Genomic DNA, 63,872 nt, shown 5'->3' with positions numbered 1-63,872 from the left:
CACATCTTTGAGAGTAATATGAGTGTTTGTAAGTCCTCCCATCATATGTGAGTGATTAGTAGATACTGGGATGGATTCTCCAGTCCACACACCTGGGTGTACTAGAGGTGGATCTGGAAAATATGTACAATAAGTTTCTCTCTGATTCCCTTTTACTCAACAGCTAAATAGAGGTGTTACTGCAGCAAGCATCACCATTGGAGTTTTAGTTTTCCCTTGCTGTCAAATCATTCCTGTAGCCCATATTGTCAATTTCTTCAGGTCCTTCCATGAAATTAGCTTCCTTGTTCGGTTTCTCAGGGTCCCTATTCTCTTCTTTTGAGTTTTTAAAAAATTGTTTTTAGTTGTACAGGGACAAAATATGATATTTTCTAACTTTTGAGTGAAGGCTTCTCTGGGTCGATCTTCAGTCATTTGAATCTAGGTTCAAAGTCCTCCATGCCTGATGGTGTGTTCAGCTATCCAAAAGGACAAAAAGCACCTTCTGGAAAAATACAAGCATGACCTCTGCCCCACATAATCACTGTGTCTTGTCCTTTACATTGATCAGTCTGTAAGTCCTAAAGGGCCTGTTGCTATGGAAGACATGTGTCACTCAGTGCAGTGTGACCTTCTGAGTCATAATTTAGAAAATTTAAAACAAATAGAGCATTATTGAGGTTATGTTGGGGAGTCATAGTCCTATATCCCCCTTTCAGTTTTTGTAATTGTGTTTTAATAGATAAATGAGCTCATTCTACAATGGATGGACCTTGAGGGAATATGGAATATTCCTTATGGAATAACTGCTTTATGATCAATCCAAAACTCTTGGCAAAATTGTTGAAAAGAAGAGCTTACATAAGCCAGTGGATTATCAGTTTTAATCTGTATCATAGTGCAGTCCTAAGCAACTTAGCAAAACTCTCTTTCAAAATAAAAAATAAAAAGGACTCGGTAACAAAATCAGTAAGAAATGTTAAAAGATCCATTTTACAGGTATCTGCATGGTAGTGAGCAGGTCATTCCCTGGATAAGGCCAGCCTGCAGTCCCACCAGGCAAGTTAGAAGGTCACTGGCCCACATAGAGGGGACAGTGTGCAGGCTTTTCAGGCTTTTTCAACATAACCCCATGATGCACATTTTTGTCCTCACTGATTAATTCTCTCAGTTCTCTTTGATTTATTGGTTTTGACCTCTTTTCCTTCTTGTTTTCCTGACTATTGGAATGATTCTGATGGCAAAATGGCTAAACTCCTTTTACCTCTGACTGTCTGCTGACTCATAGAATTCAGTGAATTCACATTTAGTAATAAGTAAACAAAAGGTCGTCTGTGGATTTGTGTTTACAAGCAGTTCTGCAGCATTTTGTAACCGTGTTGGGAGTGTTCTGGGGGATGTGGAAACAAATATGTTACCTATGTGAGGTTGAAACATCAACCAGGGTTTCTAGAACGTCTCTTGAACTTTCAACGGAAAATGGAATCACAAGATTTTGCTCCAGAGCCCTACTTTTTGATGATAGCAATTAGCTATGTAACTGTATATAGTGAGTAAAAATTTCTGGGGCTAAGTTGCTCTTTCATAAAATGATAATTATAGCCATACATAACTCATAGAATTGTTGGATGGGTTGTGCCAGTTAAAGAAGGAAAAGTCCTTACAACAACAACAACAACAACAATAAAAACAACAACAACAAAATATTAGAATAGAAAGTAGAAAAATTGGACGTCACTTTCCTATGCTCATATATGAATACATGACCAGTAAAATTCCACATCATGTAAACCACAAAAATGGTATTCTAATTTGAATAAGATATATTTCACAAATGTATAATGTCAAAATACAATCTTCTGTCATATATATCGAAAAAATCCCAAAGAAAACTTTAAAGAGTAAAAAAATAAACACTAGCTAGTTTTTTTTGAGGTAAGGGGTGTGTAGGGGTGTGGTGTACCTCTCTCTCTGCACTCCCAGTTGAGAAACCTCTCTGGACTTTAGAGCTCAGACCTTCCATGGCAGGTGTATCTTCTTTGAGATCCTGCCTATTCCACCTTTGTGAATCATGATCATAGGATCTCTTGGTTCCTGACTGGACTGCAGGAACTTGTGGACTTTAATATACAAAATAAGTAGAATAATGAGGAAGTGGTGTGTTTTATATAAATCCTGAAAGAGGCAGGCAGTCCTGAGCAAGTCCTGTGATTCAGATAACAAGACCCACGGAAATCTTAAGTCAATTCTAGGCAATATCCATCACCTACATGAGGAAAGAAGTCTAGGCACACCCAACGTCTCACACTTCCCTTCTCTTTAGTTCCTTTGATTCTGTTGTTTTTATATTTATTTGAAAAAGGAGTGAGTTTAAAAAGGAAAGAATGAGTGAGTTAAATCCTGCTACAAGTTTCAGTAAAGTATTCTTTTACTTCACAGAACTCATTCAAATTTATAATTCAAAATCTGAATTTGTGGGGTTTTTTTTTTGTTCTTTGTTGTTTAGTGTTTCATTCCACCAACAACGGTTAAAATTCATGAAAGCCAAGTTTCTGGATAGTTCATGTGTAATGCTTGACACAGGTCCTGAACATAGAGTGGGCATACATCTCATTCAACCTGCAGTGACTATGGGGTGAAGAACATTCCTCTTTCAGTCCAAGAGGATGTGTTCCTGAACCTGATAGTCTTCACACCACTCCAAACACAAAGCCCAAAATACTTGGCCATTCCCTCTCTGTGCCACAAAGCTTAGATACTGTCGGCCTTCCAAAGTTGGCAAGATGAAAATAGTCGTCACTTAAAAGAAAGAGCATTTGAGAGCTGAGTTTAAAAAATCATATTTCTTTTTTTTCTTTCATCCTATTCTTTATTTTTTCTTTTTGCATACTTAAGATTATGACCTGTGAATTTTGAATGTAAAACAAAAGCCAAAACCATGTGCAATTTATTTGCCAGTGAAAGTAATAACAGGCTTATCAAAAGAGATATTATGTGGGCTGACGATGCACAAGAGAATGGACTGTTCCATCCCAAGAAAGAAGCTCCACCTTTAAAATTGATAAGAATGTTTTTTCTCATACCTCTATGATTATTATTTGGCATCCTACAATTGCCTGTTCATGTGTACCCTACTCAAGTCAGCATGGTATCTGGGGCTGAGTCTCTATAACCAAATACGTGAGCAGATCTTTATACTTAACCTATAAAACAAATGTAGGTGTCCTTCAAAAGATGAATATATAAAGAAAATGTGATATGTATATATGTATATATATATATATATATATACACACACACACACACACACACACACACACACACACAATGAAACATGACTCAGCCTTAAAGAAGAATAAAATGGCATTTACTGGTAAATGGATGGAGCTGGAGAATATTATGTTAAGCAAAATAAGACAATCCCCCCAAACCAAATTTCAAATGTTTTCTCTGATATCTTGATGCTAATTCACAATAAAGTGGAGTGTAGACAAGATTAAGTAGAAGTATGTGAAGGGAATGAAGGGGGTTTATGAGTAGGAAGTATAGTAGAATGAATCTCTTGGTTTTACATGATGTAGATTTACTTGGATTGTGTAATCATATATGCACATAAAGTAATACTGTCTGATTCATTCTATTATCCTTCCCTTTTTATATTTTATTTTGAGAGAGAATCTATCTAAGTGTCATAGGGCCTCAATCAATTTATGAGACTGGTTTTAAACTTGCAATCCTCCTTCGTCAGCTTCCAGAGTCGTGGAGATCACAGCAAGGAATAAGTTGTCCTACTGCTCAAGATAAATTAGGAAAGACTATACCAAAATAGGTGCTGTGGGAGCTGGTTTTTGAAGGATAAGTTGAAGTCTTTTGTGAGGCACAAAAACATTCTAGGTGCAGTAACCTGTATAGCCAAAGATTTATGGATGTAGCTTGTTTTGATGAAGGTCTCGTGTATTCTCATGTCAGCAGCTATGGTGCCATGAACAATTAAGAAAATTAAATGCTAATGGCTTTGCTTGAGTTCAAATATCAAATATTACATAACATTGACATTATTGATTACACAGTGATATATTAATTTTTCCACCAAAAATGAACTAAGCATATGACAGAAGTCCCAGGCCAGATACAAAATCTAGGTCTGGCCACTCACCCCCAAAATCAAACACAAAGGGTAATTGTAAAAAGCAAGTAAAGAACTTTAATCTGTGTATCCACCCCAGGAAGATATAATTTTAGGCATGTCTTCAAGGTGTGGACTTGACCTGAAGGCTTTGATACAAGAATTAGAGCAGTGGGGAAGAAGTATGCATTGTTAAGCAATCCTGCCCAAACTTTAGTCTCATGGATCACTATCTCAGTTCTAGCACTGTGAGGTAGCTCCTGAGAAGTCCTAATCACTTGAAAGGGGTAAATTTTTACTTACTGCTCAGGATGTTCATCTACCAGACCTTGGATACTAGAAAGGAAATGTAGATGTCATGATATGATTTCTTTTGTTCAGGGAACACTCTCCTCATAGTGATTTGTCTACAAGGCTCTGCCATTTCTGGAAGGAATTGAAAAATGAATGAGAAATTCTAGGCACCACTCTGGGGCTCTGAAGAAAAGCTACTGTAAAAGTTGAGGATCAGGACTGGGGCTAAAGCTCAGTTGGTAGAGTGCTTGTCTTGCATGTACAAGGCCCTGGGTTGCATCCTCAGCACCAAATATACAAATGACACAAAACAAAACCCCCAAAGCTGACAATAAAATGTTCCTTCAATCTTGCCTCAATCTCCAAGGTGGTATCAGATTAGGTATATTTGGGACTAAACATTCTTATTTTGCTAATTTTTAGATAAACACTCCTTAAATGATTAACATGTTTTGTGCAAAGCTGTGTAGTCACAAATATTAGGTTAGTAAAGGATACCTAATGAAGGCAGAATACCAAGATTTATTCTTCTTTTAGTTACCCATTGGACAGGTGCTGGCCTCAAAGTTAATGAAATTACCAAAGGAAGTTGGTTTAAGTCAGTTGTTTAAAAGATCAAAGAAGGAGAGTGCATGATTCTTTGCCAACTGCAAAGAGGACACCTGACCCCTCTAATTCCAGAAGATGCATAGGTGGCCTTTCTACTGGCTGCATGACTGGCCCCACCTCCTTTCCTAGCACATAAATTGGCCTCACTGAATTACAGCTTGACACATTTTGGCAAAAAAAGCCCACATAGCAGAAAAAAACAATTCAGAAGACAGAACTACTGAATAAAAGTAGTGATGGACCTAATTCCCAATTCTTCCATAGAGACCTGGGTCCTCCTGGCTATCTGTCTGGTGCTCCTATATCTGTAAGTAGCTGTCCAGCCTCCCCTCCTCTGTAACCCTGGAGGTGGGGACCTAATCATGTTCCTCTTTGTCTATTTGAAAAAATCATAAGAGATGATGGAATTGAAATTTCTATAAATCCTTAAAAAGTTCCTATTGAGCATGCCTGGCCCCATCTCCTTTCCTAGCACATAAATTGGCCTCACTGAATTACAACTTGACACATTTTGGCAAAGAAAGCCCACATAGTAGAAAAAAAATTCAGAAGACAGAACTGCTGAAGAAAAATGGTGAGTTTCTTTGGATAGAGCAATTGGTGTTGAGATTTGTTTTGGGGGGTTATCTAATTGGCTCTGTGTTTGCACCTAGAGGAATAAACCAGAATTCAGCATATACAGATAATTAATAACTATTATCACATGCAGTGGGAACCTCAGTCCCTTTGAAGCTTAGGGAATTCTGGGGACACCCAGTTTACTTGGATTTGGTCTCTTTATCTTCTTGGATTTCTGCCTATTGCAGAAGACATGCAAGAGGACTATCCCCTGTGCATGTGGTGACTCCTGCCCCCTCTTGCCCCCAGCACCATCTATACAACACACCAATTTCCCCACAGACTCCCTGGAAGGTTGACTGCACAATTCCCTCTTTTTCTCCTGACACTTCCTTCCATTGTAAAACTCAATTATTTCACCCTGAAATTCACAGAACTGTTTCCTTCTAAATGATAAGTGTCTAGAGCAGAGAATACCTGACAGAAATTTTAAGAAGTTTTATTCTTTCCTTTTGTATTATTTTTCCTCTCTTTGAGATATTAGCCTCATAAAGAGACTTATTTCCCCTCAATATGAAATCTTCTAGCAGCCTGAACAACATCAAAAAGCCAATTTGGCTTTACTTTTTTCCTTTACACTCCAACATAAACGCATGAATGAATATCATTTAGTAGGGAAATTGCTTTTACTAATGGGATCCTGACATCATGAAACAGAGGGAAAGAGGTTATTTTGATTGTAGGTAGGAGAGACTCCACACAGGTCACATCTGACATTTGTCTCAATTTCACTCTTAAAAATAAGGAATCAAAAATAGCATGAAAAATAAAAATATAGACCTGGCTTTTATTCTCTGAAAGAAAAGGTACTAAGTCAGGGGTATTGTGGCAACATAATCCTCTCTCTGTAGAACTTTTCTAGTGAATCAATGTAGTTTAATTTTACTGTATGTAATGACAGGATTTGTACAGAGTATGTGAAAACTATACTGTCTTAAACATTCTCCTACAAAGAAGAAGCAAGTTCTTATTTAACTGTCTGGAACACATTATGGGTTCTTATTTTATATTGCATATTGTCTTCTCTGTCACCATGACTGTAACTGAAATTTGGAAGGTCACCTTCCATGTAGCTAAAAGGAATTGCTGGGCATGTTGAGCTATTTAAACATGCCAGACTTTTCTCTTCTGTGCTACTACGGGACAATCTTTGCAAAACTGGTTGTTTCATGATTGAAGTAGCTGCCAGGAATCTCTCGTTCACCATTTTTCCTTTCATCTATTATCAATTCTGATGGGGTGAAGATTTTAGGATCCAGAACCCTCAGGCACAGGGCTGTGAACATGACACATCTGTGTTGCAGGTTGGCCAGCCCAAGGAAGCACCAGCCTTTGTGGGTTTTAATACAAGGAGAGTTGATGCATAGAGGCAATAAACAAAACTATTTTGTGATTGATTGCCTTGGTAACATGAAAACATGCCTGCCTCTGTGCTGCCATCTGAGCATCAGCAGTTGGAAGATCGCACTCAATGAGAGGAGGAATGGCCTAAAGATGATTCCTCAGTCATTTATTTCTCACAGAACCATAAGAGTATAAGGGAACTCAGCCTTCCTTCTTGCTCAAGTCACTTAGATTGTCTGAAAATGGACTTGGGTGACACTCAACATGGCTCACATTGGTATGACACAAATGGAAGTCCCAGTTTTCTTAATGTCACATTTGTCATTCAACAGAAATAAGAATACTATGACTGCTTCCAAATATCCATGTGAAGTCAAATTTAAAGAAGGGCTGAATGCTGAACCAGAGACATGGCATAGAAAGAAGGAAAAGTATGAAAGGTTTATTTCCAAATTGCAAGAAACAATGTTACCATAGGTTCTCAATGGACACTCTGTGCTTGAATGGATTTGGTTACCCAAAATCTCATAATGAAAGTCATGTCAAAGCATTGGCCCTTTTTTTGCTAGGAATCTCTACATTAAGGAAAAGTTACCATACCAAATACACATAGCAACTGCGATGCCCTTGCAGAATGCCAGCCTGAACTTCTCAGGCACATTCAAGCCTGGGAATGTTTATTAAGAACAAACCCAATTATTGGGGCCATGAAGACTCAAGTTCTTTTACCTAATCATTGTGTCTCTTGTGGCAGGAAGTTATCTCTAAGTGGTGTTGGAAAACAGAATGTGTCAGTTGGAGTTTTTGTTGTTATGTATCACCTACATGTTACCTATCTCACTGCCTGGTCCAGTTTCTGAGTCAGAGACTGGTCAGGCCCTTATCTATAGAATGACAATGAGGATGACCTGGCTTTCTATTTCACTTTATAGATATGGAACCTATTCTCATGGGCTATTTAGGAAGCTGGGAATACCTGGGCCAACACCTCTGCCTTTATTTGGAACTCTTCTGTACTACCGCAAGGTGAGTGTGCTTGAGCTCCCTCTATTTTTTCACCTGAGTACAAATGCCAGTTTAGTGTCATCAGTAAAAATGTCCATCTTCAGGAGAAATTTAGTAGTTTTTATCCTTTGAGAAACCATGTTCAGGTTCTTCCTGGAGCATGGCCAGGTTTTCCCTGGAGCTCTGATGTCAACTCTTCAAGAGCCTCAGTGGAACAGCTCGGATCTCTGGTACATCTGCATTTGATCTTCATGATGTTGTTCAGACTTTGAATTCGTCATAAAAAAGATGTTTAACTTGCTGGGTGCACATTTCCAGGACGATTATATTGTGCTTAGTATTTGAGCAAAAAGTCTGTGAAAGCGAGCATGGTAAACACCTTCAAACACTCCTATTCTTCGCAAGATCTCATGAGTCCCTTTGTAAATAAAAAATCGTCATGAGTGTCTTTGAAACTACAGTTTCTGAAGTACCCCAAGCATTCATAAGTCAATAATTTGCACATACTTAATTTTTGAATGTGCAAATACCCTGTGGTTATTTCCATGGCTTCACCCAAGTTTTACTTCCTGTGACATATTTGGAGGATTTACCAGATGAAACAACAGCATTCTGCATTTCTTCTTATCATTCAAAGATAGCACCCTAGCAGTGAGTCTTAGCAACGAATAAGTATGAATGGGATAAGGTAGCCCTTGTCTATGGATTTCACATAATTAAACACAAGATGTGTATTGGTTTTTAACAAAGGCAGTATCACATATAAAATGAGCAGTAATCACATGATTTAAAAAAATTAAAATTTAAGTTAACTGAATGGAATGTAACATGTTTCACAAGAAATGTGAATTTTCATCAAGCCTTTGTCATTAACCCATTTAGATATCTGACTCAGGGCCTGACTACTGACAGAAGTTCATGAGGTCAAAACCAGAGGCCAGAAAAAATAGGCTACACTCTGCTCAGATTATCTCTTCCTGACACTGAGGCTTATTTATCATACTCTAATTCTATAATTCTGAGCAGAATTATAGATCCCCCTGAGAATTATAGACCCCCTGACCCCCTGAGAATTCCATTCTGCTATTCCTGCTGAAAAGGCATTATTTCCTATTCATGCTTTCCAGATCAACAGTATACTAGACAGGCTGTAAGATCCACATAATTGGGGGTCTCCCTGTGCATCATAAAAACATCATCCCTGAAACATAGCAATAGGAAGATTTCTTTTTAAGTGTTAGAAGAAAAAACTTAGAGCAAGTACTGTTACCGCTGTTGACCGGTGACGAGTCCTTGCTTCCCCAATGTTGAAGAATAACACCAAAGAAGCACACCGAGGCAAGGTCAGAGTAGAAATTAGAAGTTTATTAAAGGACAGCAGAAAAGACTTCTCTCGGAGGAAGAAGGGAACCCAAGAGGTGGAATCTGTGGAAGTGTGGTTGTTTCCCCTTTTTATAGTTTTGCTGATGGAATGTAGGTTGGAAGGCCCGAGGGATGGGACACAGGTAAGCCTAATTATCACCTTTTGGGATGGGATTATAACTTCTAAGGGATGGGCTATTTCTAAATCTGTTGGGGGCTATTCATTAATACTTCTTCCAGGTGGACTTCGGCCTAGGGCCTTTTTGGGGACTTCATTAACATTCCATGAGTTGTCCTTGTTTTTCCCTGAGTAATTCCCAGCATGGCCTCCATCTTAGATTTCACTGGATATTAGAGCCAATTTACCTAACTACACTAACTACCTAACTTTAAATCTTGCTTCAGTACTTAATTTGTTGACTCCCATGGGTAGGAGTGGAATCTCTCCATCTTTTCCACTTTGAGCTGGAAAAGTGGAAGGTGACTCCATTTTGACAATCCTTACTTATTCTTTCTCACTCCACAACATGCATGAGAATCACTGTTATGATTGTGGTATCCCTCAGAAGCTCCTGTGTGAGGCAATGTAAGAAAGTTCAAAAATAAAGTGATTAAATTTTGAAAGCCTTAATCTACTCTGCACTATTTCCTCAGAAAGAATTAACTGGGAGCAACTATAAGCAGGTAGTGGGTTGCTGGAAGAGGTGGGTAACTGGGGGCCTGGCTTCAGGGCATACATTTTGTCCCTGGTTAGTAGAGTTTCTGTCTGCTTCCTGATGCCAGCCACGTCCTGAGCTGCTTTATTCCTTCACACTCTTCTGCCATGTTATCCTGCCTCATCACAGACCACAGCAACAGAGGAAGTGATGTATGAACTGATACCTCTGAAAATGTGAGCCCAGTAAATCTTAGTTTTCCACATAATTCTTGTCAGGGTCACAGTAGTGAAATAGCCAGCTAAACTACTCACATCAACATGGTCAACTGAGAGGTGACTGATGCTTGAACTTCCTCATTTCCCCAGTATTCTAGGGAGATTCATGAGAGAAATGAAAAAAGATCTGAGGAAAAATGAGTGAAGTGGCCTTGAGAATGTCCCTGGGAAACTCACTCACTTTCTCTCAGCTTTGATTTTTTCACATCCAGGTGGAGGGAATGATTCAAAGTTGGCAGGATTTCAAAACAGTCCATGCACATGAGAAAATAATACAGAAAACTAGACTTGCTTCATATTCATACTCAAGGACAACTAGTGAAACTGTGGCACACACCTGTAGTCCCAACCACTCTGGAGGCTGAGGCAGGAAAATCACAAATTCAAGGTCATTATAGAAAACATGGCAATACCTTGTCTAAAAAAAAAAAAAGAGAGAATAATTTATTCAATATGTAAAATACTTCAAGAAAATTCAAGATGGACTCTAAATTCCCTTTTCTAATATGCTGCAGTCTGGCTGGGCACAAATTAACCAAGCTTCCACAAAGCCTTGTAGGTTCAAACAGCAACTCTTTATTCCCGAACTCTCACCGGCACTCTACACACACTTCCCAGGAACACACTCCCTCCACAGGGCTCCACGCAGCCAACTCTCTCTGAACCCCAAGAGAACTCAACGGGAACTCCAAAGTAGCGAGTGCCAGAGGCAGCGGGATCCACCCTAATTCCAGAGCCACCCTAATCACAGAGCAGGGTCATCTTTTAACCATTCCCTCTAGCAAAATGCCAGGCATCATTCCTACTAAACTGTGGCTCTCAACACTAATATCCCATTTATTTTTTCTTCTTTGCCAGTGATGGACCATATTCCAGTCTGATTTCAAGGGATTCTAATTATTGGTTCCTGAATTAGAAGCAGGGTTCAATATTTTCAAAATAACAATATAAATTCTCTTGTTTCTCCACCCAGGGTTTTTGGCAGTATGATGTCCAATGTCATGAAAAGTATGGGAAAATGTGGGGGTGAGTATTTTGGAAACTTCTTTTGGGTAGACTTGTTGGATGAGGCACTCCAGGGCAAGAGAACAATGCCAGCCCAGAGCTATTACTGGGAACTAATTACATAAAGCTTTTAGAGGCTCCTCCTCCTGCCAAGAGTCCCATATTTCACCAGATGTCAAGGTTCATGGCCAAGAATGTCATATTTTTGACTTTTCTCAGTCTCTGATGACCCAAAAATTCTTGGCCTCACCTTCTCTCCAGTGCCCAGCCTCTACCCTCTTTTCCAATTTTTCATTAGAAGCCCTTAATACCACATAGGAGGCATTAAGTCAGACCTTCCTAAAATGTTCATCATGCATGGCTTAATCTCCTTTCAAGATTGCTACATTGAACAAAAGTGACCTTTATATAAATTTTGGGGTTATTATGTACTTTTCAAAAAAAGGCTGAGAGAGAGGTTAACAGATTGGAAAATGATTTGACCTCTGCTTTCTTTTATTTTAACTTTCTCTGCAAGTGTGAAGTCTTGGGGATTTCATTTGTTTTTCCCTGACAATTAGGAGTTTTCACTAGAAGTATACACAGGGATTTCTCTGCCTACCTCATTCTACTGACTTTGAAGAATGGATGGCCAGTACATTTTAAACCATTGTGTTTCCATGGGCTTATGTACTTCATAATCTGCTAGGGTGAAATCAGCTAATTTCAGTAGCCATTTTCTTAATAATGCTTGATGAAAGCAGCTCCAGAGGTATTATTGTACTTCTTGTGTTCTATAAGCAAGTGGAAGAAGGCTTTGCCTCTTCCTCCCTCTTTATCTTCTCTCATCAAGTCCTCAAAACAGCAGAGCTGGCCACATCATCCTACCTAACTGGCATGGCTCATAAAGGCCATGTTGTTGATTGGAAAGAGCACACAGAACTGAGTCCCCACTGATACAACTCCAGCCATCTCTTGTATCTTAAGCACTTGTAAGAACTTAATAATTTACTTGTCTATTTTTCTCTAATTTAATATACTTTCAAATCAGAAGAAACAATTAAAGCATAAAAAGAGAACCTTCAGAAGTGGATAAAATCTTTGCCTCATGCATTTCATTTATGGTGTTAATATTCACACTATACAAACAACCCAATAAGCTAAACACCAAAAAATCAAATAACCCAATCAATAAATGGGCAAAATAACTGAGCAGACCCTTCTCAAAAGAATAAATACAAGTGATTAATGAATATATGAAAAACGTTTCACATATCTAGCAATTAGAGAAGTGCTGAATAAAACTGCACTGATTGTGAAATATTTTTAAATACAAAAATTATTGGAGAATGAGGTAGAAAATATGTACACACCATTTAGACATCTCCAACCAGGCTCTTCTTATAAAGAATTTTTTTCATCTTTAAATATCTCTTCCCTGCTTCATTTTATATGGTCAGAATCTTGTTGTGTGTCATCACCTAACTTGAACTTGTATCTAGTGTCACTGTGCATTCTACAGTCAGGCATATGGATTATGGAATATCAGTTTGGATTCCTGGGTGTTACTCTAACTGAAGAATATGGCTTAGTAGGTTTAATGAGCTCTTCTTTCCCAACACAGATTGTATGATGGTCAACAGCCTGTGTTGGTTATTACGGATCCAGAGATGATCAAAACAGTGCTGGTGAAAGAATGTTATTCTGTTTTTACAAATCGGCCGGTAAGTATTCATTTTTTTAAATTTCTTTTTTCTTTTTTTAATTGATTTTTTAAAAATAAATGACAGCAGAATGCATTACAATTCTTATCACACATATATAACACAATTTTTCATATCTATGGTTGTATATAAAGTATGTTGACACCAATTCATGTCTTCACACATGTACTTTGGATAATGATGTGTATCATACTCCATCATTTTTGCTAACCCCCGCCCCTTCCCTTTCCCTCCAACCCCTCTCATCTATCTAGAGTTCATCCATTCCTTGCATTCAACCCCTCCCTAACCCACTATGAATCAGCTTTCTTATATCAGAGAAAACATTCGGCATTTGTTTTTTCTGGGATTGGCTAACTTCACTTAGTATTATCTTCTCCAATGCCCTCGATTTACCTACAAACGGCATGATTGCATTCTATTTTAATGTGGAGTAAAATTTCATTGGGTATATATTCCCCCCTCCCTTTTTATCCATTCATCCACTGAAGAGCATCTAGATTGGTTCCATAGTTTTGCTATTGTGAGTTGTGCTGCTATAAAACACTGATGTGGCTGTGTCCCTGTAGTATGCTGATTTTAAGTCCTTTGGCTATAGACCAAGGGGAGGGATAGATGGGTCAAATAATGGTTCCATTTCAAGATTTCCAAGGAATCTCAATATTGGCTGCATCAATTTGCAATCCCACCAACAATGTATGAGTATGCCGTATTCTCCCCATGCTCACCAAAATTTATTGTTGTTTATTTTCATAATAATTGCCATTCTGACTGGAGTGACATGATAGTGGTTTTTATTTGCATTTCTATGATTGCTAGAGCTGATGAATAGTTTTTCATATACTTGTTCATTGAGTGTATATTATTTTCTGTGAAGTGTATGTTTAGGTCATTTTAAAAAATACAAATATTTATTGATTAAATTTGTGTCTTGGAGTAATCACACCTTCACAGAAATTAGCTCCAAAACTGTTCAGGGAAGTTTCATATAACTTTTCTTATGTTTTTCCCAATTGAAATGCTTTGAATAGCATATTACTTATCTCTGAATGTAGTCTATTCCTCTTACTAGAGTAACCAGAAATTGACACTGATACAATCCACAGAACTTATTTAGATTTTACCAGTTTTATGTGCCCGTGTACATGTGTGCCTATGTACATTTGGGCAAAATTGCTGCTGTGGATAAATCCATATAATCATCAGCTTTCTTGGGATATAGTGATCCCCAAGGCTCCCTCTTGCTAGTCTTTTCAAGTCCTGATGGGTCACTTGTCTTTTCCTCTTAACAGGGTCTCCATAAGAGCAAGTATTGTCTTTTATGGGGGACGCTAATACATGAAAAGCTTTGCCTCTAACTTCTGTGTTGTTCTTGTTTCTCTCCTAAAAGTTATAGACTTTACAATTTACATAAAAACCTATGATCTATGTCATGCTCATGGTAAAACACGGTGAGGGTTCATTTGTTGTTGTTGTCTTGTTGTTGGCCTGTGGCTTTCCAGTTGTTTCAGTACCATCTTTAGAAAGACTGTCCTCCCTCTGATCATTCTGTTTTCACCATTGTCAAGCATCCATTTGAGCTGAGAGGGTATGTCTATTTCTCACTCTGTTTTATTTTAGTTGTGCCTGTGTTCTTCTCTCCATTGTGTTTTTTCTTGCAATGAGTCTCATTACCATTTTAAGTACCTACCTTGGGGGATGGTGACTATGTTAATAAAGCAAAGGAAAAAATATATTATCATTTTGGGGCCAGGGTTGTGTGGCTCAGTGGTAGAGTGCTTGCCTAACAAGAGTAAAGTGCTGGGTTCAGTCCCCTCCACCAAATAAAAATAAATAAATAAATAAAATAAAGATATTGTGTTCATCTACAAATATATACATATATAAACCAAAAAGTTACCATCTTAACTTTTCTATGCATGCATTTGCCCCTTAGTTCAAAAACATGTGACACCTCATCTGGGGGAGTCCCTAGTATTATTATCAGAACAGGGCAGACTAGTGGCCTCTCTCAGTGGGTTTTATTGTAATTAAATGGTCTTTGCCTCTGGCTTATTTGTTTTTCTGATGACTTCATAACCTCAGAATGCTGAGCTGACTTCTAAAACTCCTGTCTCCTGGTTTGTTAAGTTAGCATTAGAGACTATCATACTGTTTAACTCCTAATTTTCTTTTATGTTTGTTAACCTGCTAAGACTGACTCAGTTTGTCTATTTCACTCCCACTTTATTTATTTATTTATTTAGTTAGTTAGTTAGTTATTCTTTGAGAGAGAGAAATTGAGATTTTTTAAATATTTATTTTTTTTAGTTTTCGGCAGACACAACATCTTTGTTTGTATGTGGTGCTGAGGATTGAACCTTGGCCGCAGGCATTCCAGGCGAGTGCGCTACCGCTTGAGCCACATCTCCAGCTCTCCCACTTTATTTATGTTGGTCCTTTAATTTTTCATAAAAATTCAGAATAAGCTTGTCTGCAAAAACCCACTTGGTGAGATTTTGATAAGAATTCAATCAAATCTATTGATTGATTTGGATAAAATCTGTATCTTTTCTGGGTTGAATCTTTTAATTCATGTTATGCTTCTCCATTTCTTGAGATTTTCTTTAATATCTTTGATCAACATTTTTTAGTTTCCAGCATAGCATTCCTGTACTTGCATTTATTTCTGTTCCTAATGTGTTTCATTTTCTTTGGAGTGACAGTGAATAGTATTGTGTTTTTAATGTTTCTTTTTCACATTTCCCTTGTTTTTATATAGAAATGTAACTTGTTTTTGCATGTTAATACTGTATCTTACAACCTTGGTGAACCTATTTATTAGTTCTAGAAGTTTTAAAATATTCTTTGAGATTTTCCACATTGATAATTTTGTCCCCTGAAGACATGGTCACTTCAGGTTCTTTCATTTCCAATTTACATGCCTTTTTAAAAACATTGCCCATTGCTCCAGTAAGGATTTACAGTATGGTAATATTGGATAAGAATGATAAAAGTAGAAAACTTTAAATTGTTACTGATCTTAGGAGAATAGATTCACCATTTCACCAGTAAATGTTATGTTAGCTGAAGGTCTTTGTTGTTGGTGTTGGGTTTTTTAGTATATAGAGTCTCTTTCAGATTGAAGAAGTTTTTTTTTTTTCTTCCTAGTGTTTTGAGCTTTCATCATGAATGAGCACTGGATGTATACCTTTATAAACAAAACACAGTGTTGGAAGCTGAATGACAGTTTCGAGCAGGTTGGATTGACAGGCCAGTCTAAAGCTGGGAAACATAGTTATCTTTCCTTTTCTTTCTGTCCCTCCATGTGTGTGTAGTGGGGGATGATTCAAAAAAAAGTGCTTCCATATAATTGCATTATTTTTGAAGAATTGAGAAGAAGTTCCTAATCTTTTAAATTATTAGCTACTATATTTAAGTGGCTATATCCTGGCATCCCTTGCAAGATATTCATGCTGTACATATATGGAAAAGTATAACTGGTCTGGGCAACCTAGTTTTCCAAGGTTATCTCGATGACTGTCATCAATCAGTTTTTTCCTGTGCTGCCTGTATAGGATACCCTAGGTCATAATGCTCTCTGTCCCCTGGGAGAACAGTTTACCTACCATGAGGGGCCTTTGTATTTACACAGCAGCTGTAATATAAATACTGAACATGAATCTGGTGGCTGGGTACCCCCTCTACCCTCACAAGAGAAGAGGAATTTGGGATAAAAGTTTATGGAGCATCTAGCACAGTGCCTGCCCCCTAGTAGACACTCAGTAAAAAACTGATTAAAAAAACTGATGCCTGTTTAACAAGTTCTCTACAATGTGGAGACTTCCAAAACATACCTCATACAAAATGTCTTTTTCTTTGTGAACTTCAGGTAGTTTTGCCGTTGGGATTTTTGCAAAAAGCGCTCTTTGCAGCAAGGGATGAAGAGTGGAAGAGACTTCGAGTCTTGCTGTCACCAGTGTTCTCCAGTGGGAAACTCAAGGAGGTAATAAACTAAGAGGACTTTAGTTAGAAACTTAAATAAGGATTTGGGGATGGGACATACGTGAGAACATCATAGTTTTCCAAAGAATATTCCACTAAGTTTGAAATTCCTAATTAAAAAAAAAAACTAAAAGTAAATATCAGAAAGATCAATAGAGTAGAAGGAAGGGAACCGAGGCAAGGAAGAGAGGACAGAAAGAGGAATTATTGGGACTGAGTTAGGTCAAATTATTTTTCCATGCTTTTATAATTATTTCAAAAGGAAACATTGTTATGTATAAATAAAAAGAACTAATTAAAAATTTTAAATCATCTTTTGTCTTTATGTCCTAGAAGAGATATTGTTTGATTCATTATTAATATCTCATACTTTATAATCCTGGGAAAACCAGAGCCTCGGGGACTCGATTCTCCTCTAACTGTGGGTGGAGTTGTGTTTTGTGCTTAGATGCTCCCCATCATTAACAAATATGGAGATGCATTGGTGAAGTACCTGAGCCAGGAAGTGAAGAAAGGGGAGCCTGTCACTGTGAAAGAGTAAGTAGCAGGCAGCTCTGCGGTTCTGAGCTCTTTTAAGACCTTCCAGCACCCTGCCAGGGAACTGAAATTACCACTGTTGAGCTACTCCCTTGACCAGACAAAAGTAAGTGTGTGGTGTCACAACCACAATGGGACACCCAAGGAGGAGAGGCTCCTAGGATGAGGCAGGGTGCTGGGACATCTGTGTACAAAAACAGAATTAGTTTATTTGCTTTATCGTCAATGTGGATATTATGTAAGTCAAAATACATGTTTTACAATGAAGAACATGATCACTAAGAAGTTGAGGGTAGAGTCTAGGGAATGTTGGATTGGGGGAAGTCTCTGGTACCTATTAAGCAGGGATAGAATATATAACACAGGGCTAGGGTTGTAGCTCAGTGGCAGAACACTTGCCTAGCGTGTGTAAGGCACTGAGTTTGATCCTCAGCACCACATAAAAATAAACTGATACAATAAAGGCATGCTATCCTCTACAACTAAAAAAGTTATTTAAAAAATTTAAAAAAAAAAGATACAATGCAAAGATATGGAACAAAAAATCTCTTTATGGTTGCACTGAGAATATCAGCAAAGTACAAAATATGAAATATTCTCACCACTTCTTCCTCCAGTCTCAACAGAGGTAAGGTCCTGAAAGGATATGGATTACAACTACCATATCATTTGTTGTATAAAATGGGTTATTTTGACCCATGAACAACCACTGATACTGTCTTGGGAAATCTGAGAGAATATGTTCCCCAAGTTGTGAGCTCATCCCAGTACATTTCGAGAAAAATTTCAATGGTTTAACTGAGGATATTCTTTCTCATTTCCTTTTTCGAGATTCTGCCCTTGGGGCCACTTTGGGTCCTGGAGTGCAGGACCTCTTAGGAGCTGTAGTAGTGGGTGCAGAGAAGGGGGGACAATGTTTCTGCCTCTCAGAACAGGGTGTTGCTTTTATGTGATGTGCTAGAGAGGAATCAGCTCTGGGCACAGACTGTGCTTAGGCAGGACCTAGGTCAAGGTCACCTATCTTGGATCCCCTACCAGGAGTCAATTATAACACCTTGGTCTTGCTGAAGCTCCATACTTAATCATCTTTTATCATCTGCGCTCCACTCACTGAGGTAATTTATCTGATTATGGGTGTCTGTCTCTCTGCCTCTGAACTCCTTGAGCTCACTACCTTAGTGTCCCTAACTCCCCTGGCACAGGGGCAGCTGCCTCATGGCATTTGATAGGAGCATGGACTAGTAATTTGATCAACAGATATTTCTGACAGTGTGTGAATGTGCTCATATCACTTCTTCCAGCATGTGTAGTAGGAGAGTAAAGCAGTGCAGATTAAAATTTTACATTTCTTTCTCTACTCAGAATTTTGGGGAGCTACAACATGGACGTGATCATTAGCACATGTTTTGGAGTTAATGTCAATTCCCTCAACAATCCACAAGATCCATTTGTGAAAAAAGCCAAGAAGGCCCTTCGTTTAGATGTCTTCCATCCAGTTTTTCTTATAATTAGTATGTATATCACCGTTGCTTTTTTTCTTTTAAAACAAAAACTTCATTAAGATATTATTTACATACTATATGATTCCTTAAAATGTAAAGTTCAATAATTTTTAGCATGATAAATGATATGTGCAGCCCTCACCATTGTCAAAACTCAGAAAACTCATTATCTTTTAACTGTCAGCTTTCAAAATTATTTACCCTAAACAAACACTACTATATTTTCTATTTCTTTAGCTTCACATATGATGTAGACATTATAAAAATGGTGACATGAAATATGTGGTCTTTTGTGATGCAAAGTGATATCATTTAGCATTTTGTTTCCAAGTGAAATATATATCAGTACTTCATGTTTATGGCCAAATAATATTTCATTGTATAGATATACTACAAATTAGTTATCCTTTCATCAGTTGGTAGACATTTATGTTATTTCGACTTTTTGGCTATTATGAATGGTGCCATTATGAACATTAGTGTGAAACTTGTTTGTGAACTCTACTTTTCAATTTCATCTGAGTGTATACTCAGGAGTGAAATTGCTGCCTTACAAAGTACTTCTGTCAGTGTTTTCCATGATAGCTGTACCATTTAATATTCTTACCAAAAGTGTATGAGGGTTCCAATTACTTCACTTATTTTCTAACTCTTCCTATTTCTATCTCTTATTTTAGACATTGTAGTGGATGTGAGATGGCAACTTATGTGGTTTTGATTTGCATTTTCCTTTTGGTTACTGATAACAAGCAATGTTAATCACTTTTTTATTTGTTCTTTTTAGATATGCATGATATATTTATAAAAACTTAAAGTATACCTTATTCTAATTAGGATGCCAGGCTTGTGGAGGTACATGATGTGGAGATTCACTATGAGGTGTTCATCTATGTACATAGAAAAGATAATTCAGATTCATTATTTTGAAGAATGTCTATCCATATCTTTTGCCCACAATTACCTGAAGTATTTGTCTTTTTGTTTTGAGGCTTAAGAATTTTACTGGTGTGAGTCTGTACCATGTACAAGCAGAGAAAGGAAATCTTGTGCTCCATTTGTGTATAATGTGTCAAAATGCATTCTACTGTCATGTATAACTAATTGGCACAAATTAAAAATAAAAGGAAAAATAATTTCTAAATAATTTAATTGAAAAAATACTTCTTCATGTATTGCTTACACAGTTTCTTATCAGATTATGATTTGTAACAAGTTTTTCCTATTCTATAGATATCTTTTTACTTTCTTGATAGTGTCCATTGAAGCACAAAGTTTTTAGTTTTTTGAAGTTTATTCCTATCATGGGAGGTATTTCATATTCCAACCATTAAAATGAATGAGCTGGATTTCAAAATCTTCAAATGTATTAATCTCAAAGCTGTAGTGTTCACAAAAGAAAAGCAATTAACAGTAGATGCATGCAATTTGATGCCATTTATATAAATGTTAGAAACTCAACAGGTCTTGGAAACTTAACATTTAAATGATATATGATTTATGTTATTTGCTTTTATTTTTTGTGCTTCAAGTATCAAATATAATAATTGATTGAAACCATATGGACTTACATACTTTTTATTGTTTACTACTAAAAATTGTAGTTTAACTCTGATATTAAGGTTGCCCAACCATTTTAATTTAAGTTTTACATTCAGGGCCAGGTGAGGACAACATGTTATTCTTTTGAATGTGGCTATGTAGTTGTTCCAGCACCATTTTTTGAAGAGTGTCTGCCACATTCAATGGCCAGGGCACCTTTCTCAAAATTCCATGGGCCATAGACATGTGGGTTAATTTCTGGACTCTAAATCCTGTTCCTTTCATCTATATGTTTACCCGTCTTCTAGGACCACATTTTATTTTTGCTTTGGAGTAGGTTTTGAAATCAAGAAATGTGAGTCCTACAACTTTAATCTCATTTTTCAACATCATTTTAGCTATTCTGTGTCCCTTTGAATTCTATGTGAATTTTAAATCAACTTGCCAATTCCTCAAAGAAGCCAGCTAAGATTCTGTTACAAAGTTTATTAGGATCTGCAAATCAATTTCAATACTATTGCCATTTGGACAATATTAAGTTTTCTCATCCACAAACCTGAGATGTTTTTCCTAGTCATGTAGATCCTCTTTCTTTTATTTCAACAATATTTTGTAGTTATTATTGTGCTTGTCTTGCACCTTTGTTAAATTGATTCCTATGTATTTTATTCTTTTTAATGTCATTGGATATAGAATTATTTTTAATTTTTTAGTTTTTCTTTTGGATTGCTTATCACAGTGTTGAGAAATGCAGTTTATTTTTGTGTACTGATCTTGTATCGTGAAATGCTGGTGAACTTGTTATTACTTACAGTTCTCCAAGAGAAGTGGTGAGAGAGAAATGCTTGTCATGTTCTTGATTTAGGGTGAAACTATTAAATTGTTAAGCTACAAGTTTTCATAGATATCCTTTATCAGGTTTACAAAATTTCATTCTAGTCCTAATTTGCTGAGGGTTCATTACAAAAGAATGATTTTGAGGATTATTTTTCTGGGGGGAAGGTTGGTTTTGATTTTTATCAAATGTTTTTTCTGCATCAATTGAAACAATCCTCTGTGTTGATTTTTTATTTCATGGATTTGGTGTATTACACAACTATATCCTGTGTTGTCTTTGCTTGGTGTGAGTATTAGGGTAATATTGGCCTTTTAGATTATATTCAGAAATGCTGTTTTAATTTTGGAAGTGTTTGTGAATAATTGGTATTAGTTCTTTATTTTGTAGAATCTACTATTAAAACAATCCAGATCTGGGCATGTATTTGTAAATAAATTTCTATTACTAATGCAATAATATTACATTTTACAAGTTTATTCAGGCTGTATATTTACTTCTCAATCAATTTCTGTAATTTGAGTCTTTTAGGATTTTCTGCACAAATATATGTGAACAATCAAATTGTTAGAATTCTTTCATAATTTTTCTCCAATGTTCGTAATAAATTCTCCTTTCATTTCTCTTGCTATTCTTTTCTTTTTTAATATTTATTTTATTTTTTCATTAACATGTATGAGTTATGCAAATAAATGGGGTTCCATGTGATGTCTCAATACATATACACAGCATACACAAATGAAATGGAGCCTTTCTTTATCCACATTCTGCCATAGTTCTTTCCAACCTTTAATAATCACTATTATACATTCAGGTCAAATATTTACATTCCACATATGAAAAAGAACATGTTGTACTTGTACTGATGTGTCTAGTTTAGTTTGTAAGCTGAACGTCCTCTAATTCCATCCACCTTTAGCTACAAAATACAGGATTTTATTCTTCTTTATGGATAAATGTTCCATTGGGCATATATGTATGTGTGGGTATATATGTATGTATGTGTTTTTTTATTATAATATATATTATAAATACATAAATACCTAGATTTAATGCATATCTCAGGTATTCAAAATAATATAGAAATAAATCTGGATTTACAGATATTCCAATCATTTAGATTAAAAATAGATTAATATAAAATATGTTTTATATATCTATAGAGTATTACATTTATAAATGATATATATTTTTATAATATAACAAATTTTAAAAACTTAATGACTAAACCCCCAAGTAATGCAGTTTAAAAATAGAAAAATGCTCCAAATAGTTATTTCTCAAAAAAAAAAAATACAAATGACTTAAAAATACATGAAAAAACTATTCAATATCACTTGGTGTCAAGGAAATGCAAATCAAAATTACAATAAGACATCATCTCACCCTGGTTAGAATGACCATTATCAACAAAAGAAAGAATGAATGAAAAAATAACAAATGCTGGTTAGATGTAGAGAAAAAGTTCTCTTACATATTGTAGGTAGAAATGTACACCTTCTGAAAAAGAGTGTGAAGGACCTCAAAATAAATAAAAGTAAATATACCTTCTGATCTAGATGCACACTTCTAGTTCATATTGAGAGGAAATATCATCATATGAAACTATTATCCCTTTGTATTTCTTGGTCAATCTGGCTAATGGTTAGGTGATTTTTATGATATTTTCAAAGGGGTAAGGTGATTTATAGACACCTTTTGTTTTTGTCAATTATAATTCTTTTCTATTTCATTTGTTTCAACTTGGGTTTTTATGATTTTTTTTCTTATGCTTGCCTTTTGTTAAATTTTCCCTTTTCACCATTTTATGATTTAACTTAGACTACTGACTTGAGAACTATCTTTTATAAAAACTATACATCTGTAGCTATATGTTTATGAGCGCTACTTTTGCTACTTCTCCTAAGTGTGACATAACATGTCTTCACCTTAATTCACCTAGAAACAACTTTTAGTTGCTTTTGGATACCATCTTTCATGCTTATCAGTTGTATCTGGAAGTTTTATTGTTAATTTGCAATTTTTGTCTGAGTTTCCTGATTTTCCATCTGTTATTTATTTCTGGTTTCATTTCTTGACAGCTGAGGAACATAGGCCAAATTGTACCTATCCTGCCTACTTTTCCTTGAATGCATAATTAAACATAGCATAGACTATGAACTGGTTTACCCAGAAACCCTATTCCAATACACAAAAGGGTAAGGGGCAAGGAAATGTAATCTTCTTCCTTTTCTCAGTCCTGTGGCATTGATGGGGCCACTGATCCCCTGCTATGGTGGCTGCAACCTTATGTATGAAGTGCCCTTGCTCAGCCATGAACCAGACACCAGGTACAGGCCACAGAGGCAATGGCTTCTGGAAGAGAAAACTGATGATTTTTCTCTTCTGTATTTTTTAGAAAATGATCAATGCTCCTGGGATGTTGCCTTTTCATCAAGGTTTCTCTTTATTTTTTCTTTCTAGTGATATTTCCATTCCTTAGACCAGTGTTTCAAGCATTAAGTGTCTACAGGTTTTCAAATAGTGTTATGGATTTTTTTAAAAATGCTGTAATGAGGATGAAACAAAAACGCCTAGAAAATAAAGAAAAGGTAAAACCTGGTGGTGGTGACATGACAATGTTCGCTTTCTGATCATTTATTTGCTATGTACATCTGAATTGTGCATATACAAATGTACATGTAATTTTGTAAATTGTGCTGGGGATTGAATCCAAGGCCTCATATATGCTAGGCAAATACTGAATCACTGGGCTTCATTCCCCAGTCCCTCTCTGTGCATTTTTTAAAGTTGATGGAATACTTTAAGATTGGCACTGGAGAATTTTTACATTTTGGTTAGAATAAAAATCAAATTTAAAATGATTGATAATGAGAAAGATTGACAATGTTTGATACAATAATAGACATGATGTTATGTCTTGAAAGAAATATCATTCAAATAAAAACCTTATCATTTCCCTTTCATTCAGTAAACTGTCAAAATAAAAATCCTATTTCAAAATGATTTTACTGTTAAAAAGTATTCCCCAAATCTTAGACTGGTGAACAATCATTACAATTCCAAGCTCTTTACATCTTAGTTGGCACATTCTTCAAAGGAAGGTCCTATTGGGCACCTTGTGAAGTATGTGTGTGTAGAATCTGAGTCTTTTCCCGTCCACAATCAGGCTGTGCTCTTCATGACCATCAACGTGATATGCTAACCAGCTTTGCTTTCTGCTTTGCCTGGAGATCAGCACAAAAATGTCTCCAGGTCAGGGAGGCAGGACAGCCATCCCCAAGTGTGACTGAAGATTGAATCATGTACCTAATGGATGGAGAATTTGATGATACACAAACAAATGCTACTAATCATCTTTGAAACTACCAAGTGTATTCAGTGTGGCCATTGAATAAGAATGAAGGCAAACTAAAAGAATTTAAGTCCAGGACCACATTCTGGGCAAGCCGGTGTGACAGGAAAAGAAAACAAACCCAGAATTAGGGAGAGCAAAGACCACAGATATTGGACACCATAGCTGGATTTCTCTCAGGAAAATATCCTGTTTTCCATGATTTATACATGCATGTTTTGTTCACTTGTGGTTTGTGCAACCCTAGCCAGACTTCTGGACTTAAAAGAGCCATATTCTAAGAAGGGAGGTGAAATGCTACATTCCAGATTTACTTCTTACTTTATGACTGATTTTGTCATTTCCATTTCCATTTCTGCTTCCAGCACCGCATTGATTTTCTCCAGTTAATGATTGATTCCCAGAATTCTCAAGACAAGGAGCCCTACCAAGGTAACCAAGAATGTTTCATGGTGAATTGCAGGGAAATTCAAATAAGCAAGTTATCCTGAAAATATACATGTTTTCTAGAGAAAATAGATTTCCACCAAACTGCAGGAAGATACACATTTGGACATTGCAAATGGTGCCCACAAGTACTGTCTAGAATCATACAGGTGTAACAAGGCTCAAAAATTGAAGGGAAACTAGGAGAAAGCATTTCAGTCATGAAGTAGTCTGTTTTCTTATTACCATCAACATCAGAACAAATGCTGATTCCCAGTCTCATTCATATGCACTGAATCAGAAACTCTGCCTGGATATTTGCATTTGCACATCCGATCAGGAGGTTCACTGTCCCAGTAGTGGTGAGGGTCAATGGCAGTACTGGGTGAAAATGTGTTCACTAGCTTAATCTGATATTGAGATTAACTTTTTCCCATGTAATTCATAAGAATGTTGTAAGGAAAACCTCTTAAACTGCGTAAACATCCTATTCCTCAGCATACTTTCACCAACTAGTTTTATCATACATTGATGATTTTTGATATAAAGCATTTGAATTATGATGTTTACAAACTGCTGTCTTTATCATTCTATCACCTACCGTACATTTATGAGTTGGTATTAGATTGTAAGAGAGTTCCATTTTTATTTATGTCAGTATGATGTTATATACTTTGAATTTATTCTCTTGCTATCATTTTTTATTTTGATGGTCAAATTCTCTTGGGCTTAAGTCTTTTAACGACTTCTCCCTTCTCCTTCTGTTCCTCAACCCTCCCCTTTTCCTCATCTTATATTTTGATTGTTAAAATTGACTATATTTTATAGCAGTTTTAGTTTCATAACAAAACTGAGAAGAAGGCGTAGAGATTGCCCTTATCCATTTTTTTTCTCTAAATTCATATGTTTCCCCCATTACAAACATCCCTCACCAAAATGATATATTTGCCATAATCAATGAACCATCACAGATAAGTCACCTTACCCCTAAGTTCATAGGTTAACATAAGAGTTCTGGACACATTAACATAAGGGTTCTGGCACTGGACACGTGGATATGGAGCTTTTGGCATGTAGGTAATGTTACTGAAGAAGTGTACTTTCTATTGTTATTTAGATTTAATTCATTAAAATTTAAATTTAGATAGACACATATGGTTAGTGGCTACCAGATTGTACTGAACAGTTGTAACTTAAGTTTACAATCCAATTTCATCTCAGAATCATTGGGTTTATACCAGTAGTGGGGAAAACTCAATTTGAGTTTTTCCACAATAGCATCATAGAAACCTTCTGGAAGCTAGAATTCCATGTAGATGTTTCTCACACTTATTTTGCATTTTTTTTGTTATGAATTACATGGTTGGAAAGTATACCATGTTTCTTTCAGGTATTCGAGTATCAACAAATTATAATCATTTCTCTAATCAATGAGATGAATACTTGAATGTGACTTTTCAGGAGAAAAGTCAAGAGAAACAACACCTTTTATCACAAAGGCCATTTGATGATTATGAAGTTCAGCAAATAGAGGGGATGTGTACTAGGAAAGATGACATTCAGCCCAAGATTGATAAGCAATGTTAATTCCACTCACTGAACACCATCGTCCTATGGCTTCTGCCTAATACCCTGTATCAACACATTCTTTCTTGTGTGATTTTAATACCACTCATTAGACTCTGGTTAATCACTACTCTTCAGAGATTTTTTTTCTCTGTATAGATTCTGCACACCCTGAGATCATCCAATTTTAAGACTGGTGCCCTAGGTCTTCTATTACCTGATGATTCTTAGGCTAATTTGTGAACAGAGTTGACCACATCTCATGAAAGTTCAGATTTAAATTTGGTAGCTCTAGAGCAAAGCTTGAAACTCTGTGTTTCTAATAAGCTCCTTAAAGCTGTCCATGCTGCTGGTCCATGGACCACAGTTTATGTAGAAAAATTTCTCTGTGGCTTAGTATATTTCTGTCAATCATGGCCTTTATTTTTCCTGCAAAGATACCAGTATTGCAAATGCTTTCAAGGTTCTTCAACCTACATTCTAGTTAGAGTAAGTTTATTTTTTTCCCAGGGGAAGAGTGCTACCCACTATTTATAGCTAAACAACTTTCATGATATGCAAGGCACAGTTGAAAAATACTGTTTGTTTGACATCCATACTGTCCCTTGAAATCACCCAGTTGTGTTCGTGGTGGGGTGGTGGCAGAATGAGAAATATTATGAATTGCTCTTCCAGTTTTTCCTCATTGGATTTTGGATCATCATTCTGATTTATCTTCATGTAAACTGTAAAGTGTGCATGAACCTGCTTAGACCAAATTGTCTTTTCTCTCCTTTTAGGTCTATCTGATCTGGAGATTGCAGCCCAATCAATTATCTTTATCTTGGCTGGCTATGATACCACTAGCACCACTCTTTCATTTATTATGTATCTACTGGCCACCCACCCTGATGTCCAGAAGAAGCTTCAGCAGGAGATTGATGAGACTTTTCCCAATAAGGTGAGTGAATGGCACCTGGAGGGGAGAAGAGAGTTAAAATCTCTGGGCATCTCAGTTTGCCATTGGGCAGTTCTAAAATCATGATGGTTATTAAATGCTTTGTAAATGCTATGGTATTTTACCAATATGAGTTATTTGAGGAGCTCTGAAAACATCAGTGTACTGTGTCAACAGAGTTTTAAGTCATTTCCAAATCTTAATTTACAAAAATTTCTTTCTTCCAGGCACCTGTTACATATGATGTACTATTTGAGATGAAGTATCTGGACATGGTGGTGAATGAAACTCTCAGATTATATCCAATTATTGAGAGAACTTTTAGAGTCTGTAAAAAAGATGTTGAACTCAATGGGGTGCACATTCCCAAAGGAACTAACGTGGCTATACCAATATATAGTCTTCATCAAAACCCCACGTACTGGCCAGAACCTGAAAAGTTCTACCCTGAAAGGTACAGGGCTCCTGAAAAAAAATCCACCCTTAAGAGGCTGTTTCACACATGTTCTGAGGACTTTTAGTGCAGATGGCATACATATGATTTTAAAATTTTCTTGTTTTAAGAACATTTTAAGAAGTCTTTTACAAAGTGGTAATTGTTTTAGAAAACAAACATTAGAAAAAATAAATGACTATAGCCATTTAAGGCCCTAGAACATCAAGATAAGCCCTATCTATTATTAATGTGATTAATTCAGTATGGATATTTTTATATAAATGTGTAGTTTTAAAGGACTGAAATGCTATCACATTTCATTTGATGTTAAACTGTTTTTTATTTTATTTAACAGTAATCTATAAACCTTTCTGCCACTTGACCAGTCTCTTATTTTAGGTGCTTATCTTTTTTAATTGTTTTAGGATTTTTGTCCTGTTCACTATAGCTCCTTGAATTTTCTACCAGCTTTAGGAAGCCCTTCTATCTTCCACTTGATTAAACATTGCTTTCTGGTTCCTCCAGCACAATTGTTAAATACAAGTTAAGGCCTGAGAACCACCCCCCACCCAGATAGTTTAAGCAGCCTCACTGAAGATAAAGAGAGCTCAGATCCTCAGAGTTTTGTCTCTGGAGTGCTCTGGGCCAGCTTCTCATACTCTCCACATTTGATGACTTTTTTAAAGCCAAGTAACCTGCCCCCAAGACACCTGAGATATTCATCCTTAAATATGTCTTGACCTTGGTCTTCTGAAAATTTTGATCCTTGACCTTGGTCTTCTGAAAATTTTGATCCAACCTCACAGTTTGCACTCTGGAAAGAGTTACTGTTTTCCTGTTGTTGTACTGAGGAGCAAAATAAAGAAAGTTTTCAGGGTAGTGTCTGGGGGGTCCAGTGGCATGGGATCAAGACTTCTCTTGGCCCCTAATGTTACATTTCTTGTTTAGAGTGACCTTGTCTTGTTGGTTATGAGTTCCTCAATGCCAGTTTCCTCCAATTTCAGCACTTCCAACTTTTGAACTTCACAGATACAAAATCAGAGATTACACATCTCTTTGATTCACTGAGGCATGATAAGATACTACGTGCTTAAGGTGAATCAGGGACTAGACCAGGATGAGAAAAATTACAAAGATGTGTGGTATGGAGGACTCTTGACATACACACAAGCATAATCTACAGACAGCAGTTTGGAAAACACTTTCAATGCTTCCGCATCTGCTCATCATCTGTTCAAACAATTATCAACCAACCTCATCAGACCCTCCACACACCACACACCCTCCAAAAGATTCCATGTTACTTTGAATCACAATCACCTCTAAATTTGCCAAAATGTTCTCAAATATATAAGAATACATTTAAAAACAATCACAATGTCATTATCACTTTCTCCAAATCAACACTTTATCCTTAAAGTAATAAAAAAACTAGGGCTCAATTTGAATACAAACTGGGTTCAACATTCCAGATATTATTTCTAAACTTATGAGACAGACTCAGAAGACAATGATAATATTCTAGGGGGAGAGAGGCAGAAACAGAAGGAGAAGGAGAAAATAGATGAATGAGGAGGAGGTAGAGGAAGAGAGGAATTGGGAAAAAGGAGGGAGAGAGGAAGGAAGGGAGACAATAAGATCCAGAAAAAAAAGGAGTATAGAGAAAAGAGGTAATCATGGTGGGAGAATTTTCTCTTCCTTCATCAATAAAAATATGAAATGCAGGAGTGGAAGTTATGGTAGGAACACACTTTGCTTCATTTATATGCTCATTTTCTAATTTTTTTCAGAGTGTGTATGGATCACAATCCTGAATCTAATTTTAGTACTTAAAGACATATTTTCTTTTAAATAGCATTCATCACATCTTAACAAGAGAGAGAGCTCCTCTAGTGTAAGTAGAATGAAAAAGTTCTGTAGGTTTCAATTCTTATAAGCAAAGTCACAGAAGGATTTCAGTGACCATTCCACAAAAGAATCCTGTGTTTTGCTTCTTATGAATGTTTAGGAGACAACCCCAATTATGTAGGTTTCATAGATTTATGTCTCAATAACTTGGTTTCATCTACTATTGTGAAATTAGGTTCAGTAAGAAGAACAAGGAGAACATCAATCCTTACATATACATGCCCTTTGGAAATGGACCCAGAAACTGCATTGGCATGAGGTTTGCTCTCATGAGCATAAAACTTGCTCTCATCAGATTACTGCAGAACTTCTTCTTCCATCCTTGCAAGGAAACACAGGTCAGGACACTTTATGAAAAAGTAAGGTCTTGTGGGTAGTTACATTTAGTTGAGGAACCTATTTAAAGAAAAGTATCTGCTCACTCAAAGACTCTCTTTTGAGACACTTGTGCAATGTTAGGCTTCTTCAGTTTTAGAGCTCTATATCTGTGGCTTTATAAAAAACAAGAGATTAAAGATCAGGTAGCTAAGGAATCCCAGACACAAGAGGCTGAAAGTATTTTTTTACTTGTTTGTATAGCTTTATTGTCTGAAATGTACTTTTTCCGATTCTTTCTGTTGTTCGAGTTTCATTTACTACATCTAAATATACTTGCTTAATGTTTGCAGATTCCTCTGAAATTAAGCAAGAAATCATTTCTTCAACCAGAAAAACCCATTGTTCTAAAGGTTGTGTCAAGAGATGAGCCTGGAAAGTAGAGTCTAAATCTCCCTGAAAATCTCTGCTCTGTTCTTCAAAGAAGATGATTCTCAGAAGAAAAGACATATTGATTTTCTCTATAAATAAAAATTGGTCTTGAAAATAGATTTATGGGTGGATGATGCTCTTGAGTTACTAGGAGGCTGGACCTTTGCTGGGCTTGTTCATTGTCTGTGCAAAGAATTATGTGTTGTTTGATGGAAAGGAGGTGACCATCTGTGTGACAGATATGAAAACTCAGCCTCTCTGGTTTTGGAGGAATTCTATCCACCCACCTCTGCACCCTCACCTTTTCATATCTGCCCTTATAAATTCTTAAACACTGATTCAGTAACTCAAAATATCTGAGTAGAAATATTTTATCACCAACTCTTTCTTTCAAAACACGCTTTATTTCACAGGTTTCTAATATTAATCAACACATTCTAATTTTATACTCCCTAAATAGTCTTTGTTGTCATGATTTACATATGTATTTTCAATAAAAATAATGATAGAAAAGGTCTTTATATATTTATCTTAATATTTTTAGAGTATCACTTAACTTCATATGTCTACTTTAAATGGGATTGGTAAAGGTTTTTTCATAATACTCTGAAGGATTTAGACACATACACAATGCTACTTGAATTCCTGCAACTCAGTTAAAATAGTGAAGGTATACATAAGCCACTTTATTCTTTGGATAGTCAAATTACATCATGGATCTGGATTCTTGAAAATTCTTAGAGGTTTACCCATAATAACACTCTATACTTGGGCCGAATACAGGTGTAGTCATTGGGTGATAATACCTCTCCTCAACACTCTCCTCAGAGCCTTAGCTACATCCTTACTCCAGAGAGTATAAATCAGAGGATTCAGTGTGGGAGTAATGATGCTATAGAACACAGAACCAACTTTGTCTTGCAGTGGAGTGCGCTGGGACCTGGGCCTCATGTACGAGAAGATGCAGGCACCAAACCAGAGAAAGACCACAATGAAGTGGGAGCTACAAGTGGCAAAAGCATTTCTTTTACTCCCAGCTGAATGCATCTCAGTGACACTGTGCAGGATGAAGCCATAGGATGTAGAAACCAGAATGATGGGGAGGAGGAGAGGCACGATGCTACAGATATACACTGTGGTCTCATAGACGGTGACATCACCACATACCAACTTCACAACAGCTGGATACTCACAGGAGAAGTGGTACATTTTCCGAGATCCACAGAAGGGAAAGTGCATCCAGATGACTGTGTGAATTAGGGAGTTCAGAGATGCCCCCAACCATGAGGTGAGGGCCATCATCAGTGCCACCTTTCTGCTCATGAGCACAGTGTAACGCAGAGGATGACAGATGGCAACATACCTGTCATAGAACATGAGAGCTAGCAGAAGACACTCAGCACCACCCAGAGACAAATAGAGGAAGTGCTGGGTGGCACATCCCAGGAAGAAGATGGACTTGCTGCCAGACAGGTAGTTGGTAGCCATCTTGGGGATGGTTGTGCAGATGTGCATCAGGTCTATGAAGGAGAGCTGGCTGAGCAGGAAGTACATGGGGGTGTGAAGCCCACGATCCACACAGATGAGGAGGATGGTGAGAGTGTTGCCACTCAGTGCAACAAAGTAGACCACCATGGTCCAGGCAGAAAAGGAAAAGGTGCGTTGGGGAGTCATGGAAGAGCCCTTCAAGGATAAAGTCTGCCAGAGACGTCTGATTCCACAGCCACATGGTCCCTTCAAAGTCCTTGGGGAAACAGGGAGTGGAGACAAAGTGTGATGCCAGAAATATGGGATCCTGTGTACAGGGTGATAAGCTCTCTTGATCCAAAAAAAATATTTGTGAAGAGTTTTTTCTCTATTTGTAAGTATCCAGAAACTGAAATTATTAAAATTCATTTTTCTTCAAAGCAAGACAAACCTAAAATTTGTCATCATGATCATGGTCATTTGAAATTCCAAGACTCTATTAAGGGCCAGAATTTATGACTCTTTTTACTAAATATAGGCCTATGTGTGTGTAATCATGTGTATGATTTGTGTGAGTGTGTGTCTGTGTTTTTATGGTTGTTGGATTATGTTTCCTGTTTTACCAGGCAGGTTCTAATAAGAGCAGCTGAACCACTAAGATGTTGTTAGTTATGCATGTAATTGTTAATGGTTGTGTTACAGAACTTTGGCCTTATTTCTTTGTGGAAGCTGGTTAAGGAGTTGGTATACTGCTGTCATGTTTAAGTCTGATGTGGAAATTTAAACTCTACAGGACAAGCAGTAGAAAGGGAAGACAGTACAAAGCAGGGCAGACAAAGACAGACAAAATCCTAAAGCATGAGCTGTGACCCCACAAGAGAAAACAAAAAGAGTCAGTCTGTTTGTCTATAGAATTAGGCACTAAGGTTCTTCTTTTTGTATTGGCTCTTTTGAATTCTACAAAATATTAGGGATTCTTTTGACATAATTAAAAAGCATAAAATAGTCCTCAATTCAGTCTCCATACTTCCCGTTTCCCTCTCCTCCTCCCTTCTTCTGATTCCTTCCCTCTGCTCTTCTGATATGCTATTTATTTATGTTTTTTTTATTAGTTACTTGTGGCTATACATAAAGATGAGATCCATATGGTATGATCATACAGGCACATTGGAAATTTAGGTCAGATTTCTAATGAAGCTGAATGCACACCCCTAGCCCAGAATTCCAAGAGCTTAAGGGAGAATCCTGGGGAAGATAGAGTAACTGCAGGCCCAGCCACTGCTCCCTACCAGTGAGGTGTGAGCCAGCAGACCAGCAAAAATGTATTAGTACTACAGGATGGCTGCTTCCCTTCTGCCCTCTAATCTCCCAGGTAGCTCCTCTTGAGACCCACCTTAAACAGAAACGATGGATTAGAGGGAATTTGGTGAGATGTAGTTCATCCTAGAAAACATCACACATCACAAAGTCACTGCAGTCCATCTTCTGTCTTTTTGGTACACATGCACACCTCCATAAGTCAGGTTAACCTTCAAATACAAAAATGATACCTGTGTAACTAAATACAATACATGCAGCATGAAGGCAAACACCTTAACCCTTTCTCCAGAAGAAAACCCAAAGTTCTTTACGTTGCCTACGGGAGACATTCATTCCTCTGATACATGTGTTCCCTTTAATATCCTGGAAGTTCACGATTCTCTGGATAATATATATGAAAAAAATATTCTTATGAAAACCACCCATGGGATAGAGATTCTTATTCCAAAAAGGGTTAACCAGTAGTTTGGATATCAGCCCCTGTTTCCTCACTCAGTCCTGGCATCTGCCCAATATATCCATGAACAAACTGGACATGGCATCTGGGGTAAAGTTTATCCCTGGATTCATCATGATAAACTTACACTCACCAAGGCAAATCTGTCTGAAGCCACTGCTGAATACCCATGGCTAACAGCAAAGACAATCGTGAGTTCCCAACATCGCACCATTCCCTGGGGTGATCAGCCAGCCACTGCATAGCACATTGATGACATTGGACCACATTCAGCATGAAAGGGACACTCCTCCTTTTTTTTTCTGGACTGGACACTCACTCTTGGTATGGATTTTGCTTCCTCTCCTGAAATGCTGCTGCCAGAACTACCATCTCTGGACTCACAGAATGCTTTATTCACCATAAGGGTAATCCATGCAGCATTGCTTCTGAACAAGGAGCTCCATTCACAGCAAACAAGTGTGTAATGTGGCCTGTGTTCATGGGATTTGTTATAATTAACATAGGTCCTCCATCTTCCTGAAACACAGAACCTGATAGAATGGTAAAATACCCTTGAAAGACTCTGCCTCAAGTAACACCTAGATGACAACACCTCTCATTGCTGGAGCAATGTCCTCCAGGATGTGATACATGCTCGACGTCTGCATCTAATTTATGGTACTTCTTCTACCAAAGCAAGAATTCATAGGATCAGACCCCCAAGAATTCAGTGGATAGAAATGAGAGTGTGTTCTCTCCCTATAAGATTGATGTCCATGAAACACTAACATTTCTGTTGTGCTGCTTTAGAAAACTCTTAGCCACAAAGGGAGAGATTCTTCCACCCAGACACAAAGTGATTTTATTTTCTTATGGAAACAAGAAAGAAATACTCATTACTACCACCCACTGGATAGAGATTCTTATGCAAAAAAGGGTTAACCTAAACTTTGGATATCAGCCCCTGTTTCCTCACTCAGTCCTGGCATCTGCCCAATAGATCCGTGAACAAACAGGACATGGCATCAAGGGTAAAGTTTATCTCTGAGAGTTGAGGTAGCTACTTTAGGATTCTCATTATAGCTGAATCAACAGGTGAAGAAGAAGGTCACTCTGTGGCATGGAGTGATTAATTCTGACTAGGAAGGGAAACTGAGTTGCTACAACACAACACAGAGAGAAAGAGCAAGTGTGACATAGGACATTTTCTCAGTAACTATTTAAACTCCCAGGTCCTGTGATGGAGGACAATAGGAAACTAAAGCCCAAGTCAGGTCACACTGATAAGGGCTCAGATACTTCAGAGAAGAAGGTTTGGGTCACCCACCTGACCAGGAACAATGATAAGCTCTGAACCAAGGCAGTATGGACTGTGGAGTGAAAAAGGATAAAGACCAATAATGACCATGTTGACAACTCTCAGGAACACACACTGCCATTCTTTTGCATTTCTTCTTAATGCTGATAAGAATCTGTATATTTATATTACACAAATTAAGTGTTTATTTCATTGTCATTCTCCTATCAAACATGAGGTGTGGATAATACCTATAATCATATCTCAGTATTTAAATAACTGGATATAAATGAAAAAGTATGAATCAGTAGAAACAATATATTTCACACAAAATGCCAAAAAAAGGATTTTTCTCCCTTAATGAGGAAAGGGTTGCTTATTTCATATAATCTACTTGAGAAAAGATGATGATCTCTTAGGTTATACATAGAATAGTCATATCAGAGTAGGTAGAAGCAGCAAAACACAGGATTCTTTTGTGGAATGATCACTGAAATCCTGCTGTGACTTTGCTTATAAGAATTGAAACCTACAGAACTTTTTCATTCTACTTACACTAGAGGAGCTCTCTCTCTTGTTAAGATGTGATGAATGCTATTTAAAAGAAAATATGTCTTTAAGTAATGAAATTATATTCAGGATTGTGATCCACACACACTCTGAAAAAAATTAGAAAATGAGCATATAAATGAAGAAAAGTGTGTTCCTGCCTTAACCCCCACTCCTGCATTTCATATTTTTATTGATGAAGGAGGAGAAAATGCTCCTACTATAATTACCTCTCTTCTCTATACTCCTTTTTTTCTGGATCTTCTTGTCTCCCTTCCTTCCTCTCTCCCTTCTTTTTCCCAATTCCTCTCTCCCTCTACCTCCTCCTCATTCGTCTTTTTTCTCCTTCTCCTTCTGTCTCTTCCTCTCTCCCCATAGAATATTATCATTGTCTTCTGAGTCTGTCTCATCAGGTTACAAATAATTCCTGGAATGTTGAACCCAGGTTTTATTTAAATTGAGCCCTGGTTATTTTATTACTTTAAGGAGAAATGTTGATTTGGAGAAAGTGATAATGACATTGTGATTGTTTTTAAGTGTATTTTTATATATTTGAGAACATTTTGGCAAATTTAGAGGTGATTGTGATTCAAAGTAACATGGAATCTCTTGGAGGGTGTGTGGTGTGTGGAGGGTCTGATGAGGTTGGTTGATAATTGTTTGAGCAGATGATGAGCAGATGCGGAAGCATTGAATGTGTTTTCCAAACTGCTGTCTGTAGATTATGCTTGTGTGTATGCCAAGAGTCCTCCATACCACACATCTTTGTAATTTTCCTCATCCTGGTCTAGTCCCTGATGCACCTTAAGCACGTAGTATCTTATCATGCCTCAGTGAATCAAAGAGATGTGTAATCTCTGATTTTGTATCTGTAAAGTTCAAAAGTTGGAAGTGCTGAAATTGGAGGAAACTGGCATTGAGGAACTCATAACCAACAAGACAAGGTCACTCTAATCAAAAAGTGTAAAGTTAGGGGCCAAGAGAAGTCTTGATCCCATGCCACCTGACGACCCAGACACTACCCTGAAAACTTTCTCTATTTTGCTCCTCAGTACAACAACAGGAAAACAGTAACTCTTTCCAGAGTGCAAACTGTGAGTTTGGATCCAAATTTTCAGAAGACCAAGGTCAAGACATATTTAAGGATGAATATCTCAGGTGTCTTGGGGGCAGGTTACTTGGCTTTGAAAGAGTCATCAACTGTGGAGAGTATGAGAAGCTGGCCCAGAACACTCCAGAGACAAGACTCAGAGGATCTGAGCTCTCTCCATGCTCAGTGAGGCTGCTTAAACCATCTGGATGGGGGAGGGTTCTCAGGCCTTAACTTGTATTTAACAATTGTGCTGGAGGAACCAGGAAGCAATGTTTAATCAAGTGGAAGATAGCAGTGCTTCCTAAAGCTGGTAGAAAATTCAAGGAGCTAACGTAAACAGGAAAAAACCCTAAAACGATTAAAAAAGATAAGCACTTAAAATAAGAGAGTGGTCAAGTGGCAGAAAGGTTTATAGATTACTGATAAATAAAATAAAAAACAGTTCAAAATCAAATGAAATGTGATAGCATTTCAGTCTTTAAAAACTACACATTTAAATAAAAATGTTTTTACTGACATTTATCACATTAATGATAGATAGGGCTTATCTTGATGTTCTAGGGCCTTAAATGGCTATAGTCATTTATTTTTTTTAATGTTTGTTTTCTAAAACAATTACCACTTTGTAAAAAACTTTTTAAAATTTTCTTACAACAAGAAAACTTTAAAATCACATGTATGCCATCTGCACTAAAAGACCTCAGAATATGTGTGAAACAGCGTATTATGGGTTGATTTCCTTTCTCAGGAGCCCTGTACCTTTCAGGGTAGAACTTTTCAGGTTCTGGCCAGTACGTGGAGTTTTGATGAAGACTATATATTGGTATAGCCACGTTAGTTCCTTTGGGAATGTGCACCCCATTGAGTTCAACATCTTTTTTACAGACTCTCAAAATTATCTCAATAATTGGATATAATCTGAGAGTTTCATTCACCACCATGTCCAGATACTTCATCTCAAATAGTACATCGTATGTAACAAGTGCCTGGAAGAAAGAAATTTTTGTAAATTAAGATTTGGAAATGACTTAAAACTCTGTTGACACAGTACACTGATGTTTTCAGAGCTCCTCAAATAACTCATATTGGTAAAATACCATAGCATTTACAAAGCATTTAATAACCATCATGATTTTAGAACTGCCCAATGGCAAACTGATATGCCCAGAGATTTTAACTCTCTTCTCCCCTCCAGGTGCCATTCACTCACCTTATTGGGAAAAGTCTCATCAATCTCCTGCTGAAGCTTCTTCTGGACATCAGGGTGGGTGGCCAGTAGATACATAATAAATGAAAGAGTGGTGCTAGTGGTTTCATAGCCAGCCAAGATAAAGATAATAGACTGGGCTGCAATCTCCAGATCTGATAGACCTAAAAGGAGAGGAAAGACAATTTGGTCTAAGCAGGTTCATGCACACTTTACAGTTTACATGAAGATAAATCAGAATGATGATCCAAAATCCCATGAGGAAAAACTGAAAGAGCAATTCATAATGTTCCTCATTCTGCCACCACCCCACCACGAACACAACTGGGTGATTTCAAGGGACAGTATGGATGTCAAACAAACAGTGTTTTTCAACTGTGCCTTGCATATCATGAAAGTTGTTTAGCTATAAATAGTGGGTAGCACTATTCCCCTGGGGAAAAAAAATAAACTTACTCTATCTAGAATGTAGGTTGAAGAACTTTGAAAGCATTTGCAATACTGGCATCTTTGCAGGAAAAATAAAGGCCATGATTGACAGAACTATACTAAGCCACAGAGAAATTTTTCTGCACAAACTGTGGTCCATGGACCAGCAGCATGGACATCTTCAAGGAGCTTATTAGAAACACAGAGTCTCAAGCTTCGCTCTAGAGCTACCAAATTTAAATCTGAACTTTCATGAGATGTGGTCAACCCTGTGCACAAATTAGCCTAAGAATCATCAGGTAATAGAAGACCTGGGGCACCAGTCTTAAAATTTGATGACCTCAGGGTGTGTAGAAACTATACAGAGAAAATAAACTCAGAAGAGTAGTGATTAACCAGAGTCTAATGAGTGGTATTAAAATCACACAAGAAAGAATATGTTGATACAGGGTATTAGGCAGAAGCCATAGGACGATGAGGTTAAGTGAGTGGAATTAACATTGCTTATCAATCTTGAGCTGAATGTCATCTTTCCTAGTACACATCCCCTCTATTTGCTGAACTTCATAATCATCAAACGGCCTTTGTGATAGAAGGTGTTGTTTCTCTTGACTTTTCTCCTGAAAAGTCATATTCAAGTATTCATCTCATTGATTAGAGAAATGATTAGAATTTGTTGATACTCGAATACCTGAAATAAACATGGTATACATTCCAACCATGTAATTCATAACAAAAAATAATGCAAAATAAGTGTGAGAAACATCTACATGGAATTCTAGCTTACAGAAGCTTTCTATGATGCTATTGTGGGAAATCTCAAATCGAGTTTTCCCCACTACTGGTATAAACCCAATGATAGTGAAATGAAATTGGATTATAAACTTAAGTTACAACTGTTCAGTACAATCTGGTAGCCACTAACCATATGTGTCTATCTAAATTTAAATTTTAATGAATTAAATCTAAATAACAATAGAAAGTACACTTCTTCAGTAACATTACCTACATGCCAAAAGCTCCATAGCCATGTGTCCAGTGCAAGAACCCTTATGTTAATGTGTCCAAAACCCTTATGTTAACCTATGAACTTAGGGGTAAGGTGACTTATCTGTGATGGTTCATTGATTATGGAAAATATATCATTTTGGTGAAGGATATTTGTAATTAGGAAAACATATGAATTTAGAAAAAAAAATGGATAAGGGCAATCTCTACACCTTCTTCTCAGTTTTGTTATGAAACTAAAACTGCTATAAAATATAGTCAATTTTAACAATCAAAATATAAGATGAGGAAGAGGGGAGGGAGAAGGAACAGAAGGAGAAGGGAGAAGTTGTTAAAAGACTTAAGCCCAAGAGAATTTGACCATAAAAATAAAAATTGATAGCAAGAGAATAAATCCATAGTATATAACATTATACTGACATAAATAAAAATGGAACTCTCTTACAATCTAATACCAACTCATAAATGTAGGTAGATGATAGAATGATAAAGATAGCAGTTTGTAAACATAATTCAAATGCTTTATATCAAAAATCATTCATGTATGATAAAACTAGTTGGTGAAAGTATGCTGAGGAATAGGAAGTTTACACAGTATAAGAGGTCTCCCCCACAACATTCTTATGAATTACATGGGAAAAAGTTAATCTTAATATCAGGTGAAGCTAGTGAACACATTTTCACCCAGTACTGCCATTGACCCTCACCACTACTGGGACAGTGAACCTCCTGATTGTATGTACAAATGCAAATATCCAGGCAGAGGTTCTGATTCAGGGCATCTAAATGAAGCTTCGAATCAGCATTTGTTCTGATGTCAATGGTAAAAAGACAACAGACTAACTTCATGACTGAAATGCTTTCTCCTAGTTTCCCTTCAATTTTTGAGCCTTGTTACACCTGTATGATTCTAGACAGTACATGTGGGTACCATTTGCAAAATCCAAATGTGTATCTTCCTGCAATTTGGTGGAAATTTATTTTCTCTAGAAAACATGTATATTTTCAGGATAACTTGCTTATTTGAATTTCCCTGTCAATGGACCATGAAACATTCTTGGTTACCTTGGTAGGGCTCCTTGTCTTGGGAATTCTGGGAATTAATCATTAACTGGAGAAAATCAATGCAGTTCTGGAAGCAGAAATGAAAATGGAAATGACAAAATCAGTCATAAAGTCAGAAGTACATCTGGAATGTAGCATTTCACCTCCCTTCTTAGAATGTGGGTCCTTTAAGTCCAGAAGTCTGGCTAGGGTTGCACAAACCACCAGTGAACAAAACATGCATGTATAAACCATGGAAAACAAGATATTTTTCTGAGAGAAATCCAGCTATGGTGTCCAATATCTGTGGTCTTTGCTCTCCCTAATGCTTGGTTTGTCTCCTTTTCCTGTTACACCTGCTTGCCCAGAAAGTGGTCCTGGACTTAAATTCTTTTAGTTTGCCTTCATTCTTATTCAATGGCCACACTGAATACACTTGGTAGTTTCAAAGATGATTAGTAGCTTTTGTTTGTGTATCATCTAATTCTCCACCCATTAGGTACATGATTCAATCTTCAGTCACACTTGGGTATGGCTGTCCTGCCTCCCTGACCTGGAGACATTCTTGTGCTGACCTCCAGGCAAAGCAGAAAGCAAAGCTGGTTAGCATATCATGTTGATGGTCATGAAGAGCACAGCCTGATTGTGGACAGGAAAAGAGTCAGATTTAACATACACATACTTCACCAGGTACCCAATAGGACCTTCCTTTGTAGAATGTGCCAACTAAGATGTAAAGGGCTTGGAATTGTAACGATTGTTCACCAGTTTAAGATTTGGGGAATACTTTTTAACAGTAAAATCATTTTGAAATAGGATTTTTATTTTGACAGTTTACTGAATGGGAGGGAAATGATAAGGTTTTTATTTGAATGATATTTTTTCAAGATATAACATCATGTCTATTATTGTATCAAACATTGTCAATCTTACTCATTATCAGTTTGCCTTTTTAAAATTTGCTCTTCATTCTAACCAAAATGTAAAAATTCTCCAGTGCAAATCTTAAAGTATTCCATCAACTTTAAAAAATGCACAGAGAGGGACTAAGGAATGAAGCTCAGTGATTCAGTATTTGCCTAGCATATATGGGGCCTTGAATTCAATCCCCAGCACCACTTACAAAATTACATGTACATTTGTATATGCACAATTCAGATGTACACAGCAAATAAATGATCAGAAAGCGAACATTGTCATGTCACCACCACCAGGTTTTACCTTTTCTTTATTTTCTAGGCGTTTTTGTTTCATCCTTATTACAGCATTTTTTTAAAAATCCAGAACACTTTTTGAAAACCTGTAGACACTTTATGCTTGAAACACTGGTCTAAAGAATGGAAATATCACTAGAAAAAACGTGAAAGAAAAAATAAAGAGAAACCTTGATAAAAAGGCAACATCCCAGGAGCATTGATCATTTTCTAAAAAATACAGAAGAGAAAAATCATCAGTTTTCTCCACCAGAAGCTATTTCCTCTGTGGCCAGTACCTGGTGTCTGGTTCATGGCTGAGCAAGGGCACTTCATACATGGGGTTGCAGCCACCATAGCAGGGGATCAGTGGCCCCTTAAATGCCACAGGACTGAGCAAAGGAAGAGGATTACATTCCCTGGCCCCTTACCCTATTGGAATAGGGTCTCTGGGTAAACCAGTTCATAGTCTGTGCTATATTTAATTATGCATTCTAGGAAAAGTTGGCATGATAGGTACAATGTGGCCTATGTTCCTCAGCTGTCAAGAAATGAAACCAGAAATCAATAACAGATGGAAAATCAGGAAACTCATACCAAAGTGGAAATTAACCATAAAACTTCCAGATACAGCTGTCAAGCATCAATGATGGTATCTTGAGGCAACTAGAAGTTGTTTTTTGGTTAATTAAGGTGAAGACATGTTATATCACACTTAGGAGAAGTTGCAAAAGCAGTGCTCATAAACATATAGCTACAGATGTATAAATTTTATTAAAAAATAAAATTAAATCATAAAATGGTGAAAGGGGGAAATTAAACAAAAAGCAAGCATAAGGAAGAAAATCATAAAAACCCAAGTTGAAACAAATGAAATAGAAAAGAAATAAAATTGATGAAAACAAAACGTGTCTATAAGTCACCTTACTGCTTTGAAAATATCATAAAAATCGCCAAACCATTAGCCAGATTGACCAAGAAATACAAAGAGATAACAGTTTCATATGATGATATTTCCTCTCAGTATGTACTAGAAGTGGGCATCTGGATCAGAATGTATATCTGGTGAAGGTGATCCCCCACTCACTGTCTTGACAGGGTCACAGTGAGAAAAAGTTTTGGCAAAGCCGCTCTCCCACTTCCTTGACAGGGTCACAGTGAGGATGAATGCTGGCAAAGCCATGCTCGTTGGTGGGTAACCAAAGCCATGAGACCTTTTTTTATGTAATTGGGACTTTGCATTATCATGCTTATGTTTCTCACAGGAGGTATGAGTATGTTAAATGCCAAACAAATTAAATTTCAGATGGCTAGAACAGAACAGGTAGTTCATGCCTTGGAAGCTGTTCTGCTACCCACCCCTCAGCATATCAAGGACAAAGTAGAAGGCTATTCTTCTATCTTAGTACATTGTAGACAAACCTAATATCAGACAACAATCATCCTCTGAAAAACAAACTCTTTGAGAACTAGTGCACATTGACTGAAAAACAAACACTTTGAGAACTAGTGTACCTTGACTGAGTTACAAATTCTTTGAGAACTAGTGTACCTTGACTGAGAAACAAAGAAACTCTTTGAGAAAGCAGCTCAACCAGTTTTATGAGAATAAATTTAGGAATCAATTAAAATAGCTTTATAAGACACAGTTTTAGAATAATGTTATAAATATTATTTTATTTAGATTTTTAAGTTTAGAAATTCTTAAGTCTTTAGTTGTATAGGTTTCTGATATGCTTTAAGGATGACTCATAAACTTTAAGATATTTTAAATATAAGATTTAAAGGGACTTTTTTAGATGGGAATTTTAGATTAAAAATAAAGTACAAGTGTACTTTAGGGTAATGATTAGTTAGGAGAATTAGAGTCTGGTTAGGTAGTTTGGCATTAGTTAATAAAAAAATAAAATATCTTGGTAAAAATAGTAAATCTTGGGAAAATCTGAAGGAAGTAAATTGGTGACATGTTTTATTTATGATTCTGTACTTTGATGATTGTATGGCTGGGGGTCATATCCTGGAAGAATGTAGATCAGTGTGCTCTCAATCATGGTTAAGAAAATGTCATGTCTTGGAAAAGTTTTAAATTATATAATCAATGACGTATTGTGAATCTATAATGATGAGAAAAATTGTAATAAAAAGGGGACCCAAAAAAAGCAGCTTTAGCTCTCTCCCTCTCTCTCTCTCTGAAGATTGCTCAAACGGAACGACTCCTGTCTCATCATTTCGCCGACACCACTCCTCCTTCAGGACTCCCTGGACCCCGCCGGGGCTGGTCCCCCGCATATATGTATTTTTGTTTATTTTGGTTATCTTCACATTTTTTTCCAGAATAGTGTACATTTCCACCTACAATATATAAGAGAACTGTTTCTCCTAATCTGGCCAGCATTTGTTATTTTTTCATTCATTCTTTCTTTTTTTGATAATGGTCATTCTAACCAGGGTGAGATGATGTCTTATTGTAGTTTTGATTTGCATTTCTATGACACCAAATTATTTTGAATAGTTTTTCATGTATTTTTATGTCATTTGTGTTTTTTCTTTTGAGAAATAACTATTTAGAGTGTTTGCCTATTTTTAAACTGAATTACTTGGAGATTTTGATTGTTAGGTTTTTAAAAATTAGTTATATTATGTATTATTTATAAATGAAATACTCAATAGATATATAAAACCTATTTTATATTAATCTATTTTTATCTATATGATTGGAACATCTGTACATCCATATTTATTCCTATATTATTCTGAAAATCTGAGATGTGAATTAAATCTAGGACTCCATTAATGAATGGATAAAGAAAGTGATATATAATATGTATATAAATATATATATATACATATATATTTATTATATATTATAATATAAATTTATGTATTTATAATATAATAAAATATATATACACACATATACATATGTGCCCAATAGATCATTCATTCATAAAGAAGAATAAAATCTTGTATTTTGTTGCAAAAAGTAGATAGAATTAGAGAACATTCAGCTTATGAACTAAACTAGATACATCAATACAAGTACCACATGTTCTTTCTCATATGTGAAAGGTGAAAAATTTGACCTGAATATATAATAGTGATTATTATAGGTTGGGAAGGTTTATGGCAGAAGGTATATAAAGAAAGTCTGTATTTCATTTGTGTATGCTGTGTATATGTGTTGAGACATCATATGAAACCCCATTTATTTCCATAACACATACATGTTAATTAAAAAATAAAATAAATATTAAGAAAGAAATGAATAAAATTAATAGCATGAGAAATAAAAGGAGAAATTATTACTAACAGTGGAGAAGGATTATGAGAGAATTCTTACAATTTGATTGTTCACATATTTTAATGCACAAAATCCTTAAAGACATAAGCTATAGAAATTGATTGAGAATTAAATATACAACCTGAATAAACTTGAAAAATGTAACATGATTGTGTTAGTAGTAGAAATTATTCATAGTAGATTCTATGAAATAAAGAACTAATATCAATTATTCACAAACACTTCCAAAATTAAAAGAGCATTTCTAAAATGAAATAAATATATTTTAGAATAAAATATATTCTAAAAGGCCAGTATTACCCTAATACTAAAACCAAGCAAAGACAACACAGGAAGAGGTTGTGTAATACACCAAATCCATAAAATAAAAAGTCAACATAAGAGGATTATTTCAATTGATGCAGAAAAAAAACATTTGATAAAAACCAAATCCAACCCTTCCCCTGGAAAAATAATCCTCAAAACCATTCTTTCGTGATAAAACACTCAGCACATTGGACTAAGATAAAATTTTGTAAACCTGATAAAAGATATTTATGAAAACTTATAGCTTAATAATTTAATATTTTCACCCCAAATCAAGAACGTGACAAGAATCCCTCTCTCATCACTTCTCTGGGAGTACTGTAAGTAATAACAAGTTCACCAGCATTTCATGATGTACAATCAGTAAACTAAAATAAACTGTATTTCTATACACTGTAACAAACAACCCAAAAGAAAAACTAAGAATTGAAAAAATAATTTTTATAATGTCATTAAAAAGAATAAAATACTTAGGAATCAATTTAACAAAAGTGCAAAACAAGCACACTAATAACTACAAAATACTCTTGAAATACAAGAAAGAGGATCTACATGACTAGAAAAAAACATCTCAGGTTTTTGGATCAGAAAACTTAATATTGTCCAAATGGCAATAGTATTGAAATTGATTTGCAGATCCTAATGAATTTGAAACAGAATCTTAGCTGGCTTCTTTGAGGAATTGGCAAGTTTATTTAAAATTCACATAGAATTCAAAGGGACACAGAATAGCTAAAATGATGTTGAAAGATGAGATTAAAGTTGTAGGACTCACATTTCTTGATTTCAAAACCTACTCCAAAGCAAAAATAAAATGTGGTCCTGGAAGATGGGTAAACATATATATAAATGGAATAGGATTTAGAGTCCAGAAATTAACCCACATGTCTATGGCTCATGGAAGTTTGAGAAAGATGCCATGGCCATTGAATGTGGCAGACACTCTTCAAAAAATGGTGCTGGGACAACTACATAGACATATGCAAAAGAATAACATGTTGTCCTCACCTGTCCCTGAATGTAAACTTAAATTAAAATGGTTGGGCAACCTTAATATCAGAGCTAAACTACAATTTTTAGTAGTAGACCATAAAAAGTGTCTAAGTCCATATGGTCTCAATCGATTCTTAGATTTGATACTTAGACAAATAATAAAAGGAAATGACATAAATCACACATCATTTGAATGTAAGTTTCCAAAACCTGTTGAGTTTTTAACGTTTATATAAATGGCATCAAATTTCATGCATCTACTGTAAATTGCTCTCTTTTGAGATCACTACAGCTTTGAGATTAATACATTTAAGATTTAAAAATTCTGCTCATTCATTCATGACAGGAATAAACTGCAAAAAAACTAAAAACTTTGTGCTTCAAAGGACACTATAAAAAAAGTAAAAAGATATCTATAGAACAGGACAAACATGTTACAAATCATAATCTGGTAAGAGACTGTGTAAAGAATATATGAAGAAGTATTTTTTTCAATTGAATTATTTAAAAATTATTTTTTATTTTATTTTTAATTTGTTACAATTATTCATACATGACAGTAGAATGCATTTTGACACATTGTACACAAATGAAGCACACGATTTTTTTTTCCTCTGGTACATGGTACTGACTCACACCAGTAAAATTCTTAAGCCTCAAAACAAAAAACAAATGCTTCAGGTAATTGTGGGCAAAAGATATTGATAGACATTCTTTAAAATAGTGAATCTGACTTATCTTTTATATGTATAGATGAATACATCATAGTAAATCTCCACATCATATACCTCCACAAGCCTGGCATCCTAATTAGAATAAGGTATACTTTATGCTTTTATAAATACGTCATTCATATCTAATAAGAACAAATAAAAAAGTGATTAACATTGCTTGTTATCAGAAAACAAAAGGAAAATGCATATCAAAACCACAAAAGATGCCATCTCAAATCCACTATAATGTCTAAAATAAGAGATGGAAACAGGAAGTTTTAGAAAATAAGTGAAGTAATTGAAACACTCATACATTTTTGGTAACATTATTAAATGGTACAGCTATTATAAAAAACACTGACAGAAGTACTTTGTAAGGCAGCAATTTCACTCCTGAGTATACACTCAGATGAAATTGAAAATTAGAGTTCACAAACAAGTTTCATACTAATGTTCATAACATCATCATTCACAATCGCCAAAAGGTGTAAATAATACATATGTCCATCAACTGATGAAAGGATAACTAAATTGTGCTATGTCTATACAATGTAATATTATTTGGCCATAAACATGAAGTATTGATATATATTTCACTTGAAAACAAAATACTAAGTGATACATTTTGAATCACAAAATACCACATATTACATGTCTCCATTTTTTATAATGTATACATTATATGCAAAGCTACAGAAACAGAAAATAGAGTGATTTTGTTTCAGGTAAGTAATTTTGGAAGCTGACAGTTAAAAGATAATGAGTTTTCTGAGTTTTGACAATGGTGAGGGCTGCATGTATCATTTAACATGCTAAAAATATGAAATTTTAAATTTTAAGGAATCATATAGTATGTAAAAAATATCTTAATGAAGTTGTTATTTTAAAAGTAAAAAGAAATGGTAGTCCACATACTAATTATAAGAAAAAATGGATGGAAGACATCTGAACCAAAGATGCTCTTGGCTTTTTTTTACAAATGGATTGTTGAGAGAATTGACATTAACTCAAAAGGATGTGCTAATGATCACATCCATGCTGTAGCTCCCGAATATTCTGAGTAGAGAAAGAAATGTAAACTTTTAATCTGTATTGCTTTACTCTCCTTCTACACATGCTGGAAGAAGTGATATGAGCACATTCACACACTGTCAAATATAACTGTTGATTCAATGACTAGTTCATGCTCCTATCAAATGCCATGAGGCATCTGCCCCTGTGCCAAAGGAGTTAGGGACACTAGGGTGCACTCAGTGAGCTCAAAGGGTTCAGTAACAGAGAGACAGACACCCATAATCAGACAAATTACATCAGTGAGTGGAGTGTAGATGATAAAAAATGATTAAGTATGGAGCTTCAGCAGGACCAGGGTGTTATAATTGACTCCTGCTAGGGGATCCAAGATAGGTGACCTTGACCTAGGTCCTGCCTAAGCACAGTCTGTGCCCAGAGCTGATTCCTCTCTAGCACATCACATAAAAGCAACACACTGTTCTTAGAGGCAGAAACATTGTCCCCCCTTCTCTACAGCTCCTGAGAGGTCCTGCACTCCAGGACCCAAGGTGGCCCCAATGGCAGAATCTCGCAAAAGGGAATGAGTAAGAATATCCTTACTTAAAACATTGAAAATCTCCTCAAAATGTACTTGGATGAGCTTACAACTTGGTGAACATATTCTTTCAGATTTCTCAAGACAGTATCAGAGGTTGTGCATGGGTCAAAATTACCCATTTTATACAACAAATGACATGGTAGTTGTAATCCGTATCCTTTCGGGACCTTATCTCTGTTGAGATTGGAAGAAGAAGTTGTAGGAATATTTCATATTTTGCATTTTGCTGATAATATCAGTGCAACCATGAAGAGATTTGTTGTTGCATAACCTGCATTGTATCTTTCTATTCCTCCTCAATAGGTATCAGAAACTTCCCCCCAACCAACATTCCCTAGGCTCTACCCTCAACTTCTGAGTGATCACATTCTTTATTGTAAGACATGTGTTTTGACTTACAGAATATCCACATTGATGATGAAGCAGATAAACTAATTCTGTTTTCTATACACAGATGTCCCAGCTATCCTGCCTTCTCCTGGGAGCCTCTCTTTCTTGGTTGGCGCATTGTGGTTGTGACACCACACACTTGCTTTTGTCTGGTCAGGGAGTAGCTCAACAGTGGTAATTTCAGTTCCCTGGCAGGCTGCTGGAAGGTCTTAAAACAGCTCAGAACCCCAGAGCTGTTTGCTACTTACTCTTTCACAGTGACAGGGTCACCTTTCTTCACTTCCTGGCTCAGGTACTTCACCAATGCGTCTTCATATTGGTTAATGATGGCGATCATCTAAGCACAAACGCAACTCCACCCACAGTTAGAGGAGAATCGGGTCCCCGAGGCTCTGGTTTTCCCGGGATTATATAGTAATAAATATTTATAATGAATCAAATAATATCTCTTCTAAGATATAAAGACAAATGTCATTTGAAATTTTTTATTAGTTCTTTTTATTTATCTATAACAATAAGTTTTATTTTGACATAATTATAAAATCATGGAAAATAATTTTGCACTTCTCTAGTTACTTTACATGTTGAACATTTTTTCATATATTCATTGATCATTTGTATTTCTTTTTTTGAGAAGGGTCTGCTCAGTTCTTTTGCCCATTTATTGATTTGGTTATTTGATTTTTTTGGTGTTAAGCCCATTGAGTTCTTTGTATATTGTGAATATTAACACCATAAATGAAGCCCAGGGGGCAAAGATTTTATCCACTTCTGAAAGTTCTCTCTTCATGCTCTCAATTGTTTCTTCTGATGTGAAATAATATTAGATTAGAGAAAAATAGACAACAATTAAATTATTGTTGTCTATTAAATTAAATTATTAAGTTCTTACGAGTGCTTAAGATGCAAGAGACAGTATCAGTGGGGACTCAGCCCTGTGTGCTCTTTCCAATCAACAACATGGCCTTTATGGGCCACACCAGTTAGGCAGAATAATTTGGTCAGCTCTGCAGTTTTGAGGACTTAATGAGAGAAGATGAAGAGGGAGGAAGAGGCAAAGCCTTCTCTCACTTGTTTATAGCACACAAGAACTACAATAATACCTCTGGAGCTGCTTTCACCAACCATTATTAAGAAAATGGCTGCTGAAATTAGCTGACTTCACCCTAGAAGATTATGAAGTACACAAGGTCATGGGAACACAGTGGTTTAAAATATACTGGAAGTCCATTTTTCAAAGTCAGTAGAATCAGGTAGGCAGAGAAATCCCTGTGTACACTACTATTGAAAACTCCTAATTGACAGGAAAAAACAAATGAAATCCCCAAGACTTTACACTTGCAGAGAAAGTTAAAATAAAAGAAAGCAGAGGTCAAATCATTTCCCAATCTGTTCATCTCTGTCTCTTCTTTTCTTTCAAATGTACATAATAACCCCCAAATGTATATAAAGGTCACTTTTACTAAAGTGACAATCTTGAAACGAGATTAAGCCATGCATTGTGCACATTTTAGGAATGTCTGACTTAATGCCTCCTATGCAGTGTTAAAGGCTCCTAATAAAGAAAAAAAATTGAAAAGGGGGTAGAGGCTGGGCACTGGAGAGAAGGTGAGTCCAAGAGTGTTTGTGTCATCGGAGACTGAGAAAAGTCAGAAGTATGACATTCTTGGCCATGAACCTTGACACCTTGTGAAATATGGGACTCTTGGCAGGAGGAGGAGCCTCTAAAAGCTTCATGATAATTAATTCCCAGTAATAGCTCTGGGCTGGCAGTGTCCTCTTGCCCTGGAGTGCCTCATCCAACAAGTCGACCAAAGGGAAGTTTCAAAAATAATCACCCCCACATTTTCCCATATTTTCATTACATTGGGGGTCATTTTGCCAAAAACCCTGGGAGGAGAAACAAGAAAATTTATATTGTTATTTTGAAAATATTGATCCCTGCTTCTAATTGAGGAACAAATGCTCTGGCAGAATGCCAATCTTTAACATCTATATGGAATTCTCAGGTAGTCATTAGGTCTCAGAATTGTAGAAATAGAATCTAATTAAGTAGCCTCAGGGGCTGGGTATGTGGCTCTAGCAGTAATGTGCTCACCTGGCATGCATGGGGCACTGGGTTTGATCCTCAGCACCACATAAAAATAAAATAAAAAGATGTTGTGTCCACCAAAAAATAAAAAATAAAAAAATAAATATTAAAAAATTCTCTCTCTCTCTCTCTCTCTCTCTCTCTCTCTCTCTCTCTCTCTCTCTCTCTCTTCTTTCTCTCTCTCTTTAAAAAAAAGAAGCCTCAGACTTTGGGAAAGATAATCTAAGCAGAAAGCAGCATATCCTCTTACCATCTGGATTAGAGCTCATGGATTTCTATTTAGTATTCAGTCCCTGAGGTAAATACCTAACCAGGTTAATCACAAATGCAAGCCACAAATTCACATTTCTTTTGGAACACTCCATTCAATTGACTTAAATTTTAATAATTTTTTAAATCATCCAATTACTGTTTATTTTACATCACTAAATTTGACCTTGTGGAAAAACAATACTCACCTTGTGGTTAATTATGTGAAGTCCATAGATAAGAGCTGTCTTATCTCTTTTGTATTTTCTCCCTTCTAAGACTTACAGACAGGGTGTTATCTTTGAAGGATAATTTAAAAATGCAGAATGCTTTTGTTTTGTCTCTCAAATCCTCTATATGTACCTTTAGTAGTAAAACTTGGGCAGTGCCATGGAAATGACCATAGATTTATACATTAAGAAATTATCTATGTGCAAATTATCAAACTATGAATACTTGCATTGTTCAAGAAATTGTAGTTTAAAATGTATCCATGATCACTTTTTTAAATAAAGCTACTCATGAGATCGAGTTATGAATAGGAATGTTTGAATGTGCTTGACATCTTCTCTTTCACAGATTTTTGCTCAAATGTGCAAAGGCAAATTAAACATCTCTTTATGATATGTACAAGTCTGAACAACATCATGAGCATCAAATGCAGGTGAATTAGGGATCTGAGTATTTCCACTGAGGCTCTTGAAGAGTTGACAACAGAGCCCCAACGAAAACCTGGCCATGCTCAGGGTGGAGCTTGCATACTGTTTCAAAAAGGATGAGAGTCGGGAACTTTCTACCAAAGAAGTGCATTTTTATCAATGACATTAAACTGGCATTTTCTTTGCCAAAGAATAGGAAGAAACTCAACCATACTCACCTTACAAAAGCATTCCAACAAAATGCAGAGGTGTTGGCACAGGAATTCCCAGCTTCTCACATAGCACATGTGGATAGGTTCTATATCTATAAAATGAGAGAGAAAGCCAGGACACCATGATTGTCATTCTATAAATAAGGGCCTGACAAGTCTATGACTCAGAAACTGGACCAAACAATGAGGGAGGTAACATGTAGGTGATATATAACAACAAAAATTCCAACAGCACATTCGCTCCTTCCCAACTTCATTTAGAGAGACCCCAGTCACACCAAAGGCACAATGATGAGCTAAGATAAGTTGAGACTTCATGCCCCAATTCTTGGGTTCATACTCGATACACATTCCCAGACTTGAGTGCTCCTGCAAGGTCCAGCCTGGCATTCTGCCAGAGCATTTCATTTGCATGTCTCTTTGGTATGTTGACCCTTTCCTTAATGTAGTATTTTCAGTCTAAAAAGGGTATGTGTGATATTTTTTTCTTTTCTTTGTTTTTTTTTCATTTTTTTATTAGTTGTTCAAAACATTACAAAGTTCTTGACATATCATATTTCATACATTTCATTCAAGCAGATTATGAACTCCCATTTTTACCCTAGATACATATTGCAGATTCACATCAGTTACACATCCACTTTTTTACCTACTGCCATACTAGTGTATGTTGTATTCTGCTGACTTTACTATCCTCTACCATTTCTCCTCCCCTCTCCTTCCCTCCCCTCCCCTCCCCTCCCTTTCCTTCTTCTCTCCCTACCCCATCTACTGTAATTCATTTCTCTCTCTTGTTTTTTCCACTTTCCCCCCTCACTTCCTCTGATATCTAATTTTGTATAACAATGAGGGTCTCCTTCCTTTACCATGCAATTTCCCTTCTCTCTCTCTTTCCCTCCCGACACTCATGTCTGTTTAGTGGTGATCTTCTTCTCATGCTCTTCCTCTCTATTCTGCTCTTGGTTGCTCTTCTTATATCAAAAAAGACATTTGGCATTTATTTTTAAGGGATTGGCTAGCTTCTCTTAGCATAATCTGCTCTAGTACCATCCATTTCCCTGCAAATTTTATGATTTTGTCATTTTTTAGTGCAGATTAATACTCCGTTGTGTATAAATGCCACATATTTTTATCCATTAATCTATTGAAGGGCATCTAGGTTGGTTCCACAGTCTAGCTATTGTGAATTGTGCTGCTATGAACATTGTAGTAGCAGTGTCCCTATAGTATGCTCTTTTAAGGTCTTTAGGGAACAGTCCAAGAAAGGGAATAGCTGGGTCAAATGGTGGTTCCATTCTCAGCTTTCCAAGGAATCTCCATACTGCTTTCCAAATTGGCCGCACAAATTTGTAGTCCCACCAGCAATGTACAATGTACTCTTTTTCCCACATCCTCACCAGCACTTGTTGTTGTTTGACTTCATAATGGCTGCCAATCTTACTGGAGTGAGATGGTATCTTAGGGTGGTTTTGATTTGCATTTCTCTGACGCTAGAGATGGTGAGCATGTTTTCATGTACTTGTTGATAGATTGTATGGCCTCTTCTGAGACGTGTCTGTTCAGGTCCTTGGCCCATTTGTTGATTGGGTTATTTGTTATCTTATTGTTCAATTTTTTTTATTATTGTTTAATTTTTGAGTTCTTTGTATACTCTGGATATTAGGGCTCTATCTGAAGTGTGAGGAGTAAAAATTTGTTCCCAGGATGTAGGTTTCCTATTTACCTCTCTTATTGTTTCTTTTGCTGAGAAAAAACTTTTTAGTTTAAGTAAGTCCCATTTGTTGATTCTTTTATTAACTCTTCTGCTATGGGTGTCCTATTAAGGAATTTGGAGCCTGACCCCACAATATGTAGATCGGAGCCAACTTTTTCTTTTATCAGACACAGAGTCTCTGATTTGATATCAAACTTCCTGATACATTTTGAGTTAACTTTTGTGCATCATGAGAGAAGGGGATTCAGTTTCATTTTGTTGCATATGGATTTCCAGTTTTCCAAGCACCATTTGTTAAGATGCTCTTCTTCCTCCACTGCATGCCTTTAGCCCCTTTATTAAATATAAGATAGTTGTAACTTTGTGGATTAGTCTCTGTGTCCTCTATTCTGTACCATTGGTCCACCCACCTGTTTTGGTACCACTACCATGCTGTTTTTGTTACTATTGCTCTGTAGCATAGTTTGAAATTCGGTATTGCTGTGCAGCCTGATTCACACTTCCTGCTTAGAGTTGCTTTTGATATTCTGGGTCTTTTATTTTTCCATATGAATTTCATGATTGCTTTATCTATTTCTACAAGAAATGCCACTGGGATTTTGATTGGGATTGCATTAAACCTATAGTGAACTTTTGGTAATATTGCAATTTTGATGATGTTATTTCTGCCTATCTATCAACAGGGTATATTTTTCCATATTCTAAGATCTTCTTCTATTTCTCTCTTTAGGGTTCTGGAATTTTCATTGTTTAAGTCTTTCACTTCTTTTGTTAGGTTGATTCCAAGTATTTTATTGTTTTCAAGGATATTGTGAATGGGATGTTTTTTTTTCATTTCTGTTTCACAAGTTTTGTCGATGATATATGTTGAGAGCCACAGCCAAAGGGGCCCCAGAAAACTTCCAGCTGCCAGCAAACTTCCAGCTGCCAGCTGATGATTGGCTCACAGCGGCCCCAGCAACATCTAGCTGATTGGCTCCTCTGCGGTGATGTTCATAGGGCTGTTTCCCTGCCCTTCAGACTGCCAGCTGATGATTGGCTCACAGCGGCCCCAGAAACATCTAGCTGATTGGCTCCTCTGCAGAGCTGCCCACTGGGGGACTTCTTTGGCTCCGCCCACGCAACCCAGCCAATCGGCCTCAAGAGCAGGAGGATTGTGGGAGGTGGAGAGGCTGGTGTGGGGGTGAGAGGCTTGTGGGAAGCCGGTGGTGGCAGTTGGGCTCTGAGGGTTTTTTCCAAAGGAGCTGTTTTGTTTGGCATTTGTAGTTCTAAAAATAAAGTTAGTTTCTTTTGACAAGTGGCTCCTGAATTGTGCCCAGCCAGACTGCGGCAGATATATAGAAATGCCTTTGATTTATGCGTGTTGATTTAATATCCTGCCACTTTGCTGAATTCATTTATTAGTTCTAGTAGTTTCTTTGTAGACCCTTTTGGGTCTTCTAGGTATAGAATCATGTCATCTTAAAATAGTGATAATTTAAGTTCTTCTTTTCCTATTTTTATGCCTTTCATTTCTTTCATCTGTCTAATTGCTCTGGCCAGTGTTTCGAGAACTATATTGAATAGAAGTGATGACAGAGGGCATCCCTGTCTTGTTCCAGATTTTAGAGGGCATGCCTTCAATTTTTCTCCATTCAGAATGATGCTATCCTGAGGCTTAGCATAGATAGCTTTTACAATGTTGAGGTAAGTTCCTGTTATCCCTAGTTTTTCTAATGTTTTGAACATAAAGGGATGCTGTACTTTGTTGAATGTTTTTTCTGCATCTATTGAGATGATCATATGGTCTTATCTTTGAGTCTATTGATGTGGTGAATAACATTTACTGATTTCCGTATATTGAATCATCCTTGCCTCCAAGGGATGAATCCTAGTTGATCATGGTGCACAATTTTTTTGATGTGTTTTTGTATCCAATTCACCAGAATTTTATTGAGGATTTTTGCATCTAGGTTCATTAGAGATATTGATCTGTAGTTTTCTTTCTTTGAGGCATCTTTGTCTGGTTTAGGAATCAGGGTGATGTTGGCCTCATAGAATGAATTAGGAAGAGCTCCCTCTTTTTTTATTTCCTGAAATAACTTGAAAAGTATTGGTATAAATTCTTCTTTAAAGGTTTGTAAAACTCCACTGTATACCCATCCAGTCCTGGCTTTTCTTAGTTGGTAGTCTTTTGATAGCTTCTTCAATTTCATCCATTGATATTGGTCTGTTCAAATTGTGTGTATCCTCCTGACTCAGTCTGGGCAAATCATATGACTTAAGAAATTTATCGATGTCTTCACTATCTTCTTTTTTATTGAAATATAGGTTTTCAAAATGATTTCTAATTGTCTTCTATATTTCTGTAGCATCTGTTGTGATATTGCCTTTTTCATGCCGTATGTTAGTAATTTGAGTTCTCTCTCTTCTTCTCTTCGTTAGCATGGCTAAGGGTCTGTCGATCTTATTTATTTTTTTGAAGAACCAACTTTTAGTTTTGTCAGTTTTTTCAATAGTTTCTTTTGTTTCAATTTCTTTGTTTTCTGCTCTGATTTTAATTATTTCTTGCCTTCTGCTAAATTTGCTGTTGTTTTGCTCTTCGTTTTCTAGGGCTTTGAGATGAAGTGTGAGCTCATTTATTTGTTGGTTTTTTCTTTTTTTGAGGAATGACCTCCAGGTGATGAATTTCCCTCTTAAAACTGCTTTCATTGTGTCCCATAGATTCCAATATGTTGTGTCTATATTTTCATTTATTTCTAAGAATTTTTTTATGTTCTCCTTTATGTCTTCTGTAACTCATTGATCATTCAGTAACATATTGTTCATTTTCCATGTGATGTAGAATTTTTCCTTCCTTCTTTTATCATTGATTTCCAGTTTTATTCCATTATGATCAGATAAAATGCATGGTATTATCTCTACCCCTTTATATTTACGGAGGGTTGCCCTATGGTATAATATATGGTCTATTTTTGAGAAGGATCTATGTGCTGCTGAGAAAAAAGTATATTCACTTGATGATGGTTGATATATTCTATATATGTCAGTTAAGTCTAGGTTTTTGATTGTGATATTGAGTTCTATAGTTTCTTTATTCAACTTTTGTTTGGAAGATCTGTCCAATGGTGAGAGAGGTGTGTTGTTGTCACCCATAATTTTCGTGTTGTGATCTATTTGATTCTTGAACTTGAGGAAAGTTGTTTTATGAACATCGCAGCACCTTTATTTGGTGCATAAATATTGATAATTGTTATGTCTTGTTGGTGAATGGTTCCTTTTAACAGTATATAATCTCCTTCCTTATCCCTTTGATTAACTTAGTCTTGAAGTCGATTTTATTCGATATAAGGATGGCCACCTCTGCTGGCTTACAAGCACCGTGTGTGTGGTATATTTTTTCCCATCCTTTCACCTTCAGCCTGTGTATGTCTTTTCCAATTAGATTTGTCTCCTGGAGGCAGCATATTGTTGGATTTGTTTTTTTAATCCATGATACCAGCCTATGAGGCTCTATTGGAGAGTTTAAGCCATTAACATTTAGAGTTACTATTGATATATGCTTTGTACTTCCATCCATGTTTGATTATTTATCTTTTTTTAAAAATTTAGTTTGTTTCTCCATGATTAGCTTTCCCCCCACCCTCTGTCTTTACTGAGGTCCTTCCCACTGTTGGTTTTGTTTATTGTTTTTCATTTCTTTCTCATGTAGTGTTTTGCTCAAGATGCTTTGCAGTGCTCGTTTTCTGGCTGCAAATTCTTTTAACTTTTGTTTATCATGAAAGATCTTTATTTTATTGTCATACCTGAAGCTTAATATTGCTTGATACAGAATTCTTGGTTGGCATCCATTGGCTTTTAGTGTTTGAAATAAGTTGTTCCAGGATCTTCTTGCTTTCAGCGTCTGTGATGAAAAATGCGTTGTTAACCTTATTGGTCTAACCCTGAATGTAATCTGCCTCCTTTCTCTTGTAGCTTTTAATATTTTCTCTTTGTTCTGTATATTGGATATCTTCATAACAATGTGTCTTGGCGTTGGTCTACTCTGATTTTGTATGTTCGGTGTCCTGTATGCATCAACAATTTGTATATTCGTTTTCTTTATTATTTCTGGAAAGTTTTCTATAATTATTTCATTCAGCGAGTTTCTCACTCCCTTGGTTTGAACCTCTATACCTTCCTCTATCCTGATGACTCTTAAGTTTGTTATTTTATGTTATCCCATATCTCTTGGATGTTTTTCTCGTGATTTTTTTACCGGCCTTTCTGAGTTGGCTAGTCTCTTTTCAAGATGATACATTTTTTCTTCATTATCTGATGTTCTGCTTTCTATTTGCTCCACTCTGTTAGTGATACTCTCATTTGAGTTTTTATTTTGGTTTATAGTTTCCTTCATTTCTAGAATTATTGTTTTATTTTTTTCTAATCTCTATCTCCTGATAAAGATGCTTATTTCTTTTTTATCTGTTTATGTAATTCATTTTCAATGTGTTCTTTCACTGTTTGAATTTGCTGTCTCATATCCTCTTTCAGATTCCATTCCATCTGTCTAAGGTATTATTTGATTTCTTTATTTGTCCATTTTTCTGATGCCTCTAGGTCCTCCTGAATATTTAGGCTATCCTGCATTGTGTGTACTCCTTTTCTTTTTTCTTTTTCATGCTGCTCATGTTACTTCTTGTTCTGTTTGACTGCTGAGTTACTGTTTACTCCTATAAATTTATTTGATGCTTGGGAGGAAATGTATTAGAAGGGAAGGAAAGAAGTCACTAAAGAGAATGAGAGTAAGCAGGTAGAATTCAAGGAAGGGTGAATAAGGAAGTTGAAAAGAAATGAAAAGACAAAAGAAAAAAATAGAAAAGAAAATAAGAAAAAAATTTAAAAAGATAATTTAAAATTTTAAAAAAATTAAAAAAATGAAAATGAAAAATAAACTCAAATAAAAAAATTTTAATAAATGCAATCTTATATTTTTATTAACTTCTCTTTTAGTAGGTGGAGCTGTGCCCACCACGCCAAGTTTTTCCTCTCAATAGGCGGGAACCAATCACTGTGCAGAACCTCTTCTTCCCAGACTGGGCAGGTCTCCAATCCTGAGTGCCAAGGGCCTTCTCTTGTGTCTAGTCACTTCCCCACTTTTCCTCAAGCGAGGCCCCACTCACCGGTGACGCTTACCACAATACTGGCTGCACGCCAGGTCTGCTGTTCCCAGGAGTCCTATTTTCTTGAAAGACTGGGCACACTCTTTCTATTTGCCATTCCCTCAGACCCTAAGTTTGTGGAGCTTGGGGCTGAGAACCCTCAGAAAATTTTACTTGCCCTCCAGTAGCCATGCCCCCCTGGTAGCTGGTGCAAGAGCCCTCAGTTGTCAGCACTGGTGGGAACAGTAGCCAAGGGTTTCGCGCCTCGGGTCCCTCGCCACTCCTGATTCCCTTGGTCTGACGATTGTGCTCACAGGAGAGCTGGGAGGGGCCCTTAAGGTTTCCCTGCTGTGTGGAGAAGAAGGGCTAGGGGGTTACACACCTGTCGCCGACAGTTTCAATGAAGTGATCTCTTCCGCAGCATTCCGGTGATGTCAGTTCTCTGCCATGGTGGTATCCCATGCAAATGGCTACAGTTTGTTTTCTTTGCCAGGTGACCAATGCAAGTGTGGGTCTTGACTTGCTCTCGCAAGCCCTGTCTCAATCCTGTGGCCACTGCCTATGAAGGCTCGGTTGGTGTTAACCTCCACAGGTTCCAAAGGGCCGACCAGTTATTTCAGCGAGATCGTTTAGTGCTGAGTCACAGTTGTTTGCCTGGGAGATGCAGGCGAACGGAAGCTTGAATTCCATAGGACAATATTTTAAAATAACAGTTGTTGTTTAGCCATAAATGTACAAACCTTAATTTCTCTAAGATTACTTGTTCTAGAGGATTAAACCTTAATAGACATAATGTAATTAATATTTTTAGAAGTTTTTATCAATTTAACATATAAATAGATCAGTACATTATTATTTGTCATTAGGGAACAACCTTGAATAGTTTTGACTATTTGTGTTACATATGTAACCAACTTAGTTACATATAAACTTTTTAATATTTTTCTTTAATTTATAGACCTTTATATTACTTAATTAGACCCTTTTGTTTACTTAAATGTATTATAATTATACTTTACCACATAAAGACTTTTTACCTGGAAATGTTTTTTATTAAATATATTATTATATTTAGAACTTTTTAATAATTTTTAGCCCATTGATTTTTTTTGTTTGTAACTTGAAATAACCCTTATAAATTTTTGAATTTAGATAAATTAATTACTTTTAATAAGATGAAATACTTGTTACTTACAGTACTATAATTGAAATACAGTTGAAACATCTTGATTCTTTGAATGCAGAATTATACCTATTGGGACATTGTAACTCATAGTTACCTTGTTTTTATAATAACACAAAATAGTTTCAAATTTCTTTTTTACTTTACCAATTTATGAAAACACCAACATTGCTTAAATATTTTACCTTATGGAATTTAAGGAGTTAAGAGTACTTGATATTATATTTAACAGTTAGCATTCTAACTTTGTACCAATTAGATGTCTCTAACAAACACATCCATGATTAATTTTATATACGTTTAGATGAAATTTACATATCTTTTTTTTAAAAAACAAGGTATCTGACAAGTGCATTGAATAGTATTAGTAATTAATTTTCATTTTTTTCTCTGTCGAATAAAAATCCTAGAGACAATGGATATCAGACACTTTATAGACATTTACATTTTAACAGCTGTTTAACCATCTAAAAACAAAAATGTGCATTAGTAACTTTGAAGACATTTGTACATTTATTTATTTTTTCCAATTTAAATTGAACCTTTTAAATTATATAAACCAAAAGTATTTGGATTCATTTTTTAAAAATTTTAATTTATGAGCTCATATGTCAAGTTTTTGTACCAAGTATATGTAGACATGGAAATACATGTAGACAGACAGTACACCAGTGCACCTACACAAAACAAAAACAAAAACTTTGTAGCTTATTTTTAATAAACCTATTAGATTGAGAGTTAACTCTTGTAAATTGGTCTTAGAATAAAGCAGAGTTTAATCAGAAAAACATTAACCTAAGCATATTTGATCAAAATTATGAATTTAACAAATACAGAATTTTAAAAGTTTTCTAACCTTTTCCTGAGGTGGTTCTGTTCATGAAAACTGAAAAGAGTTGAAGGAACATAGACCAATGAAGGGGGCTTATTTTTTTTTTTTTTGGAGGACCTTCCCAAAGATGCATCTCCATTGATCTCCTTGGGAGAGTCCCCCAGGTTTGGGTCTCATTTTAAACTGATTTTTTTGGTTTCTTGGATAGTGGCCACCAACTTTTAGCCTGACATTGAAAAATATTTAGACAATTTTTTAAGAGTTGGAAGTTATTCATGCTTGCAAATACTGAGAGACAAAAGCCAAATTTCTAGACAAAATAATGATTTTTATTACATAATTTAGGAATAATAGTTTTATAAAGCACTTTAGTTTTAATCTGTCCTCTATAAGAACTGACATGATTTACTCAGTTGGCCACCTGGCCTAGTTCCTAAATGAAGACAATCTCTAATTTTTTTTTTACCTTAGCTTTTACTTTTGACAATTCTTTTAGTCCTGTTGGCAGCATTTTACATTTTAATACAAGCTGTAGTGAGCACAGATAAATCATTTTAATCATTTTATTCCCATTAGAAACCACCTGAGGTAGATATTAACACAGGACACAAAGGGAGCAAACAAAAACCAACCAACAGATAAAGTCCTAAAAAATGTTAAGAACACAAGTTAAAGGGGTCCAGGTAGAGATCTCTGTAGTGCTTCCTTGTCTCTGATATCGGTGGAGCGAAGGAGTCCTGTTGAAAGAAGAGCGGTTACGAGAACAAGAAAAGGGCCCATGCACAACACTCAGATAGACAAACAGGACAAACTGCCAGTGAACAGACACGGGACAAATGACAAACAGCAAGAAGACGCTGGAGAAATGACGAACAGCCAAACAGACACAGGACAGCAACAATAGCTGAGGTCACCCAGAGAGACCTCTAATGGGGCAGAGACCATGCAAACAGAACAAATGGCCAGTGAACTGACAATGGACAAATGACCAACAGCAGAAGACACTGGAGAAATGACAAACAGCAGAACAGACACAGGACAAGCAACAATCTCTGAGGTCACACAGGGAGACCTCTAATGGGGCAGAGACCATGTTTCACCCTGCCCCCAGACAGATGAGGCCCTGCAGGGAGGCCTCCAGTGGGACAGAGACTATGTCTCCTCCTGCCCCCAGACAGATGAGACCTCCCAGGGAGACCTCCAGTGGGCCCCAGATACAGACAGATTAGGTCACACAGGAAGACCTCCAGGGAGACAGTGATAACATCTCGTCCTGTCCCAGGGAAGGTGTAAGCAGCTGCATCCAATATGACCTTTTCCCTCAGAGAAGAGTGGACTCACCAGAACTTACAGCCAGCAGGAGGCTTTTCAGAGCATCCTAGGATGGATTGGAGTGAGGCTGTGGAGTGTCTCTCAGGAGCTCCCCTCTACTCTGCTGCTGAGGTCTAATGGCCCATCGTTGGATGCAAATTAACCGTGACGGTCAGGAAGAAATAAATCCAGGGCGAACCCCCAAATGTTATACTTAAAGCTTCATCCCAGGGTTTCATAAACTGACTTCCAGACCACTCACATATAATTGAATCAAGCCTTTATTGAGGCACACTAGTGGTGGCTGACCAGAACATAAAGCTGTTCCCCTAATCAGCCCCAAACAATTGCAAGGGCACTCCTTATAAGTCTGAAAACTGCAAAAGGGATGTTCAGGGAGTATAGCCAATGCAAGCAAGCCAGGTTACAGAAGCAGGATAGTGCAGTCACGCAGAGGGAAGCCTAACCAATCACAGTTAGCCCAGTCACCCCAGTTACAGAAACAGAGCCCTGTTACCCTAGTTACAGAAACAATACCCCATTAGGTGGTTCCATGTTCTTAAAAGTTTCTATAGCAAAAGGAAAAGAACATCTTGCCCCAGTCATGACTCTTCTACTTGGCATGGTTGTTTTACAAGATGAAGTCGTAAATCAAAATGGAGTCACATTTGCTCCTATTATCACATTCCCCACTGGTTTTAGTAGGTTTTATGTCAATCTTGCACATCATTTGGCTTAAGTCCAGGTGTTTTCTTTCTACTATCACACACTAAACATTTTTTTTAAATAAATAGAACTTGTTTAACAAACTTTTGCAACTGTAGAGACCTCCACATTTATGTAGACAAAATCTCTTTTTCTTTGGACTTAGAATTTTGTTCCAGTGGGATTAATGAAAAAAAGCCATCACTGTATCTGAGGATGAAGAATAGAAGAGAATAAGAACACTGCTGTCTCCAATCTTCACCAGTGGAAAACTCAAGGAGGTAATAAAATAGGAAGGCTTTTCATAGGAAACTTAAAGGCTTAATCTGGGTATGGGTAGAAAGTGAGAGAGATAGTAGTCCCTTTCAAACGGATAGTCCTCTGAATTTGAACTTCCTAAAAATATTCTTCTGTCATTATGTTTTAGAAGAGATATAGTGAGATTCATTATAAATGCCTCATACTTCTTCATCCTGGGAAAGCTATAGCGTCGGGGACTGAGTCTCCTTACTTAACTATGGGTGATCTTGTGTTTTGTGTGTAGATGTTCCCCATCATTAACCAGTATGGAGATGTGTTGGTGAAAAACATAAGACTGTAATCAGAGAAGGGAAAGTTTATCAATTTGAAAGAGGAAGTAAAAGGGCAGCTCTGGCATTCCAAGCTCAAGCAGGAGCCCCTCC

At 36.4% G+C, this 63,872-nt stretch overlaps 1 protein-coding gene, 1 long non-coding RNA gene and 2 pseudogenes across 5 annotated transcripts; 2 read left to right on the top strand and 2 right to left on the bottom strand.

Moving 5' to 3' along the window:
- The first annotated feature begins 5,157 nt into the window (after positions 1-5,157).
- Positions 5,158-30,870, top strand: LOC144374589 (cytochrome P450 3A9-like). 4 transcript variants are annotated; one of them, XM_078037359.1, is made up of 14 exons: positions 5,166-5,315; positions 5,481-5,582; positions 7,903-7,996; positions 11,245-11,297; positions 12,880-12,979; positions 16,851-16,964; positions 17,412-17,500; positions 18,863-19,011; positions 23,840-23,967; positions 25,097-25,163; positions 27,503-27,663; positions 27,888-28,114; positions 30,180-30,342; positions 30,673-30,870. In XM_078037359.1, the coding sequence occupies exons 4-14, from the start codon at positions 11,290-11,292 to the stop codon at positions 30,760-30,762; spliced, it is 1,296 nt and encodes a 431-aa protein (XP_077893485.1). In that variant the 5' UTR covers positions 5,166-5,315; positions 5,481-5,582; positions 7,903-7,996; positions 11,245-11,289; the 3' UTR covers positions 30,763-30,870. The 4 variants fall into 4 exon arrangements, with proteins under 4 accessions (XP_077893484.1, XP_077893486.1, XP_077893485.1 ...); XM_078037358.1 differs by lacking the exon at positions 5,481-5,582 and having other exon boundaries at positions 5,158-5,315; XM_078037360.1 differs by lacking the exons at positions 5,481-5,582; positions 30,180-30,342 and having other exon boundaries at positions 5,158-5,315.
- LOC144374590 (olfactory receptor 2AE1-like) lies at positions 30,842-32,662 on the bottom strand (annotated as a pseudogene).
- Positions 32,663-38,127: 5,465 nt separating this feature from the next.
- On the bottom strand, positions 38,128-41,944 carry LOC144374593 (uncharacterized). Its single transcript, XR_013433955.1, has 3 exons — positions 41,826-41,944; positions 40,626-40,692; positions 38,128-38,287 (listed from the first exon to the last, which is right to left on the bottom strand). It is a non-coding gene; the product is annotated as an uncharacterized LOC144374593 (long non-coding RNA).
- Positions 41,945-59,658: 17,714 nt separating this feature from the next.
- LOC144364795 (cytochrome P450 3A9-like) overlaps positions 59,659-63,872 on the top strand; it is a 20,459-nt pseudogene continuing 16,245 nt past the window's right edge.

This window comes from Ictidomys tridecemlineatus, unplaced genomic scaffold (genome assembly GCF_052094955.1).
Source record: "Ictidomys tridecemlineatus isolate mIctTri1 unplaced genomic scaffold, mIctTri1.hap1 Scaffold_769, whole genome shotgun sequence".
Classification (NCBI taxonomy): domain Eukaryota; kingdom Metazoa; phylum Chordata; class Mammalia; order Rodentia; family Sciuridae; genus Ictidomys; species Ictidomys tridecemlineatus.
This window is presented reverse-complemented; position numbering and strand designations above follow the sequence as displayed.

Coding starts and splice junctions, on each gene's coding strand:
- LOC144374589 (XM_078037358.1), top strand. CDS start 5,245: ATGGACCTAATTCCCAATTCTTCCATAGAGACCTGGGTCCTCCTGGCT. Junction 23,968..25,096: donor GCCTAGAAAATAAAGAAAAG/GTAAAACCTGGT, acceptor TTCTGCTTCCAG/CACCGCATTGATTTTCTCCA. Junction 25,164..27,502: donor AGACAAGGAGCCCTACCAAG/GTAACCAAGAAT, acceptor CTCTCCTTTTAG/GTCTATCTGATCTGGAGATT.